Genomic DNA, 72,089 nt, shown 5'->3' with positions numbered 1-72,089 from the left:
TCCAACTCCAACAAGTGAAGAGCTAGATATTCTTTTCGAAGAATTCTACAACTCAAAACCGATTCAAGAAAAGGAACCTCAAGTCATCAATGAACCAATTCCGAACAATAACCCCATTCAAACAAATTAATCAGTTCCAGATAACAATCATGAATCATCTTCAAATTCTACAGAGCAAGAAGAATCATCTTCACGTGATATTTATTCTCAAAAGAATGATCAAGAACAACCTTCCCAAATCACCCAAACAACAAATTCATCAAATACTCCAAATGTGTATGTACCACTGGATTTTGATCATCCAAATTTTGGGGAAAGAGTTCTTCCAAGCTATGATTCCATTGCTCAACAGAACTCTGGATTTAATGATGATAATGTTGACCTTCATCAACAAGATCCTCTTCCTCATGACAACAAGTGGTCACGTATACGCAAAGATCATCCTACAGAACAAATCATCGAAGATCCACAAGCTGGTGTTTCTACCCGTACTACAATCAATGAGTGTCTTGTTGCACTTTCACTGAGTAACATTGAACCCAAAACCGTCTCTGAAGCTCTTTGTGATCCAGAGTGGGTTAAAGCAATGCAAGATGAATTAGCTCAGTTTGAGAGACTGAAGGTATGGAGATTGGTTCCAAATCCAAGGCAAGAAGAACCAATTCACACCAAGTGGATTTTCAAGAACAAGAAGGATGAAAATGGAGTTGTAGTAAAGAACAAAGCTAGATTGGTTGCAAAGGGTTACTGCAAACAACCTAGTGTGGATTTCGACGAAACTTTCTCTCCTGTTGCAAGAATGGAGGCCATCCGTATATTTTTAGCTTATACCGCATTCAGAAACTTCACAGTATTTCAAATGAATGTGAAGACAGCATTCTTGAATGGAGAACTCAAAGAAGAAGTTTACGTGGAGCAACCTAAAGGTTTTGTTTATCCTAAGAAGCCAAACCATGTCTACAGGTTAGACAAGGCTCTCTATGGTTTGAAGCAGGCACCTCGAGCATGGTATGATTCCTTATCTACTTTCTTACTCAAAGGAGGCTTTACCAAAGGAGGCACCTCGAGCAAAGAAGGATTCATACTTCTTGTTGAGAGCAACCTTTCTAGTGACAATGGTGTCATTTCCTCCTTCAAACTGGAGAACTAATTCATCCCACATAGATTTTGCACTTGGAAACAGCACAAGAGTAGGGATTAGTTCCTCAGGTATAGCAGAAAGAATCATGTTTTTCAGTTTGGTATCAAGATCAACCAATCTGCGATCCTCATCTGACCAATGTTCCTCAGATTTTTCCCTGGTGCCTCTTCTCCCAGTGGGGTCGAGAAGAGGGCTAACACCACTGGACATGGGTATATATGGTCCATCCTTAAGGATTTTCAACATATACCTCTCTATCCCACCAAAATGCAAGAGCATTCTAGCCTTCCATGTACCAAATGTCTCACCATTCCCATCGAATTTGGGAACAGGAGAGTTGGAGTAATGTACATGAACGTGGTTAGCCCCAGGAGTAGGAGGAGGAGGAGGGTTAGTATTTAAAGGAGTAGCAATATTAGGATTAGATTCATTTGGACCAGAACCATTCTCACCTTCAGCAGCCATCGAAGCAGACCTAGGTTATAGAATTGAAACAATTCAACCTGCCTGCTCTGATACCACTTGTAAGTCCCAACTATTACTAGATGGGTGCTGAAGACACCTCTATGTCGATGGTGAGTGAACTTTGCAACACGATCAATTAATCTGGAAGTGACCAGTTTAGATTGATCGTGTACCAGGTTAACTGGAGTTACAGAATATAAATAAGTGCAATAATATAAATGACGAGTATATAAACTGGTGAGACAATATGTAATTTTCAAGTGTATTTTATTTATTACTTGTTCAAATAAAATACAAGGTTGTTGCGGAACCAAGATAATACAAGAATGTAAATATCCTAACAACCCATGAATTACAATTGATCTAAACTTGGAAATTCTCCTTAACAATCGAAACACTTAGAGTTGTGAAATGTTCCTTTTTACGATTGAGAGAATATTGCACAAGTTCACCAATATTGCAGAATATATGTATTTGCAAAGTTGTTGAAACAGCTTGTGCAAGGACCTCTATTTATAGTCGAAGATTGAGCATGGGGATCTCAACTTCGATGTACAAATATGGTTGACAGCACACAAAAGTATTGTTTAAATAATCCTTCGTGTGTGTTAAATAAAGTAAGACAAAAGGTTACTTTATTCAACCACTCTACATCTTTGTATCTTTATCCAAAGACAATATCATTGTCCGGTTAAAAGGATGTAGAGTAAAAAGGTCCTCCTCGTAATCAGTGTAAAGCTTTGTAAGAGCATTTATACTGGAGGATTCTCCAGTTGATTGATCTGGTAGATTGTCAACTGGGCTTCGCTGCCATTGCCAATCTCTATCTTCCATTTGTTGTCTTTGACTTCAACTGGAAGGTCTTCAGATTCTAGTCTTCTGATCTCAACTGGAGGAAGTCATCAGTTGCTGAACCTGTACAATGCAACTGGACTTCTAATATTTCGGACAATTCCTCATGCTCTCCAGATGTCACTGGAGAGCTCCAGTTTAGCTTAAACTGGACCTAACAAACCATTTGACCAAAAGAGGTATAGAAGCATGATTGGTTCGTTGTTGTATCTTACAGCATCTCGCCCAGATATAATGTTTGCAACATGTATGTGTGCTAGGTATCAAGCCGCTCCGACTGATTTACATTACCAACCTGTGAAACGAATTTTTCGTTATCTGAAGGGTACACCCAATCTTGGTCTCTGGTATCCAAGGGATACTGGATTCAATTTAACTGCCTATTCAGATGCAAATCATGCAGGTTGTAAGCTTGATCGCAAGAGCACATCTGGTACTTTACAATTCTTAGGGGATAAGATTGTAAGTTGGTCATCCAAGAAGCAAAATTGCGTATCACTGTCAACAGCAGAAGCTGAATATGTGGCTGCTGCTAGTTGTTGTGCTCAAGTGTTATGGATGAAAACACAACTTACCGACTATGGTCTGAAATATGATCGTGTCCCTATCTATTGTGATTCTCAAAGTGCCATTGCAATTGCTGTCAACTCAGTCAACCACTCACGTTCAAAGCACATTGATGTGAGATATCATTTTCTCAAAGATCATGTTGAGAAAGGTGACATCAAACTCTATTTCGTGGGAACTGACCACCAACTCGCTGATTTGTTCACAAAACCACTGGACTAAAAGAGGTTTAAATTCTTAATCTCTAAACTTGGTATGCTAAATCTTGATCCTTGATTCACTTTACCATGGAAGGAATTCTTGATTCATTTTTCAAAAAAAATGAAAAATCAAAAATCAAATACAAAAATAAAATTTTGAAAAATAACAAAAAGATTTTCTTAATTTTGTTTTTTTTTTCAAAGTGGTTTGCATATACTCAGTATGCAACCCGTTCTTCATTGAATTATTTATACTTTAAAGTGGCTTATGCACACTCAGTGTATAACCCGTACTTATTTGTGTTTTTTTTTCAAAATGGCTTGTATATACTCTGTATGCAACTCGGTCTTAAAAAAAAAGAAAAATTTTTTATGCTTCAAAGTTGAAATTAATTCATGTTGTTATACATATAAAATTGATATAAGATAACGTGGAATTGAACGCCTTTGTGTACTTCCAAGTAGTCTTATATAAATATATAATGTGTAATACAAGATGTAAATTGCAATTTTGTTACACCTGTTTCAAAAACTCTCAATTGTTGAATATGAGAAGCAAATGATTGAACGCCTTTGTGTACTCCTGAGTTGTCTCATCTTGAACAATTGATTGAGTTCATTTTTCATAAAATTTGTTTTGATTTCACACAAATCATTTTTTCTCCACCTTTTCTATGAAAATCTTTTTGATCTATCTTTGCATAGATTAAGGGGGAGTTTGTGATTTCAAATCTCTTTCAAACTTCAAATGTGTTTTAAACATTTTCTTTCACATTTGATGATTTTTTTTAAAACATTTATTTCAAAAGAAGTTCGGTGTTTAGTTTGCACATGAGCGACTAGGTTTTTCTCAAAATTCTAATCCATGAATTTCATCATTGCCGAAGAGTTTTAACCCCGGAGTATTCACTTCTTTCATTAGATAGTGAGGGTATTTTGAGAGATGATGAATTAGTGCAACTAAGTTGGAGGGAGTAAAGTCGAAAAGTGAGAGGTTATGGTGATAATGTTGTGAGAAAAGTGTTAAAAGAATTGATACCCTTTCCTAAAAATGCTCAAATCGCCGGGTAAAACACATTTCTATCGGATTGAAGAAGCCTGCATGGACCCAATGAAGCGATGCACATCTTTACCTAACCACTCAAGTATTTCTTAACAAATGCTTGTTTTACTTCTCACGGAGATTTTCTCATTTCTATTGACTCTTCAGTTGGAAGACGTTAATATTGAAAAAGGGTGGCACTCTGCTCCAGCCCCCAACTTCATTTGATCACTTTGTGTCTAGAGCTTTCATGATTGATCATTAATTTGATCGTTATTCATTCTTTAGGACACATTTGCGTCACATCTTTGTGATATACATGCTTATCTTTGTGATATAGCCGGAACATTTGTAGTGATATCTTAATTGATATTTCACGATGATCAAATGGAAATCCTACCATTGCTAACATCATTTCCAGCTTTGAACGTAGGTCTCATAATTGCATTTATGTAATTAATGAGTTAACAAGAAGTCTATTGTGACCTTGGATTTTTTCCCTAAAAGTCTTTAAGGATAGTAGAACATGGTTATCGAACGCTTAGGTGACACTGACCATGGTTTACATTCTTTGAAGCATTCTTGAGGTTGAAAAGCCAAAAGACCGAACTATGTTAGAGGTTTGCTTTGTGCTTTTCTCAATGATACATACGAAATCCGATAACTGATATACATTTCTTTCGGTCATTTCATTAATCCTTTCGATTTTTGAATGCAAACGGATCTTTCTTATCCGGTTTCTTTTCTCATCACCCGAACACATAAAACACCAACACCATGATACAATGTTTATCCCAACAACTTCAATCTCACATTTTAGTCATCCATAGGAACAATTGGGTTGGATTATATGGTTAGATTGATGTTTTGATGGTTGATAATTCTCCATGAGCATAATGTCTAGATCTTAGTCATGATTATTTCTTTCAAACAAGCAAATCAATCAATGTTTGTATAATGACATTGGTTCCCAACTTTGTCATTATGAGGGGGAGAAAATAGTATGATTGATTATTGATTAGGAGAAGAAATTAGAATGATTGATAAGGACAAGGAGAAAAGTTTGTGTTTGGTTGTTTCAATTGCTTTCAGAGATACTATCATTCAGCTTCAAGAATCAAAGAGACTGTGATTACTCATGGATTAATGAGGAGCACGATTACTTCATAAGAGACTTTCCAAAACCTTATTGAAATGTTTACTCTCAAAAGTGTTCAAGACGATGTGACAAAGATCAAAGCTTCAAAGGACAAAAGATTGAAGATTCGAGACAAAGAAGAAAAGATTCAAAAAGAGTATTCATCAAATAAAAGATCTTCATGTCATATGTTAGGTCGAAAATCGACTAAGTATAATTTGTTCAAAATAGTTGAAGCTCAGTAAAGAAAGCTTGCTCAGGATTCTGAAGTCATTCAGGATATAGCTCACTGAAGCTTCACTTCAGATTCAGAATCAACCAACACTGAAGACGTTCAGACGAAGGTCAAAGACTGAAGACTGAGGAAGAAGATCATCTCAGAAGCAGAGCTCAGAGAAGATCTTACCTGAAGTTGAATCTGAAGAGGCTCGGTGAAAAAGTACTTACAACACTTTTTCACTGATTACAAGGAAAGTCTTTTTGCAGCTTTAACTACCTTTACCCGGTTAATTACTATCAACATGGGATTGTGAAAGTTTAGCAAAAAGGTTGGGAATAAAGTATGTCAAGTCACATCAAGAAACTAACATACTTTACCTTAAACAAGGGTGTTATGGATTTGTCCTACAAATCCATCCAACTATATGTAGTACGGCTTTTTGCCATGTCATCAAGACATGCTTTGCCTATAAATATAAGACTTCTCACACTTGCAAAATTGCTTGGAACTTTGGCAATTGCAACGTGTGATATTACTCTAAGTATTCTTACGAGTAATTCCTCGTTACATAGATCATTTGTATTTCTGGGTTGTTTAGATACTTTCACAAGTGTGATTATCTTTGTTCCGCAACAACTCTTGTATTTTGTTTATTAGAAATAAATAAAATACATTGAAAAATACATCTTGACTCATTGCCATAATACTTGTTTATATTTAGTAACTTATTTAGTTTCAAGCAACCATACTTGATTACTCTTATCCATTATCTGGATCGTAATTCTAACTAGTCCCATCTAGTTTCGATTTACTTGCCAGTCGGGTTACTTGATATAACTTGTGATTATTATTGTCTAACCTTATATCTTGTTATATCTTGATCTTGTGTACTTCTTGTTAGGTGGACTCACATTTGGTATCAGAGCCTCCCAGGTTAAATCATTAAGCTGTTATACATGTTTTGATCCTACAAGATGTCTGGAATCGAACAACCAAACCCTAACCCAAATGTCAATATGAATCAAAATCCACCACCTCTACCACCAGCTCAACCCAGTGTTCATGTTCACTTTCCAAATAATCCAGTACCAACATTTAATGGAAATAGTGACACATTCATTATTCGGAAGGCATGTATGCTCAAGTACATCGCTGGTGTTGAAAGACACTTAACCACCATTCTTGTTGAAGGTCCTTATGTTCTCATGAATGCTTCAACTGTTGTTTTTAATCAAGATGGAACCCCTAGGTTAACACCCAAAGAGAAAGATCATTGGTCAGAAGAAGATCATCGTTTGGCTGACCTAGATTCTAAGTTACAAAACATGATTCTCTTTGCTGTCCCAGAAAGTTTAAAACCTACTCTTGTTTTACTTGACAATTCTAAGTTGATGTGGGAAGAATTGCTAACACAATTTGAAGGAACAAAGGAAACTGTCACCACAAGAAAAGTTTCTTTAAATAAAAAATATGAAGCATTTTTTGCATTACCAAATGAGTCTTTAACTGAAACATATCTTAGATTTACAAATTTGGTCAATCAATTAAAAGCTCTTGGTGTCACAAAAGACAAAGAAATTTTGCTTGAAAAATTTTGTGATATTTTACCTTCAAAATGGGAAAATTTGATCATGGTGTTAAGACAAGGAAACACTCTTCACAGCCACACTCTTGCCTCTCTATATGGTACTTTTAGATTCACTGAGGAAAACAAAGCAGAAAGAGCAGTGGCTGAGCAAGATGCAAAGAATCATTCATCTACCAAGTCAGCTCTGGTTCATTATTCGGAACCTCAAGACACTGCCCTACTATCTTCTAAGAGTGATCAATCTGACTCAGTGAAGAAGATAGTAGCTGAATTGATGAAAGGTGGTATTTCTGATTATGCATCACATGAATGTGATGAGGATGATGATGATGATCTAATTGCTATGATTGCCAAAACTTTTAATCGTTTTAAGCTTAAAAACAAAAGAAATGGCAAACAATTTTCATCAAACAACGCTGTTGATAAGTCCAATCTTGAATGATTTAAATGTGGAAAGAAAGGACATTTTATGAAGGAATGTAGATCATCACAACCTTCCTCATCACACATTGCTCCTAACCACTCTATCTTTCAGAAGCCAGATGATGGGTACAAAGCTAAGTACAAAAAGCTTAAAGCCCACATGGCAATGATGGCACAAGAAGAATCCAACAAAAATAGCTGCATGGTAGCCAATACTGAAAAATGGGAGGATTCTGATGAGTCATCTGATGATGAAGAAGAAGTAAGGGATATGTGTTTCATGGCTCGTGAAGATCAAAGTCATGTTGTTAAATCTGATGTGGAATCTGGTCATTGGGTGGATATTATCATGAAAAAGGTTAGTGAATTTGGTTTTGAAAATGATGAAGGACTAAAACTGGATCTTTTAGTTCGAATTGAGGCTGACATATCGTATGTTGAGACTGTGCGTTCAGAAGGTATTAAAAATTTTGAAATAAATTCTTCTGAACTGAACGCCAGTCAGGTCAGATTGAAAGAACTGAAAGATGTTCAGTTGACTCTGAAAAGTTATCAATCAATGGTTTCAAATATAGAATTAGAAAAGGAAGAACTGAAAATCATTTTAGAAAAAGAACAAAAAATAATAAAATCTTGGATGAAATCACCTTTTCCAGAAGATGCCATAAAGAAAACTTTTGAAAACCAAAGAATCGCTTATGGCACTGGTGATCTTCATCTTGCCTTTGTAATAACTGATTTTGATGCTCTTCCAAAAGAAATATGACCAGAAATTGTTTTTAAAGATCTTGGAAAATCAAAAATGAGGGCAAATCTGAAGCATGTCAGACCAGTGCTTCAGACAAGAAGGCTAAATCCAAGAAGCCCTCCCCTCAATCTTCAAATCAGGTTTCCAAAAACCAGAAAAAGAAGAAGAATGTCATCCCTACTGAGCCTTCTACCTCAGATTCTGGTAGAGCTCAGGTGTCTGATCATGAATCTATTTTGTTAAGAATTGAGAGTCAATTTCAAAACTTGGCTAGGCAAGTGCAAAGTTGTAACGCACGATTGAAAAATGTTGAAAGCACTCCCTAAAATCCCAAACAAAACCCAAAACCTTTTTCAAAGAAAATCAAACAAGAAAACCAAAAATCTGAGAAGAAAAAGGTTTCTAAGATCATTAAACCAACTGTTTTTGTATCATCAGAAGTTATGACTGAAATTCCCTTTGATCCATCTGTTCCACACATACCAAAGAAATCTGAGACTGTTCAGGGAAAGTCCAGTGAACCCATCAAAAGATGGGTTCCCAAAAAGAACTAATTTTTGTGTATGTGTAGGGTGACCGCAAAAAGAATACTTGGTTTCTTGACAGTGCTGCTGGCAGAACCATGACTGGTCACAAATCCCTGCTGGAGGAATATAGGGTACAAGAGGGGCCCTCAATAACTTTTGGTAATGATGATCATGGATAAACTGAAGGATATGGTATTGTGAATAATGGTCAAGTCAAATTCACAAAAGTTGCATATGTGAATGGTTTGAAATATAACCTGATCAGTGTCAGTCAACTTTGTGATGATGGCTTTAAGGTCTTATTTCATATTTCACAAGGTACCATATTCAACAGAGATTGGAAGGTAGTAATGATTGCTCCCAGAAAAGGAAACATTTATGTAGTAGACATGAACAGTGCTACTTCTGAACAATGTTTCTATACAAAGGCTGATGAGGACACCAATTGGTTGTGGCACAAAAGGCTATCCCATCTAAATTTCAAAAATATAAATAAATTGTCAAGAAAACAACTTGCTGATGGGATACCAGCCATGTCTTTCAATAAAGACAAGCCATGTCCAGGGTGTGAAATGGGAAAGAAGAAACGAGCATCTTTCAAAACCAAGCAAAATTTCAGCATCACTGAACCACTTCACATGTTACACATGGATCTTTTTGGTCCTGTGAATGTGCAGACAAGAGCTGGGAAGAAGTACACCTTGGTTGTAGTTGATGAATATTCAAGATATTGTTGGGTAATCTTCCTCAGAAATAAAAGTGAAGCTGCTGCTGAAATTATTGCCCTCGTCAAACAAATTGAACTCAAACACAAGCGAAAAGTTTGTCAGCTCAGAAGTGACAATGGCACTGAGTTCAGAAATTCCACTCTGGAAACCTTCTGCACTGACACTGGCATATCTCAAAATTTCTCCTCAGCACACACTCCAGAACAAAACGGTGTTGTAGAAAGAAAGAATCGAACACTGATAGAAGCTGCCAGAAGCATGTTGAATGAATCAGGTCTTCCAAAAATTTTTTTGGCTGAAGCTGTTGCAACTGCTTGCTACACTCAGAATCGTTCCATTTATGTCAAAAGACATAAGAAGACTGCCTATGAAGCCCAATATTGGATATTTTCATGCTTTTGGATGTCAAGTATACATTTTGAATGATTCCAGCAAATTGGGCAAATTTGATGCCAAAGCTGATGAAGGGTATTTCCTAGGCTATTCAACAATTCGCAAGGCCTTTAGAGTCTATAACAAAAGACTTGAAAAGGTTGATGAGTCAGTTCATGTTACCTTTGATGAATCAAATTCTGCAATCTTTGATAAACCAGTCTCTGAACAACCTTCAGGAAGTCCTCTCAGTTTCGGTGATTCTGATCAAAATGACAAATCAGATCAGTCACCTGAACATGTTTCTGTTCACTCCAGTTCAGAACCAACTTCGAATCAGCAAAGTAACATTCCATTCTATCCCTCAGTCACATTCAAACTACTTTCAGAATTGACTATTGGATCAGATGTGCATGCTACTCCACAGATATCAGTTTCCCCTGAAATACCTCAGAACAAAGAATTTCATGATGCAAATCGTGATTTAAAAGATGATGAAGATGATGAAACTGAAATAGTTTCTTCTGATCCATCTTCTGGAGTAGGACAGAGGAGTCCTTGCACTGATATCATTGTTCATCCTGGTCATTACTCTAAATGGACTCGCTCACATCCAATTGAGCAAGTGATTGGCGATCCAGGTAGAGGGGTTCAGACCAGAAGAGCCACAAGCGATCAATGCTTATTCGTCAGCTTCTTGTCACTGATATAACCGAAGAAGATTGACGAGGCTTTGAAAGATCCAAGTTGGGTTGATGCCATGCAAGAAGAGCTCAACCAATTTGAAAGGAACAATGTTTGGGAGCTTGTTCCATGTCCCCCCAATCTGAAGAAAGAACCAATTGGGACAAGATGGGTTTTTAGAAACAAGGTAGATGAAGATGGCCATGTAATCAGAAACAAGGCCAGACTTGTTGCAAAGGGTTATGTACAATAAGAAGGAATTGATTTTGATGAGAGTTTTGCACCAGTGGTAAGACTAGAAGCTATCAGAATTTTCTTAGCATTTGCAGCTCATCATGAGTTCAAAGTCTACCAAATGGATGTTAAAAGTGCATTCTTGAATGGAGAGCTAGAAGAAGTTGTGTATGTATATCAACCTCCAGGATTTGAAAGCAAAGATAAACCTCACTGGGTGTATCGACTGAACAAAGCATTGTATGGTCTGAGACAAGCACCTAGAGCCTGGTATGATACTCTAACTCGACATCTTTTAGATAATGGTTTTCATAGAGGTGCTATAGATAACACTTTATTCATCTTGCATGAGAAAAGTGATATCTTACTTGTACAAGTATATGTTGATGATATTTTGTTTGGATCTACAAATATAAAATTGTGTGACAAGTTTTCAAAAATTATGTCTTCTGAGTATGAAATGAGTATGATGGGTGAATTGACATATTTTCTGGGTCTTCAAGTAAAACAAACCAGTGATGGTATTTTTATTAATCAAGAAAAATATGTCAAAGATTTATTAAAGAAATATCAATTTGATTCAGTTTCATCTAAAGATACTCCAATTTCTGCACCATTAACTTTGGACTCAGATCCTAATGGAAAACCTGTCGATCCCATAAAATATCGTGGTATGGTGGGATCGTTGATGTACTTAACTGCAAGTAGACCAGACATAATGTTTGCAACATGTCTTTGTGCACGATTTCAATCTGATCCCAGATAAGCACACCAGAATGCAGTAAAAAGAATTTTTCGATATCTGAAAGGTGTCCCCAGACTAGGTCTTTGGTATCCTAAAGGCTCAAGTCTAGATCTCATGGGTTATTCAGATTCTGATAATGCAGGTTGTAAGATAGATAGGAAAAGTACCACAGGTGGGTGTCATTTTCTTGGTGGCAAATTAGTTAGTTGGACAAGCAAGAAGCAGACTGCAGTATCATTATCAACTGCTGATGCTGAGTACATTTCTGCTGCAAGTTGTTGTGCTCAGATATTATGGATGAAGAACCAACTAACTGATTATGGTGTTAAGTACACAAGAACGCCAATATTTTGTGATAACACAAGTGCCATCGCAATATCTCACAATCCTGTAATGCACTCTAAAACCAAGCATATTGATCTCAGGTACCATTTCATTCGTGATCATATTTTAAAAGGTGACATTGAAATTCATTTCATTCCCACTGATAAACAACTGGCTGACGTGTTCACAAAACCTTTAGATGTCAAAACTTTTAAACATCTCATTAGTGAATTAGGAATGCTAAATCCTGTGTAGCATTTCAGAGGGAATTGGCAAAAATGTTTTTACAAGAGAAGGAAACTGTCTTTCTGAGGGGGAATTTTTACCTCAGAAAACATTTTGTCTGAAATGTTTCAGAAACTGAAGGACTTCAGAATGTCTAAAATATGAGAAAGTTCAGATTGCACTTCCTTAACCTCTCTCAGAAATTTAATATTATTAAATCTGAAGTCCATCAAAACCTTTTATTATACAATGGATACCTAGCTGGCAAGTGGACACATGACTTTTACTGTTCCAAGATACCTTTTTACTGACGTGTCATACCACTTGCGCCGTAAAGGAAAATGATCATTGCTTTTGCATTAAAAATGGTTAAATTTTTCTCGAAAAGGTGGGGTCATGCCTGTTGTAGCATTTAATGCGGACGTGTCACCTAAAATTATTTCAGACTTCAAAGCCGATCAAAATTACCATCAATAAAATATCATTATTTTCTTTGAGTTTGAATTCCAAAATTATTTTTATTTATTTTCAACTAAAAATCCTTTGAATTTCCTTGAAAATATATAAACCTTTTTCCAAAATCATTCTTTCATTTACTTCATTTTTCATTTACTCCCAATCATATTTCTCTCTCATTCTCTCAAACATTCAATTCATTCTCTCGAGTATTCAATATTGATTTCATCCTCTTTCATAACTTCCAACCCTAAAATTTTCTTAACACATTTTCATCTCCTTTTCTTAATTTCATTCTATCTCTCTTTAAATGGCTTCCTCATCCTCCGTTAAAGAACCAAGAACCCTCATTGCTTTTGAATATTCTCCACCCAAATATGCTGTTAAGCCCAGCTCTCAATGGCCAATAGACTTTGAGTCTAAGACCATTCGCTTCAACATGAATAATTTTAAGGCAGCCCCGAATGCCAAATCTGAAGGGATTCTGGGCAGATTAAATACGTTTCTTCAACGCTGCCCCATTTCATACGCTCTTACTGCTGACCCAGAGCATTTATACCATCGTTATTTGCTGGAATTTTGGTATACGGCTAAAGTAGCCAAAGATGAGAAGTCAATAGCCTTTACGCTAAAGGAGGGTATGGTGAAGTGCGTATTGACGCTTGACAGTTTTAGGGAGGCGCTGAGGTTGAACTATTTGCCTCCCAACACCCCGTACACGAAAAGACAAAAAGGGGTGAACTTCAGGGAAGTTTTGCTGGTTACTGGCCACAACCAGATCGTTGATGATGATGGCAATTTGAAGACGTCGGGCCACGTCTTCATTGCCGGTTTTAAGGGGTGCTGGAGATATTTCTGGACACAAATAGTAGAGTGTCTAGGAGCATATAGTGGAGGACTGGATCAAATCTCTTTGATTCAAGTCGAGATGGGCTACTACTTGTGGCATGGGATGAAGGTGGATTTTGCTGAGATGATGTTTGCTCAGCTGTTGACTAAGTTGAAGGGGAACAGGAGCATCCATATTGCCTTTCCCAGGTTTTTGAGCATTTGTTTTTTGGCGATTCTAGGAGAAGGTTATGCTGACATCCTTCAGGAGAGTTCTCATACTGAATTTTGCAAGGACCTCTCCAAGCTGACCGAGTCTGAGGACGAACCTGAACTGTCCCCTGCCATGCTTCAGGTACTTAGTAACAACGTTAAAACTGACACAGCACCACCGGCTGGCTCAGAAAGATCACTGGGCGGGTCACAAAAGAATGTGAGACCCACCAGTCGATCTAGTGGCACTACGCTAGACTTGTTTAAACCCAAAACAAGTTTTACCCTGCCACTTTCATCTTCCTCTGACCAACCTGAGGATCTCTCAAAAGATTCCTCAGGATTTCCAAAGGGTTTATTAACACTGCGTCCTTTTAGGCCATCCTTACAACCCAAGGATATTAGTACCCAAGCTCAGCCTTCTGAAACCTCAAAACAGGTTTCAGAAGAAGGTCAAATGGGAAACCCACAAGCAGCCATCTCCAAAACTTCTTTAGGAGGAGATGGTGAAGATATTAGTGTGTCAACCCAACACACATTAGAAGTTGTGTCTGCACATGCACTCCCTGTAACTTCACAAATCTTACACTATTTGCTTGCACAAAGTTTTGATATTTCTCAGGTGATACCCAGAGGAATGGAGGTTTCAAAGTCTGCGGCCGATGATGAGACTCTTAGATCCAGCACAAGAGTTACTGAGGAACAACTAGTATTGTTTGAAGCAGTTCCATCTCTGACCAGTAACGATGCACCTGCTAAAGCAGCTGCTGAACTGGGTGCTGGTCTGGATTCTGGGAATCTAGACCAGAGCATATCTGACCAGGATGTAAATGTCTGGGATGAAGATGAGCTACCCGAGGGAAACCTCGAAGACTTCGTCTTTGATAATGTCATATGTTAGGTCGAAAATCGACTAAGTATAATTTATTCAAAATAGTTGAAGCTCAGTAAAGAAAGCTTGCTCAGGATTCTGAAGTCATTCAGGATATAGCTCACTGAAGCTTCACTTCAGATTCATAATCAACCAACACTGAAGACGTTCAGACGAAGGTCAAAGACTGAAGACTGAGGAAGAAGATCATCTCAGAAGCAGAGCTTGGAAAAGATCTTACCTGAAGTTGAATCTGAAGAGGCTCAGTGAAAAAGTACTTACAACACTTTTTCACTGATTACGAGGAAAGTCTTTTTGCAGCTTTAACTACCTTTACCCGGTTAATTACTATCAACATGGGATTGTGAAAGTTTAGCAAAAAGGTTGGGAATAAAGTATGTCAAGTCACATCAAGAAACTAACATACTTTACCTTAAACAAGCGTGTTATGGATTTGTCCTACAAATCCATCCAACTATATTTAGTACGGCTTTTTGCCATGTCATCAAGACATGCTTTGCCTATAAATATAAGACTTCTCACACTTGCAAAATTGCTTGGAACTTTGGCAATTGCAACGTGTGATATTACTCTAAGTATTCTTACGAGTAATTCCTCGTTACATAGATCATTTGTATTTCTGGGTTGTTTAGATACTTTCACAAGTGTGATTATCTTTGTTCCGCAACAACTCTTGTATTTTGTTTATTAGAAATAAATAAAATACATTGAAAAATACATCTTGACTCATTGCCATAATACATGTTTATATTTAGTAATTTATTTAGTTTCAAGCAACCATACTTGATTACTCTTATCCATTATCTGGATCGTAATTCTAACTAGTCCCATCTAGTTTCAATTTACTTGCCAGTCGGGTTACTTGATATAACTTGTGATTATTATTGTCTAACCTTATATCTTGTTATATCTTGATCTCGTGTACATCTTGTTAGGTGGACTCACATCATACAACAAACACTTTATCTAAAAGCTATATTGCACACATCAAGGGGGAGAGTACATATTTCTGAAAATTCATTCCAAAATTTCAAAGAAAAGACTTCAAGAATCGAAGATTGAAGAATTCAAGACAAGTTCATACCTTCCGCACCTCAAAAAAAAAAAACAACTCTGATTCATGATTCAACAATCTTCAAAGATTCAAGACATACACACACTCATCATTCTCTGTTCTATAAGAACATTGAGAAACAACAGATGATCTAACTTCAAGAAGTCCAAGACCAATACTGAATCAAGTTCTCCAAAGACAATGAGAAAGCTTTGAAGACTTGTTTCAACTTACCAATTGTCTTCATCACCAGGATCATCAAATTTATTCCTACAAGACAAACCAACACGTACTTAAGACCTTACAATATATCACTAAGGGGGAGAATGTTAGAAATCCAAAAATAGTGATACATTGTATTTTAAGTTATGGACTTATTTGTTGTTAAGTCATGAGTTGATAATTTCTAAGATTGAGGGACTAATAGTGTTAATTAGCATAGTTAGATAGTTTAGACTATAAATAGCCCTCAATTCTTTAGAAATTATAACTTTTGATATATTAACAACACATTCTTCATATCATTATACCTGAATATCACACTCTTGATTACAATTCTCTCTCAATACACACACAAACACCAAGAACACACACACTAACCAAACACCATTGTTGATGTAAATTCGGTTGATAAAATCGTGTTGATTACAGAGCACCCTTAAGGTACTTCAGAATGCGCTTTACAACCGCCAGATGAGATTCTTTTGGGTTAGACTGATATCTAGCACAAAGACATGTTGCAAACATTATATCTGGTCTACTGGCTGTTAAATACATTAGTGAACCAATCATGCCTCTATAGGCAGTGGTGTTCACTGGCTTCCCATCAGGGTCTGAATCTATTGTTAAAGGTGCAGAAATTGGAGTTGATTTTGAAGGTGAAGAATTCATATCGAATTTTCTTAAATTATCTCTAACATATTTTTCTTGATTAATAAAAATACCATTACTGGTTTGTTTAATCTGAAGCCCAAGAAAAAATGTTAATTCACCCATCAAACTCATTTCAAATTTTGAAGACATAATTTTTGAAAATTTCTTGCACAAAGATTCATCAATAGAGCCAAAAATAATATCATCAACATAAACTTGTACCAACAGAAGACTACCTTTTTCACGAAGAATAAATAAGGTATTGTCAATTGCACCTCTTTTAAAACTGTTTTCAGATAAGTGTTTGGTCAGAGTATCATACCAGGCTCGAGGGGCTTGTCTGAGGCCATACAGTGCCTTGTCCAGATGATATACCCAATGTGGATGCTTTTCATCAATAAAGCTTGGAGGTTGCCTGACATAAACCTCTTCTTCTAATTCTCCATTCAAAAATGCACTCTTTACATCCATCTGGTAGACCTTGAACTTATGATGAGCAACAAAGGCTAAAAACATTCTAATGGCTTCTAGCCGTGCTACTGGTGCAAATGATTATTCAAAGTCAAGATCTGTCTGGACGTACCCTTGTGCCACTAATCTGGTCTTATTTCTTATTACGTGTCCATCTTCATCAACCTTATTCCTGAAGACCCATCTGGTTCCAATTGGTTTCATCAACCTTATTCCTGAAGACCCATCTGGTTCCAATTGGTTCTTTCTTGCCAACTAGAGGAGGAACCAGATTCCAAACTTTGTTTCGTTTGAACTAGTGAAGCTCTTCTTGCATAGCTATCACCCAGCTTGGGTCATTCATTGCCTCGTCAATCTTTTTCGGTTCAATCAGTGATAAGAAGCTGACATATAAACATTGTTCACTTGAGGCACTTCTGGCTTGAACCCCTCTATTGGAGTCACCAATAATCTGATTGATTGGGTGAGCTTTAGTCCACTTAGAGTATTGACCTGGATTGTTACGAACAACAATATCAGTGCAAGAATTCAATTGATTTTCTGGAATGGGATCTTGCCAGACAACTTCAACGTTTTCATTAGAATCTGTAAGATCATGATTTGCATCATGAAATTCTTCATTTAAAGGCATTTCTTGAGTTACTGGCTCAAAATCAATTGGAGCTGATACTGGAGGAGTAGTACGAACATCTGATCCAATAACAAGTTCAGAGGGTAGTTTGAAACTTATTGAAGGATAAAATTAAGTATTACTGGGAGGTTTATCAAATTTCACTGGTTCCAAGTCAGGATGACTGGAAACATCTTCAGATGAATCTTTGATAGGATCAGATTCACCAAAGATAATTGGACTTTCTGGGGGAGAATTAAGGGTTAGCCTTTTATTGATTGCTTCATTTGACTCATCAAATGTGACATGTATTGACTCCTGGACCTTTTCCAGTCTTTTGTTGTAGACTCTGAAGGCTTTGCGAATGGCTGAATATCCTAAGAAATATCCTTCATCAACTTTGGCATGAAATTTTCCTAACTGACTAGAGTCGTTGAAGATGTATACTGCACATCCAAAAACGTGAAAATAACCAATATTTGGTTTTCTATTTCTCAATATTTCATAGGATGTCTTCTTGTGTCTCTTAACATATACTGAGTGATTTTGAGTGTGACAAGCAGTTGCAATTGCTTCAGCCCAATACATTTTAGGAAGACCAGATTTAGCAAGCATACTCCTGGCAGCTTCTATTAGCGTTCTGTTCTTTCTTTCTACAACTCCATTCTGCTCTGGAGTGTGTGCTGATGAGAAATTTTGGGAGATGCCAGTGTCAGTGCAAAATTTCTCCAGAGTTGCATTCTGGAATTCTGTTCCATTATCACTTCTTAACTGACACACTTTTCGCTTGTATTTGAGTTCAATTTGCTTGATAAGAGCGATGATTTCAGCAGCAGTTTCATTCTTTGACCTAAGAAATATTACCCAACAATATCTGGAGTATTCATCAACAACTACCAGGGTATATTTCTTACCGGCACGAGTCTGAACATTTACTGGACCAAAGAGGTCCATATGAAGCATATGAAGAGGTTTAGATATGCTAAAATTTTGTTTTGTCTTGAAACTGGTGCGTTTTTGCTTCCCCATCTCACATCTTGGACATGGCTTTTCCTTTTTGAAGGAGACAGAAGGTATCCCATCTGCAAGTTGTTTTCTGGACAACTTGTTGATATTTTTGAAATTTAAATGGGACAACCTTTTATGCCATAACCAGTTTGTGTCTTCATCAGCCTTGGTATAGAAACACTGCTCTGAAGGAGAGCTTTCCATATCCATCACGTACACATTCCCTTTTTGGGAGCAACCAATACTACCTTCCAATCCTTATTAAATACGATGCCTTTAGAGATATTAAATAACACCTGGTAGCCATCATCACATAACTGGCTCACACTTATGAGGTTATATTTCAACCCATTTACATAAGCCACTCGTCTAAATTTAACTTGACCATTATTCAGAACACCGTATCCCTCAGTCTTTCTAGAACCATCATTTCCAAAAGTAATGGAGGGTCTGTCTGAAATTTCGAACTCCTCCAGCAGGGTCTTACATCCGGTCATTCTCCTACCAGCAGCGCTGTCAAGATACCAAATATATTTCTTTCGATCGCCCTGCACATCCACCAGATTATTAGTTTAAAGGTTTGCGAACCCATCGACTGATGGGTTCTCTGGATCCACAAGGATGGATCCCACCTGGTATCTGGTTGATTTCACTTTCAAAAATAGTGGGTTTCTCAGTAAACACCACTAGAACTGACAGTTTTGAAACCTTTTTCTTTTTCTTTCAAAAATAGTGGTATCTGGTCGATTTTTCTTATCAATTGTGCCCCCAGATACTGAGAAAACTGATCGACGTCGAAGTATCAATAAAAAATAAACCTAAATACCTTATACTAGATAGGGTAAGTGGGTATCGTTCCCACGAGGAGCGTCTGTGGTTATAGTCAGGTTTTAACAATTTTCGATTGGTTTTGAAATAATAAGAAAAACTTAATTTTAATTAACTAAATTACTAGACTTAAAGATAATAAAACAAGACAAAATTAAAAAGAGAAGTTGTAAACAATGATAAAAAGTGCATCCCTCCCGAATCCCAAAAGTTGCATTAATTTACTTAATAAACTTTACCGAGTATTTATTCTAAATTACATAGATATAATTTTATTATTTGACAAGAACAATTTTGGGCACAACCTATGTTAATTATATGACCTGTCTTAATCCCTAAACTAGGTGGACTCGGCACAAATCATTAAATCGCAATAAGTTGTCTTATGAAAATCCAAATCAAATAATAGTGAATAAATTACTCAATCAGTCATATGAATTATAATATAAAAAGAACAATGTTTACGTGACTGAAAGTAAAGTTCATTAAATAAAATTAAGTAACAATTGTTCATCGGGAGAGATAGCAAAAACCTTAGCCGGACATAGTCTTCAAATTAATAATGCTTGATGCGAATTGCTCCATTCGTTTGTTCCTCTCCAATTCGTCCGCAGCGTCCAAAGTCGAATAAAACTCTAGAAATTAATCTCTGTCGAAAAGATTATGTGATGTCGACTAAAAGATTCCCTCGCAATTAATTTCCACCGAATAGAATTGTGTTGTCGAATAATAATGAGAGGCTTGGTTTTCAACATTGAGCAGCTTCCAAAATATATATAGATAGATTTTGTTCTCGCCGACCTTCAAATCCAACAAAAAGGTTTCGGCCTCTTTTATTTGGGTTCACGCAACATAAACACATACATGGGCTACTGTTATTGGGCCAAGCCCATTTGCTCTTTTCTTTTTTTCGGCTAAGCACCTCACGACTACACCACCACCTTTCTTATTTCATCAGCACATTTGAATTAATATTTTGTAGCATCCTTTTTTTTTGTAATTATTTGGCTTCATAATAAACTTGTACTATGATGCTCTATTTAGTCGCGTCCAACTCGTAGCATTTCTCAATATGCACCTTTTGCTTCACAAACTGTGGTGGAAAATCATCGCTTCATTTCATCACCATTTTAAGGTATCTTTTATTCTTTTAGCTCAAACCTGAAATTCACGAAACATATATTAAAGTAGATCTATTCTAATAAAAATTAATCTATATAACTATTTTTAGACCATTTAATATATATCCAATTATGACTTATCAAACCTCCCCAACTTAAGCTTTGCTTGTCCTCAAGCAAATCCATCTTTCAAAATCAATCATCCCTTAGGTACACAAATATGCAAAACATGACAATTAACAAAAAGAAGCTAAACCATTAAGTTGAAAGACAATTTGGAATGGTTAGGCAGTTTTAATCTTAAATGAAAATTGAAATGTTTAACAATACTCAAATGATTCTCAAGCCTTGATAGAACACGACTAAGCACCGCTCAATTGAAATGAAACATATCTCACAATCACACTCCAACTAACAAACTATTGGGTTGTATAATGAATAATCACTCAACGCCTAGTCGTGATGCATACGATTTTAACATAGGCTTGTTCTAGAATCAAATCTCCACCGACATGGCGTAAGCACCAGGTACAACCATCAGAAGAGGACTTTTAAAGGTTTTAATATTGTAAAAAGGGTCATTAAAAATAAGGGTATGGAATATTTGGGGAAATTGTTGTAAAATATAAAATAAAATAGAAATCAAAATTTAAAAACATAGTCTAGTCTAACACAACCCGTGTCATTAGTTGCCATCTTATTCATAAACCCAATAAAACGTTATCCCGACAATACAACTCAACATACCGATAAAAACTGACACCATTGTGGTGTATTACATTCAAGACGACTTAAACAACTATAACATACCATTGTTGGCTTTAACTAACATACCAACTTACAATAATTTGACTTAAATGTAAGAAATACCAATTGACAGTCCAAGTTCATTTTTTCTCATTTTTTACTTTTTCTTTTCTTCTGTTTTTCTGTTTTATTCCTCTCTTTTTTTTTTTGTGAACTATTTTTACCTTGTCTAATTGGTATTTCATTTGAACTTTACAATGCATTCACAAATCATACTTTCACTAATTTGAATAATCTAGACTTGACCAAAATTCTTGACAACTCATTCTATTCTTAAAAAGCCGAGAATATACTAAACTAGCACAACTTAACAAACCCAAACCATCCAACTAGCATAGGCAACCAATGACCCACCAGGACTTCGACTATCGGTATAGCTAGGATAGGTGAAATATTTGGGTGGAGTTTAAACAAAAGAAATAGGCTAGGCTCAACAGGTTTTCTAATTGTATCTTACACTAAAAATGAGTGTAACAAGGGTTTCACAAAGGTGGTTCATTAACCGGTGTAGTTAGCTACTAAAAAAATGCACATAACAATGAATATGAACACATAAATAACAAAACAAAACAAGGGGTGATAAATCAAAGAAAAAGGGTTAATCCTAATTTGCCTCTTCGTCTTCTAGTCATACCTATATCACCGAAGTGATCTCACTGCGGTCTCGAAATGATCGACTAGGACAAGTTCTAGAATCAATGCGATCACCGGCACAATCATATCAAAGAAGAAAGCCGGAAATGGAAAAAACTAACCTCAAACTTGCACATCATAGTTCAAAGTTCTAAGTAGAACCCTTACTCTTGAATAAATTCAAAAGCCTATGAGAGGGACAAATTTACAAGGCCAATCAATCCAAATCCGTAAACACCTAGCATATCTATAAATGATCAAGAAGGGATCGCCCTATCAATCATTTGAGATTTACATTTCCCGATTAAAAATTTTGTACCAAAAGGAATTAGCTCAATTACTTACTAGATATTATTAAACCTATGTTGCAAAAAGTAATCAAACTTTGAGGACAAACATCGCAAAAGTTCAAAATTACCCCGGTTTTTCCTATTTACTTCCCCCCGACAACCAAGTTGTATAATGAACTAAATTAAAACTATGGGAAAATAGGGAAAATAAATAAAAAGTATAAGAAAAACGAAACTTCCCGGGTTTAGATGATGTGCTCTGATGCTTGGTTGACTTAAAAATCTTCAAAATGCATAGCAACCATCATTGTGTTTCTTCTATTGCACCATCCTTCTTCTCTTCTTGAACCTACTAACAAACAAGTAAACTAACAACAAAACAATAAATTTGACTCCCCTCCCCAACTTTGAGCCGAGCATTGCCCTCAATGCTCAAAATTAGAGGTCAGTCTATTAGTCCAAAAATTCACATCTTTCACTCTCCCGGGGTTGACACAAATAAAACAAGGTAATATAAACCCCTCCCCAACTTTGACCCTGTCAAAGTTGTGACACATGATGAACAATTGTTTTATTGGTGACATAACTAAAAGAAAACAACTAAAATAAAAAGACTTCAAAAACTAACTAAATTAATGGGTTGCCTCCCATTCAGCGCTTAGTTTAACGTCATCAGCCTGACGATACCTGGTTGGAACCTAATTGATAGATTGAGATGGCACAAAATGTACCACAACCATAGTCATGGTTGCACCTTTCTCCAACTCAAAACATAACTTCAACAGTTGACCATTGACCATAAATGGCTCGCCACCATCCAAATTCTTAATCTCCACTGCTCCATGAGGTGTAACTTTGGTGACAATAAACAGCCCGGTCCATTTACTCTTCAGCTTACCTGCAAACAACTTTAAACGAGAATTAAATAACCATACCTTTTGACCAACCTGAAATGACTTCCTCACTATATGTTGATCATGAAAAGCCTTGGTTTTATCCTTGTAGATCTTGGAACTTTCATAAGCTTCTCGTCTCTTCTCCTTTAACTCTGACAATTGAAGTTTTCTTGCCACTCTAGCTTCATCCAAATCCATGTTTACCTGCTTAATAGCCCACTCTGCACGATGCTCAAGTTCAACAGGTAGATGACAAGCTTTACCATAAACAAGTCGATAAGGTGACATGCCAATAGGGGTTTTAAATGTCGTTCGATATGCCCATAAAGCATCATCCAATCGTTGTGACCAATCCTTGCGGTCGGGTTGAACGGTTTTTTCCAAAATCCTTTTAATTTCCCTATTTGACACTTCAACTTGTCCACTTGTTTGTGGATGATAGGGTGTCGCAATTCTATGATTCACACCATAGTGCTTAAGTAATTTTCCAAATTTAAAGTTCTTAAAATAAGATCCATCATCACTAATAATAGCTTTGGGAATTCCATGTCTAGTAAAAATATTTTTCTTGACAAATTTAAGCACTACACTATGATCATTAGTCATAGTAGCTTCAGCCTCTACCCATTTAGAAACATAGTCAACTGCCACTAAAATATATTCAAACCCAAAGGAAGTAGGAAAGGGACCCATAAAGTCAATGCCCCACACATCAAAAATATCACAAACAAGTATAGGGTTCAAAGGCATCATGTCCCGTCTAGATATCCCACCAACCTTTTGACACCTAACACATGCTTTAACAAATAAATGGGCATCTCTAAAAATAGTTGGCCAAAAGAAACCAGATTGAAGTACCTTATGCCCTGTTTTTCTTGCACTAAAATGACCACCACATGCAAAAGAATGACAATGTGCAAGAATATCATTGTGCTCATGATCGGGCACACATCTACGAATTACCTGGTCCGGACACATCTTGTAAAGCTGTGGATCCTCCCAAATATAGTACTTCAGCTGAGAGAAAAAGTAATCCTTTTTTTGCTTGGTCCAATGCTCTGGTAATCTTTGCGTAGCCAAATAAATTACAATGTGAGCATACCAAGGTAGATTAGAAACATTAAATAAACTTTCATCTGGAAAGTTTTCTTGAATCAATTCGGTTGGGTCAAATGAAGGTGGAGGAATCCTAGACAGATGATCTGCAACAACATTTTCACAACCTTTTTTATCACGGATCTCTAGGTTAAATTCCTGTAACAAAAGAATCCACCGAATCAGTCTAGGTTTTGCATCTTTCTTCTCCAATAGATGTTTTAAAGCACTATGATCAGAAAATACAATAACTTTAGACCCCCAAATATAAGAACGAAATTTATCTAAAGCAAAAACAACAGCAAGTAATTCTTTTTCAGTTGTTGTATAATTCAATTGAGCTTCAGAAAAAGTTTTACTTGCATAATAAATCACAACGGGCTTCTTGTCAACCCGTTGTCCCAAAACCGCCCCCGCTGCATAATCACTTGCATCACACATAATTTCAAAAGGTTTTGTCCAATCCGGTGATTGCAAAATTGGGGCCTCAGTCAGCTTTTGCTTCAACAAGTTATAGGCCTTAAGACAAGATTCGTCAAAAATAAATGGTGCATCTTTTAACAACAAATTACACAATGGTTTAGAAATAGCACTAAAGTCCTTAATGAATCGCCTATAAAAACCTGCATGTCCTAAAAATGAACGGACACCCTTAACATTGGTCGGTGGTGGGAGAGTGGAAATGAGTTGTACTTTGGCCCGGTCTACCTCAAAACCACGTTTAGAAACAACATACCCTAACACAACCCCTTCCCTAACCATAAAATGACTTTTCTCCCAACTCAAAACAAGATTTGTTTCGGTACATCTTTTTAAAACCTTTTCTAATTGACCTAGACATGCTTCAAATGATTGACCAAATATAGAAAAATCATCCATAAAAATTTCTAAGGAATCACCCACCATGTCAGAAAAAATACTCATCATACAACGCTGAAAAGTAGCGGGTGCATTGCATAAACCAAATGGCATCCTTCGAAAGGCGTAGGTGCCATATGGACAAGTAAATGTGGTTTTGGCCTGGTCATTAGGATGAATGGGTATTTGATTGTAACCTGAATACCCATCTAAAAAACAGTAAAACTTTTGTCCAGCTAGTTTCTCTACAATTTGGTCAATAAAGGGTAATGGAAAATGGTCCTTAGAAATAGCAAGATTCAACTTCCTATAATCTATACAAACCCTCCATCCTGTGACGGGACGGGTAGTAATCTGCTCTCCATCTTCCATTTCAACAATGGTGATGCCAGATTTCTTTGCAACAGTCTGAGTCGGACTGACCTATTGCCTGTCCGAAATGGGAAAGATAATACCTGCATCCAGCCATTTTAGCACTTCCTTTTTTACCACATCTCGCATATTGGGATTCAACCGTCTTTGAGCATCGCGAGATGGTTTAACATCTGGGTCAGTTACAATCCTGTGCATACACAACGATGGGCTTATCCCCTTTAAATCAGCAATGGTGCATCCAACAGCAGCTTTGTACTTTCCAAGCACCTCAATTAATGCCTCCTCTTGTGGTCCTGAAAGATCAGAAACAATAATAACTAGTAAGCTTTTATTAGGACTAAGAAAAGCATATTTCAAATGAGAAGGTAAAGGTTTAAGTTCAAGAGTAGGAGGTGTCTCCAATGATGGTTTAGTGGCCGTGTCGATGCTATGAGGTAATGGCTCAAACTTGTATGACCATGGTGGCCTTTGTGAATCCACTGCTTTCTCAATAGCATTCACCTCCTCCACCTTTAACAATTCTTCATCATCTGCATAAAAACACTCAAAAACATCGTCCTTAAGCATACGAGTTGCATGCTTTTGGACCTGTTCATCAATAGCATCAATAGCATAACAATCATTAGTAATAGAAGCCGATACTGTATTGAAAATATTGATTCTTAGCTTCTTGTTACCAAAAGAAATATCCATGGCCCCTGTTCTACAATTAATGCGTGCATCAATTGTAGCCAAGAATGGACGACCCAAAATGATCATCGGTGGGGTATCCCTATACGATGCCTCAGTATCCATCACAATAAAATCAACTAGATAATAAAAATCCTCAACTTTCACAATCACATCCTCTAAAATACCTCTTGGAATCCTTGTTGACCGATCAACGAGTTGAATAATAATATCAGTTTGTATTAAAGTACCTAACTCATACCGATCAACTAGACTAGATGGAAGTATGTTTATGCTTGCACCAAAATCCGTCAACGCCTTTTTGATAAAAACATTACCAACAGTTACAGAAATAAAAGGTGTTCCTGGATCTTTCAACTTCGGTGGAAGTGAGCCAGATATAACAACACTAACTTGTTCAGTTAATTCCACCTTTTTGGGCAATGATGACTTAAGTTTCCGTTTTTGGGTGCACAAGTCTTTCAAAAATTTTGCATAAGCTGGAATTTGCTTAATTGCATCAATTAATGGAAGATTAACTCTAACTTGTTTGAAAATTTCCCACATATCATCAGATTTTGGTCCCTTTTTCCCATCGGGAGAGAATACCGGTGTCTTTAAAGTTGTTGGGAATGGTGGGGTGTTAACATTCACATCATCCTCCCCAACTTTGGGTTGAGTGTGAGGTTTCACAAAAGTTTCATTATTTTCATTACCCTCCCCATTTTTAAATGGAAACCCGTCATCATTTTCCAAAACGTTATCATCATTACTAGAAAAAGAAAACTTACCTTGATCATACCTGTTTGTAGGCATGTCTGGGATCTGAACCTTGTTGTCATACACTTTACCATTCCGAAGTGAGCTAATCATGTTTACATGTCCCTGACCTTGAGGCTTGTGTGCTGGATTTAAATCTGTGTAGCTTGGAAGCCTCCCATCTTCTCTTCTTCCCAATTGCTCCGCAAGTTGTCCCATTTGTCTTTCTAAAGCAGCAATAGATTTGGAGTTTGCCTCGGTTTGTTGCTTATTGCTTTGAATATGCACATCCCAGCCTTGGGTCATCTTTTTCATATCTTCCATGAACAACTGCATTTGTGATTCTAAGCTAGATGATTGATTAGCATTTTGAATCTGATTTTGCCCTTGGAATGACCCTTGACCTTGGTTTTCATATGGATGTGGTTGGTTCGGGTATTTTTGTTGACCATATTGTTGAGGTTGCCTCTGAAAGTTAGCCTGATTTTGAAAGGGTTTTGGTGGTTGGTTGAATTGTTGATTTGTTTGGTTAAGATTTTGCGAGTTCATTGCATTATCATCATTCCATCTGAAATTTGGATGATCTCTCCAACCCGGATTATAAGTGTTGGAACATGGATCATATCTCCTACCTTGCACTTCATTCACCTGCTCTTCCATAATGGGTGGCATCGATATGGGACATGAGTTAGCAAAGTGATCCGGATCTCCACATGATGCACACAAATCTTGTACCTGCAAAACATTAGCACTACCACTCCCAAAATTTTGGAGTACAAGATCAAGTTTCTTATTAAGTGCATTGAGAATACTATTATCAAAATTTCCTGTATTAGAGACAGCATGTACGGGGGCACTACTAGATGATCGTCGATCAACCGAAGCTTGGGTTTTGGAACCCTTACTTAGTTTCTCGAAAAATGTCCATTCCTCTTAACTAGTGCGAGTTAAAAATACACCACCACTGGCAGCGAGTAGGAGTTGTCGATTTGCTGAATCAAGACCATCATAAAAAATTTTGACAAGCTCCCACGTTGGCACTTCATGATGAGGACATGACCTTAACAATTCCTTAAAACGTTCAAAAACTTCATGAAAAAGTTCATTAGGCAATTGTCTAAAAGATTTTATCTGGTTTCGAACATCAGAAGTTTTACTTATTGGATAAAATTCTTCAAGAAATTGTTTTTTCATTTCCGCCCAAGTAGTAATGCTCCCCGCCCTTAATGACAAAAACCATCTTTTTGCTTTATCTTTAAGTGAATAAGGAAAAAGACGTAACCTTACCTCATCCTCGGTGAAGGCATTAACTTGATTGGTAGCACAAATGTAGGTCCACCTAACAAGATGTGCACGAGATCAAGATATAACAAGATATAAGGTTAGACAATAATAATCACAAGTTATATCAAGTAACCCGACTGGCAAGTAAATCGAAACTAGATGGGACTAGTTAGAATTACGATCCAGATAATGGATAAGAGTAATAAAGTATAATTGCTTGAAACTATATAAATTACTAAATATAATCAAGTATTATGGCAATGAGTCAAGATGTATTTTTCAATGTATTTTATTTATTGCTTATAAATAAAATACAAGAGTTGTTGCGGAACAAAGATAATCACACTTGTGAAAGTATCTAAACAACCCAGAAATACAAATGATCTATGTGACGAGGAATTACTCGTAAGAATACTTAGAGTAATATCACACGTTGCAATTGCCAAAGTTCCAAGCTATTTTGCAAGTGTGAGAAGTCTTATATTTACAGGCAAAGCATGTCTTGATGACATGGCAAAATGCCGTACTAAATATGGTTGGATGGATTTGTAGGACAAATCCATAACACGCTTGTATAAGGTAAAGTATGTCAGTTTCTTAATGTGACTTGACATACTTTATTCCCAACCTTTTTGCTAAAACTTTCCCAATCCCAGGTTGATAGTAATTAACCGGGTAAAGGTAGTTAAAGCTGCAAAAAGACTTTTCTCGTAATCTGTGAAAAAGTGTTGTAAGTACTTTTTCACTGAGCCTCTGTAGATTCAACTTCAGGTAAGATCTTCTCTGAGCTCTACTTCTGAGATGATCTTCTTCCTCAGTCTTTAGTCTTTGACTTTTGTCTGAACGTCTTCAGTGTTGGTTGATTCTAAATCTGAAGTGAAGCTTCAGTGAGCTATATTCTGAGTGATTTCAGAATCCTGAGCAAGCTTTCTTCTGAGCTTCAACTATTTTGAACAAATTATACTTAGTCGATTTTTGACCTAACAAATTCCCCCTATTTGTTCTAAAATAGTTCATGTATTTTAGACTTCTATCTATATTAAGGACATCTCATAGATCACGATGCCTTAAGAAAGTTTTCTAGTTTGTTTTTCTAACTTAAACTATTTTCTAATAATATGATGTAACTTGCAACTATATAGAAGATACTCAGATGATTGTTCAGTTACAAGTACAGAAATGAAATGAAATGAAAATATTTATAAGTACAAATATTTACAAAGAGATACACTACTTCTTCGCAGGCCTTGAGCCAGAAGGTGCTTCAGTATCTTTTCTCTTAGGAGAGCTGATCTTTCCAAATAACCTTTCCTCCATCTCAACCTTGGCCTTCATTTTCTGTTGGATCTTCAGCATCCAGGCGCCATTCAGATGAGACTTCGGTTTTCCCTTCAGCGCATTGATCATCTCCTTATGCTCAGAATACCCAAACTTATGCACCGACACTTGCTCATACTCTTCTTCAGCTCTACCTTCTCTTTTTACATTCAGATTAAACAGCTTCAAACTATCTTCCTTCAGAATTTGCACATCCAGGATCTTTGCAGGATGACACCTGTGTTTCATGTAGTAATCATACTGATCCTTCTCATGTTTATCCTTTACCTGAGCAACTTCTTTGGAAATGGGTATGAATGAAGAGAGGTCAGCATCTCGAGCAGTTTTTCTTGAAGTCCTTGGGCCAGTAAGTTTGGGCTTCTGGGGTGGCCTGCAGATTTCCTTTTCAGCTTTCAGAACACTGGACATTATTTCTCTCTTTTTAATCTCCATCTCTTTCTTTCTATTCTTTATCAAGTCTTCAATAGATATCTTGAAAGTGAGATGGTCCAGTTTCTGTTCCAAGGGAGAATACTTCATCCCATATTCATATTCTGCCATATCCACCAAAGCTTTCTGCACTCTTGCGTCATGCTTGATCTTCTGATATCTTTCTTTAGTAAGACCAAGAGCTGCAGCATCCACCAGATCAATGGTACCCATTGCCAAGTGTTGGACCCTTTCTCTTTCTTGAGTCTCTCTCCACATAATGAATTGATTAGAGACTTGTTTTTGAAGGGCTTCCAACTTTTTTTGATCAGCTTCCAAGTCTGGCAATGGATAACCATGCTCATCCACATTTTCACCAACCACAAATCCAGAGTCCTTGGCCCCCTTTTTCTTTGGCTCCTCAACCATCTTTGCTTTGCCTTTATCTTTCCTTGATGGTTCAAATGGTTGAGGTTCAGATTGTACCCTTGGCTGTTCCCCCTCAGTTCCAGATGTCCTTTTGGTTGCTTCAATAAGTTCTTGAGAGCTGGCCAGCAACCCAATTGGCACATCACTTCCCCCTTTGGGAATCTCTGCAGGCATCCTTGCATATAAGTCGATAGCCTGTTGCATGCCCTGCAGAGGTTCCCAATTCTGCTGGGAGATACTATCAGAAATACCCTTTGACATAGTTGCAAACTGAGCTCTTAATCTTAAAGTAGAGTTCAGATTTAGCTTCTCATGCTCCAGGACTTCCTTCAGTAACCCCTTGTCTTCTTCAGATAACATACCAAAGGGAGGAGGAGTAACAACTTTAGAAGTTTTCTTGAGCAGGGCCAGGATTTCATCCAGTTGCTTTGACTGGTTCTGAACTTGTTTATCAAGAGTTGACACAGAGTTTTTCATTTCAGTTATAGCCCTGTCAACCTTGTCATTTGTTGCTTTAGATACTTCAGAAACCAGCACCCTGACCCTCTCTTCAACCTTGGCAGCCACCGACACTGAAATCTGAGAAATGAGATCTTCAGAGAATATAGATTTCAGTGTCGCAGAAACTTTATCACTAACTGAGGCACCAAGAGACTCTTCATCAACACTGGGCTTCTTCACCAACTCACCTACTTCTTTTTCAAGTGCCAAGAATGAACTTTGTATCATTAACAACCAGGATTGCAGATTCGCAACTACTGAACTCTGCACATCCCTCTTGGTCAACTTGAATGCTTCACCAATAGCCCTACTTAATCCATTGCAGGATGACACCAATTCGTGCAGCTTCCCAACCACCAAGCTCTCATTAACCACTATTCTTGTAAACTCAGTGCCCATAACATCCTGGGCATCCTTCAAATCTGCCAGAGACTTGGTGTTGGCAGCTAAAGATTTTGATAAGCCCTCAACCTGAATGAGAAGGTTGTGCACTGCAGTTTGTGACTTCTCTAGCTGAGCTTCCATGCTCAGAAGTGCAGCAGTCGAAGTGGAGGCTGAAGCAACAAAAGGAGTAGTCCTGATGCTCACCAGAGATTTCTCCAGGATTCTTTCTGAAGGACCATCAGACTCGGTCTCAGAATCCAAATCTTTTTCTTGCTCTCCTGGCAGATCATATGTCCTCCTTGGTGGAACATCATGGATTTGTGGGTGAAGGAATTGAAGAGGTGGCTGAAAGACAGCAGAAGTGACATAAGCAGGAGTTGTGCCTTGAGGAAATAGAGGGTGTTGATAAGAAATTGGTGGTGGTTGATAAGGTGGATCGAGATCGATGAATTGTTGTTGTTGTTGTTGTTGTTGTTGTTGTTGTTGTGATGATGGTTCTTCAAAATGAGTGAGGGTTGGCTCAGAATCTGAAAGATTCTCCCCCAGTAATTCTTCATCAAAGACAAAGTCTTCGAGGTTTCCCTCGGGTAGCTCATCTTCATCCCAGACATTTACATCCTGGTCAGATATGCTCTGGTCTAGATTCCCAGAATCCAGACCAGCACCCAGTTCAGCAGATGCTTCAGCAGGTGCATCGTTACTGGTCAGAGATGGAACTGCTTCAGACGATACCAGTTGTGCCTCAGTAACTCTTGTGCTGGATCCAAGAGTCTCATCATCGGCCGCAGACTTTGAAACCTCCATTCCTCTGGGTATCACCTGAGAAATATCAAAAGTTTGTGCAAGCAAAGAGTGTAAGATTTGTGAAGTTACAAGGAGTGCATGTGCAGACACAACTTCTAATGTGTGTTGGGCTGACACACCAATATCTTCACCATCTCCTCCTTAAGAAGTTTTGGAGATGGCTGCTTGTGGGTTTCCCATTTGACCTTCTTCTGAAACCTGTTTTGAGGTTTCAGAAGGCTGAGCTTGGGTACTAATATCCTTGGGTTGTAAGGATGGCCTAAAAGGACGCAGTGTTAATAAACCCTTTGGAAATCCTGAGGAGTCTTTTGAGAGATCCTCAGATTGGTCAGTGGAAGATGAAAGTGGCAGGTTAGAACTTGTTTTGGGTTTAAACAAGTGTAGCGTAGTGCCACTAGATCGACTGGTGGGTCTCACATTCTTTTGTGACCCGCCCAGTGATCTTTCTGAGCCAGCCGGTCGTGCTGTTACTAAGTACCTGAAGCATAGCAGGGGACAGTTCAGGTTCGTCCTCAGACTCGGTCATCCTGGAGAGGTCTTTGCAAAATTCAGTCTGAGAACTCTCATGAAGGACGTCAGCATAACCCTCTCCTAGAATCGCCAAAAAACAAATGCTCAAAAATCTGGGAAAGGTAATATGAATGCTCCTCTTCCCCTTCAACTTAGTCAACAGCTGAGCAAACAACATCTCAGCAAAATCCACCTTCATCCCATGCCACAAGTAGTAGCCCATCTCGACCTGAATCAAAGAGATTTGATCCAGTCCTCCACTATTCCCTCCTAGACACTCTACAATTTGTGTCCGGAAGTATCTCCAGGACCCCTTAAAACCGGCAATGAAGATGTGGCCCGATGTCTTCAAATTGCCATCATCATCAACGATCTGGTTGTGGCCAGTAACCAGCAAAACTTCCCTGAAGTTCACCCCTTTTTGTCTTTTTGTGTACGGGGTGTTGGGAGGCAAATAGTTCAGCCTCAGCGCCTCCCTAAAACCGTCAAGCGTCAATACGCACTTCACCGTACCCTCCTTTAGTGTGAAGGCTATTGACTTCTCATCTTTGGCAACTTCGGCCGTATACCAAAACTCCAACAAATATCGATGGTATAAACGCTCTGGGTCAGCAGTAAGAGCGTATGAAAGGGGACAGTGTTGAAGAAAAGTATTTAATCTGCCCATAAGCCCTTCAGATTTGGCGTTAAGGGCTGCTTTAAAGTTGTTCATGTTGAAACGAATGGTTTTAGACTCAAAGTCTTTTGGCCATTGAGAGCTGGGCTTAACAGCAGATTTAGGTGGAGAATATTCAAAAGCAATGAGGGTTATGGGTTCTTTAACGGAGGATGAGGAAGCCATTTAAAAGGAGATAGAATGAAATGAAGAAAAGGAGATGAAAATGTGTTAAGAAATTTTAGGGTTGGAAGTTATGAAACAGGATTAAATGAAAATTGAATACTCGAGAGAATGAATTGAATGTTTGAGCAAATGAGAGAGAAATATGATTGGAAGTAAATGAAAAATGAAGTAAATGAAAGAATGATTTTGGAAAAAGGTTTATATATTTTCAAAGAAATTCAAAAGATTTTCAGTTGAAAATAGATAAAAAGAATTTTGGAATTCAAACTCAAAGAAAATAATGATATTTTATTGATGGTAATTTTGATCGGGTTTGAAGCCCGAAATGATTTTAGGCGACACGTCCGCATTAAATGCTACAACGGGCATGACCCCACCTTTTCGAGAAAAAATTCAACCATTTTTAATGCAAAAGCAATGATCATTTTCCTTTACGGCGCAAGTGGCATGATACGTCAGTAAAAAGGTATCCTGGAATAGTAAAAATCACGTGTCCACTTGCCAGCTGGGTATCCATTGTATAATAAAAGGTTTTGATGGACTTCAGATTTAATAATATTAAAGTTCCGAGAGAGGTAAAGGAATTGCAATCTGATCCTTCTCATATTTTAGAAATTCTGAAGTTCTTCAGTTTCTGAAACATTTCTGACAAAGTGTTTTGTGAGGCAAAAATTCCCCCTCAGAAAAAAAGTTTCCTTCTCTTGTAAAAACATTTTTGCCAATTCCCCCTGAAATGCTACATAGGATTTAGCATTCCTAACTCACTGATGAGATGTTTAAAAGTTTTGATATCTAAAGGTTTTGTGAACACATCAGCCAGTTGTTTATCAGTGGGAATGAAATGAATTTCAATGTCACCTTTTAAAATATGATCACGAATGAAATGGTACCTGAGATCAATATGCTTGGTGTTAGAGTGCATTACAGGATTGTGAGATACTGCGATGGCACCTGTGTTATCACAAAATATTGGCGTTCTTGTGTACTTAACACCATAATCAGTTAGTTGATTCTTCATCCATAAAATCTGAGCACAACAACTTGCAGCAGATTTGTACTCAGCCTCAGCAGTTGATAATGAAACTGCAGTCTGCTTCTTGCTTGTCCAACTGACTAATTTGCCACCAAGAAAATGACACCCACCTGTGGTACTTTTCCTATATATCTTACAACCTGCATGATCAGAATCTGAATAGCCCATGAGATCTAGACTTGAGCCTTTGGGATACCAAAGACCTAGTCTGGGGACACCTTTCAGGTATCGAAAAATTCTTTTTACTGCATTCTGGTGTGCTTCTCTGGGATCAGATTGAAATCGTGCACAAAGACATGTTGCAAACATTATGTTTGGTCTACTTGCAGTTAACTACATCAATGATCCCACCATACCACGATATTTTGTGGGATCGACAGGTTTTCCATTAGGATCTGAGTCCAAAGTTAATGGTGCAGAAATTGGAGTATCTTTAGATGAAACTGAATCAAATTGATATTTCTTTAATAAATCTTTGACATATTTTTCTTGATTAATAAAAATACCATCACTGGTTTGTTTTACTTGAAGACCCAGAAAATATGTCAATTCACCCATCATACTCATTTCATACTCAGAAGACATAATTTTTGAAAACTTGTCACACAATTTTTTATTTGTAGATCCAAACACAATATCATCAACATATACTTGTACAAGTAAGATATCATTTTTCTCATGCAAGATGAATAAAGTGTTATCTATAGCACCTCTACGAAAACCATTATCTAAAAGATGTCGAGTTAGAGTATCATACCAGGCTCTAGGTGCTTGTCTCAGACCATACAATGCTTTGTTCAGTCGATACACCCAGTGAGGTTTATCTTTGCTTTCAAACCCTGGAGTTTGATACACATACACAACTTCTTCCAGCTCTCCATTCAGGAATGCACTTTTAACATCCATTTGGTAGACTTTGAACTCATGATGAGCTGCAAAAGCTAAGAAAATTCTGATAGCTTCTAGTCTTGCCACTGGTGCAAAAGTCTCATCAAAATCAATTCCTTCTTCTTGTACATAACCCTTTGCAACAAGTCTGGCCTTGTTTCTGATTACATGGCCATCTTCATCTACCTTGTTTCTAAAGACCCATCTTGTCCCAATTGGTTATTTCTTTAGATTGGAGGGACATGGAACAAGCTCCCAAACACTATTCCTTTCAAATTGGTTGAGCTCTTATTGCATGGCTTGAACCCAACTTGGATCTTTCAAAGCCTTGTCAATCTTCTTCGGTTCTATCAGTGACAAGAAGCTGACGAATAAGCATTGATCGCTTGTGGCTCTTCTGGTCTGAACCCCTCTACTTGGATCGCCAATCACTTGATCAATTGGATGTGAGCGAGTCCATTTAGAGTAATGACCAGGATGAACAATGATATCAGTGCAAGAACTTCTCTGTCCTACTTCAGAAGATGGATCAGAATAAACTATTTCAGTTTCATCATCTTCATCATCTTGTAAATCACGATTTGCATCATGAAATTCTTCATTCTGAGGTATTTCAGGGGAAACTGATATCTGAGGAGTAGCACGCATATCTGATCCAATAGTCAATTCAGGAGGTAGTTTGAATGTGACTGAAGGATAGAATGGAATGTTACTTTGCTGATTTGAAATTGGTTCTGAACTGGATTGAACAGAAACATGTTCAGGTGACTGATCTGATTTGTCATTTTGATCAGAATCACTGAAACTGAGAGGACTTTCTGAAGGTTGTTCAGAGACTGGTTTATCAAAGATTGCAGAATTTGATTCATCAAAGGTAACATGAACTGACTCATCAACCTTTTCAAGTCTTTTGTTATAGACTCTAAAGGCCTTGCGAATTGTTGAATAACCTAGGAAATATCCTTCATCAGCTTTGGCATCAAATTTGCCCAATTTGCTGGAATCATTCAGAATGTATACTGGACATCCAAAGACATGAAAATATCCAATATTAGGCTTTCTATTTCTAAGTACTTCATAGGCAGTCTTCTTATGTCTTTTGACATAAATGGAACGATTCTGAGTGTAGCAAGCAGTTGCAACAGCTTCAGCCCAAAAACATTTTGGAAGACCTGATTCATTCAACATACTTCTGGCAGCTTCTATCAGTGTTCGATTCTTTCTTTCTGTAACACCATTTTGCTCTGGAGTATGTGCTGAGGAAAAGTTCTGAGATATGCCAGTGTCAGTACAGAAAGTTTCCAGAGTGGAATTTCTGAATTCAGTGCCATTGTCACTTCTGAGCTGACATACTTTTCGCTTGTGCTTGAGTTCAATTTGTTTGATGAGGGAAATAATTTCAGCAGCAGCTTCACTTTTATTTTTGAGGAAGATTACCCAACAATATCTTGAATATTCATCAACTACAACCAAGGTGTACTTCTTCCCGGCTTTTGTCTGAACATTCACAGGACCAAAGAGATCCATGTGTAACATGTGAAGTGGTTCAGTGATGCTGAAATTTTGCTTGGTTTTGAAAGATGCTCGTTTCTTCTTTCCCATTTCACACCCTGGACATGGCTTGTCTTTATTGAAAGACATGGCTGGTATCCCATCAGCAAGTTGTTTTCTTGACAATTTATTTATATTTTTGAAATTGAGATGGGATAGCCTTTTGTGCCACAACCAATTGGTGTCCTCATCAGCCTTTGTATAGAAACATTGTTCAGAAGTAGCACTGTTCATGTCTACTACATAAATGTTTCCTTTTCTAGGAGCAATCATTACTACCTTCCAATCTCTGATGAATATGGTACCTTGTGAAATATCAAATAAAACCTTAAAGCCATCATCACAAAGTTGGCTGACATTGGTCAGGTTATATTTCAAACCATTCACATATGCAACTTTTGTGAATTTGACTTGACCATTATTTACAATACCATATCCTTCAGTTTGTCCATGATCATCATTACCAAAAGTTATTGAGGGTCCCTCTTGCACCCTATATTCCTCCAGCAGGGATTTGTGACTAGTCATGGTTCTGCCAGCAGCACTGTCAAGAAACCAAGTATTCTTTTTGCGGTCACCCTGCACATACACAAAAATTAGTTCTCTTTGGGAACCTATCTTTTGATGGGTTCACTGGACTTTCCCTGAACAGTCTCAGATTTCTTTGGTATGTGGGGAACAGATGGATCAAAGGGAATTTCAGTCATAACTTCTGATGACACAAAAACAGTTGGTTTAATGATCTCAAAAACCTTTTTCTTCTCAGATTTTTGCTTTTCTTGTTTGATTTTCTTTAAAAAAGGTTTTGGATTTTGTTTGAGATTTTGTGGAGTACTTTCAACATTCTTCAATCGTGCATTACAGCTTTGCACTTGCCTAGCCAAATTTTGAAATTGACTTTCAATCCTTATCAAAATAGATTCATGATCAGACACCTGAGCTCTACCAGAATCTGAGGTAGAAGGCTCAGCAGGGATGACATTCTTCTTCTTTTTCTGGTTTTTGGAAACCTGATTTGAAGATTGAGGGGAGGGCTTCTTGGATTTAGCCTTCTTGTCTGAAGCACTGGTCTGACATGCTTCAGATTTGCCCTGAGGTTGTTCCAGGGCTTGATTAGTTATCAGTTTTGATTTTCCAAGATCTTTAAAAACAATTTCTGGTCTCATTTCTTTTGGAAGAGCATCAAAATCAGTTCTTACAGAAGCAAGATGAAGATCACCAGTGCCATAAGCGATTCTTTGGTTTTCAAAAGTTTTATTTATGGCAGCTTCTGGAAAGGTGATTTCATCCAAGATTTTATTATTTTTTGTTCTTTTTCTAAAAGGGTTTTCAATTCTTCCTTTTCCGATTTTAATTTTAAAACCATTGACTGATAACTTTTCAGGGTCAACTGAACATCTTTTAGTTCTTTTAATCTGGCCTGACTGGCGTTCAGTTCCGAAGAATTCATTTCAAAATTTTTAATACCTTCTGAACGCACAGTCTCAACATATGATATGTCAGCCTCAATTCGAACTAAAAGATCCAGTTTTAGTCCTTCATTATTCTCAAAACCAAATTCACTAACCTTTTTCATGATAATATCCACCCAACGACCAGATTCTTCATCAGATTTAACAACATGACTTTGATCTTCACGAGCCATGAAACACATATCCCTTACTTCTTCTTCATCATCAGATGACTCATCAGAATCCTCCCATTTTTCAGTATTGGCTACCATGCAGCTATTTTTGTTGGATTCTTCTTGTGCCATCATTGCCATGTGGGCTTTCAGCTTCTTGTACTTAGCTTTGTACCCATCATCTGGCTTCTGAAAGATAGAGTAGTTAGGGGCAGTGTGTGATGAGGAAGGTTGTGATGATCTACATTCCTTCATAAAATGTCCTTTCTTTCCACATTTAAAACATTCAAGATTGGATTTATCAACAGTGTTGTTTGATGAAAATTGTTTGCCATTTCTTTTGTTTTTAAATTTAAAACGATTAAAGGTTTTGGCAATCATAGCAATTGGATCATCATCATCATCCTCATCACATTCATGTGATGCATAATCAGAAATACCAACTTTCATCAATTCAGCTACTATCTTTTTCACTGAGTCAGACTGATCACTCTCAGAAGATAGTAGGGCAGTATCTTGAGGTTCAGAATAATGAACCAGAGCTGACTTTGTAGATGAATGATTCTTTGCATCTTGCTCAGCCAAAGCTCTCTCTGCTTTGTTTTCCTCAGTGAATCTAAAAGTACCATATAGAGAGGCCAGAGTGTGGCTGTGAAGAGTGTTTCCTTGTCTTAACACCATGATCAAATTTTCCTATTTTGAAGGTAAAATATCACAAAATTTTTCAAGCAAATATTCTTTGTCTTTTGTGACATCAAGAGCTTTTAATTGATTGACCAAATTTGTAAATCTAAGATATGTTTCAGTTAAAGACTCATTTGGTAATGCAAAAAACGCTTCATAATTTTTATTTAAAGAAACTTTTCTTGTAGTGACAGTTTCCTTTGTTCCTTCAAATTGTGTTAGCAATTCTTCCCACATCAACTTAGAATTGTCAAGTAAAACAAGAGTAGGTTTTAAACTTTCTGGGACAGCAAAGAGAATCATGTTTTGTAATTTAGAGTCTAGGTCAGGCAAACGATGATCTTCTTCTGACCAATGTTTTGTAACTTGAGCATACATGCCTTCCAAGTAATGAATGTGTCACTATTTCTATTAAATTTAGGTACCGGATTATTTGGAAAGTGAACATTAACACTGGGTTGAGCTAGTGGTGGAGGTGGTGGATTTTGATTCATATTGACATTTGGGTTAGGGTTTGGTTGTTCGGTTCCAAACATCTTGTAGGATCAAAACAGGTATAACAACTTAATGATTTAACCTGGGAGGCTCTGATACCAAATGTAGGTCCACCTAACAAGATGTGCACGAGATCAAGATATAAGGTTAGACAATAATAATCACAAGTTATATCAAGTAACCCGACTGGCAAGTAAATCGAAACTAGATGGGACTAGTTAGAATTACGATCCAGATAATGGATAAGAGTAATAAAGTATAATTGCTTGAAACTATATAAATTACTAAATATAATCAAGTATTATGGCAATGAGTCAAGATGTATTTTTCAATGTATTTTATTTATTGCTTATAAATAAAATACAAGAGTTGTTGCGGAACAAAGATAATCACACTTGTGAAAGTATCTAAACAACCCAGAAATACAAATGATCTATGTGACGAGGAATTACTCGTAAGAATACTTAGAGTAATATCACACGTTGCAATTGCCAAAGTTCCAAGCTATTTTGCAAGTGTGAGAAGTCTTATATTTATAGGCAAAGCATGTCTTGATGACATGGCAAAATGCTGTACTAAATATGGTTGGATGGATTTGTAGGACAAATCCATAACACGCTTGTATAAGGTAAAGTATGTCAGTTTCTTGATGTGACTTGACATACTTTATTCCCAACCTTTTTTGCTAAAACTTTCCCAATCCCAGGTTGATAGTAATTAACCCGGGTAAAGGTAGTTAAAGCTGCAAAAAGACTTTCCTCGTAGTCAGTGAAAAAGTGTTGTAAGTACTTTTTCACCGAGCCTCTTCAGATTCAACTTCAGGTAAGATCTTCTCTGAGCTCTGCTTCTGAGATGATCTTCTTCCTCAGTCTTCAGTCTTTGACTTTTGTCTGAACGTCTTCAGTGTTGGTTGATTCTAAATCTGAAGTGAAGCTTCAGTGAGCTATATTCTGAATGATTTCAGAATCCTGAGCAAGCTTTCTTCTGAGCTTCAACTATTTTGAACAAATTATACTTAGTCGATTTTCGACCTAACAACAAATCTCCACAAACTCTGTAAGATGCTCATATGGTTCCTCTGATGCAGTCTCTCGAAAAGTAGGTAGAATGCTAATCAATTGAGGTCGAGCTTCAAACCTCTGGTTGGCAATGTTAGCAGTAGCAGCCGGATAAGCAATTGGTGATGCATCCGTGTATACTCCCGGACGATAGTATGAATCCACTCCACGTTCTTCTTGATCTCCCATGTTTGTGTCAGATGATGAATCTTCTAAATCCTTGAAATCAAATTGTGACTCCTTTGCAACTAGTGAATTTTCAATAGTTTCACTACTTGATGCTTTTGCCGTCTTTCTGTTTGCTCTAGCAGTCTTCTCAATCTCTGGATCGTGTAACAATGGTGAAATCCTAGCAGAATTTCTAGTATGCATGCACTAAAAGTAACTGAAACCGATAAAAACAAAAACAAACGCGTAAAATAGAACAAAAAAATAATAAATGCAGGAAAAAAACTAAAATAAAAAGGAAAAATCTTTTTGTATTTTTAGGTTTTATAATTATTTTGATTTTTTTCAATTTTAAGAGTACATAAAAATAACTAACTAGAAAAGATAAATATAGAAAAATAAAACTTGAACTACAAGCGCACTCACTCCCCGGCAGCGGCGCCAAAATTTGATCGACGTCGAAGTATCAATCAAAAATAAACCTAAATACCTTATACTAGATAGGGTAAGTGGGTATCGTTCCCACGAGGAGCGTCTGTGGTTATAGTCAGGTTTTAACAATTTTCGATTGGTTTTGAAAATAATAAGAAAAACTTAATTTTAATTAACTAAATTACTAGACTTAAAGATAATAAAACAAGACAAAATTAAAAAGAGAAGTTGTAAACAATGATAAAAAGTGCATCCCTCCCGAATCTCAAAAGTTGCATTAATTTACTTAATAAACTTTACCGAGTATTTATTCTAAATTACATAGATATAATTTTATTATTTGACAAGAACAGTTTTGGGCACAACCTATGTTAATTATATGACCTGTCTTAATCCCTAAACTAGGTGGACTCGGCACAAATCATTAAATCGCAATAAGTTGTCTTATGAAAATCCAAATCAAATAATAGTGAATAAATTACTCAATCAGTCATATGAATTATAATATAAAAAGAACAATGTTTACATGACTGAAAGTAAAGTTCATTAAATAAAATTAAGTAACAATTGTTCAACGGGAGAGATAGCAAAAACCTTAGCCGGACATAGTCTTCAAATTAATAATGCTTGATGCGAATTGCTCCATTCGTTCGTTCCTCTCCAATTCGTCTGCAGCCTCCAAAGTCGAATAAAACTCTAGAAATTAATCTCTGTCGAAAAGATTATGTGATGTCGACTAAAAGATTCCCTCGCAATTAATTTCCGCCGAATAGAATTGTGTTGTCGAATAACAATGAGAGGCTTGGTTTTCAACATTGAGCAGCTTCCAAAATATATATAGATGGATTTTGTTCTCGCCGACCTTCAAATCCAACAAAAAGGTTTTGGCCTCTTTTATTTGGGTTCACGCAACATAAACACATACATGGGCTACTGTTATTGGGCCAAGCCCATTTGCTCTTTTCTCTTTTTCGGCTAAGCACCTCACGACTACACCACCACCTTTCTTATTTCATCAGCACATTTGAATTAATATTTTGTAGCATCCTTTCTTTTTGTAATTATTTGGCTTCATAATAAACTTGTACTATGATGCTCTATTTAGTCGCGTCCAACTCGTAGCATTTCTCAATATGGACCTTTTGCTTCACAAACTGTGGTGGAAAATCATCGCTTCATTTCATCACCATTTTAAGGTATCTTTTATTCTTTTAGCTCAAACCTGAAATTCACGAAACATATATTAAAGTAGGTCTACTTTAATAAAAATTAATCTATATAATTATTTTTAGACCATTTAATATATATCCAATTATGACTTATCAAAAACTCTAAGTGCACCTTTTCTATAACATCATCAACCCTTGGCTTCTTAACCAACTCATTCACCTCCTTTGGAACTGCCAAGACTTCTTTCTTCATTAATTCAACACTGGATGTCAGATTTGCATCAACAGAATTCTGCATATCCCTCTTGGTCAGTTGAAAGGCTTCTCCGATGGCTGAGATGATATTATCACAAGCCATCACCAATTTGTTCAACTTCCCTGTAGATGCAGATTCGTTGTGACAATCGCAACATAGATTTGATTATCGTTTATGTTTTTAGAAACTTGTTTGTAATCATTTAAATAGGAACTTGTGTTGATATTTAATGAATACGTTTGAACTTCAATATTATATCTGTTTATGTTTTATATTGTGTTTGTGTGTTATATATTGTTTTGCAGGTACAGGAACATATAATCAAGGTTTATAAGTGTCGTAGAACACTTAAACGATGATTAGATGTTATGTACGAGCTAAACGAAGCAAAACAAAGAGTCAAAGGTCAAACCTCATGCTGACGTCATCAGCATGTAGGAACAACCTCGTGCTGACGTCAGCACAAGGTAAGTCGATTGGCTTATTGTTTCGGGCCTAATCTGCGATTAAGGCCTAAGCCCACACGATCCAATACTTAACTAGTATAAATACAAGACCTAATCTACGGAATTAGGTTAATCCTTGTTAGTTATTTTCGAATTGTTCACGAATTCACGAGTCAAGGTTATTTGTTCCTTCGTGTGATCTCCTACACGAACCACAAGCCTTGTGCATCTCATTGGGTTGGTTAGTTACTTATTAATCAACAAAAGGCAATAGCAATCTAGTTATCTTAAGAGGATTCCGCAACAATAGGGCACCTTACAAGTGGTATCAGAGCGCTAAGGTTGATTACCAGAAGGTTTAAGATCGTTTGATTAGCTATTGATTGCAATTTCATTCGAAATTCGTGTTAATTTGCATTTTCGTGCTCTTCTTCGTGTTACTTCGTGCATACGTCAGCACGAAGTGAACTTCGTGTTCATGCTTACGTCACCCAGCAGACTTCATGTCCACTTCATGCCACGTTAGTATGAATTGCTCTTCGTGCGCCAGTACGTGATAAGAGTCCTTCGTGTCCACTTCGTGTCACGTGTTCCTCGTGTGACTTCGTGCCACGCGAACTATGTTGTTATTTCATTTGATTTGATCATAAAAGATTCGAAATGACTACCATACCAGCTGCTTCAAATTCACCAAATGCCCTACTCATCAGCCAGATGATCATGCACGATCATGAGGTTGGTCGGGGTAATACACCTCCAAAGCTTTTCCGTATGGAAAAATAATGGATGTGGAAGAGACGTTTTGAAGACTACATTCGTCTCACTAACATGGAAATGTGGCTTCTGATAACTCAAGGTTTTGATTGGCCTTCGTATGAGAAGAATGGAGTGATCGGTAGGTATACTTATGTTGATATGCCTATTGAAGAACGTAAAAGATACGCAGTTGAGGGAAAGGCGTTGTCCACTCTTACTATGGCCTTGCCTCAAGATAGTGTACATCTGTTCAAAAAGTACACTACTTCAAAGGATTTATGGGACGCTCTTGAAAGATATTGTGAGGGCGATGTAACTTTGAAGAAGAATCGTATCAAGCTTCTGAAGCGCCAGTATGAAGCCTTTAATGGACTGAAAGGAGAATCCCTTGACGAGATTATTATTCGATTCAGTCATTTGACCACTGAGTTGTCGTACTTTCAAGTTGTTTATCCTCAAACTGAGCTAGTTGATAAGTTTTTGGATTCACTACCTAAGACATGGACTGATTATATTCATCAACTTCAAGATGATCAAGAATACAGTACATGGGACTTTGAAAAGGTAGTCTCAAGCTGAAGAACAGAGACATGAAGAGAAGGATTAAAGATACTCACTTGGATTTTACACAAGATCCATCTTTATATCATGCTAAGTCTGTTCATTTAGCAAGTTCTAGCTCAGGAAACAATGCATTTCTAAGTGGTGCAGATGCTACACCAATACTAGATGCTGAAGGTATTGCTGGATATGTTGCTTATGACAATACACATTCGAATGTTAAGAGCAATGTACAATCTTTCCACTCTATGCCAATGAGTATGAGTTCTGCAGAAGGTAGAATGAGTGTTTACTCAGCCTTTTGTAATGCTCATGAAGCATTTTTTGGAGGAAAGATTACTGATCCTGCAGTAATTGATAAGGATTAGAATCAAATAGATCCTGATGATTTGGAAGAAATAGATCTACAATGGCAGCTTGCTATGCTTACTATTAAGTTCAGAAGATTCACTCAGAGAACTGGGAGACCTATAGGTAATGGCACTAAAGGTTTGATAAATCCAAGGTGAAATGTTATAACTGTGATGGATTTGGTCATTTTGCAAAAGAGTGTCAATGACCTAAGAGGATTGATAATACCGTTGCTGGTCGTCAAAATTACAATCAAGGCGGTATTACTCCAAGTAATCATAAGACGCAAGCAATGATTACATATCCTGCTACTCCACAACAGCCAGTTTCGTCACCATTTTTGGAGTCAAAGGCTGTTGTTGTTCAAAATCCAGATGGTACTTATCAATGGGATACACAATCTGATGATACCTTGAATCATGCCTACATGGTAGAATTATATGATGAGGTAGCTGCAACAATTGATTATGCTGTGTACTCAAGTGAAGAAAGTGCATCTGAGATAGTTCAGAAGAATATATGTAATGTTGCTGAAAGCGTAAGATTTGAGTGTGAACAAATGACAGCAGTAAAAGTATCTGAAGAAAAGGAAGAGTCATCAAGTCCTGTTGATGACATTTCCATGAAGAGCATTGAAGAACAGATGAAGAACTTCGTGATACCTGAAGGTATGACAACTGAAGACTTTGTTGCATACATGGCAGATTGCAAGGCTGCAGATCAGAAGGTATCTTGTTCTTTATCTTCTATAATTGACGTGTGTAAAATGGTGTCAGATATAAAACTTGAGGTGTTTATTTTGAATAAGTCAGTTATTAACTTAACTAGTCAGAACAACATGTTGAAAAAGGAAAACGACTCTTTGTTTGGCAAAAATTCTGGTTTGGTAAAACAAGAAAGTCTTTATTAAGATAAGATTTGTGCATCTGATAAGGATATTCTTGCATTAAAAGAAAAACTAAAGGAGTCAGTTCTGATGGAAAAAGTGGGAAATGAACAATATGCTCAACTAACTGAAGACTTTTCTAAAAAGGAGAAAGAATTAGTTGATGCAAAGTTGGAGATAGTTAAGCTTAATACAAGACTAGATCAAATTAGAGGATCTGATCTAATAAGATCAATGCAGATGCAAAAACCTGTACCACAGGATTCAAAAGATAAAAGTTGTTTGGGTATGAGTTATAATGAGGTTAGAGGTCCGTTCAATGATAATTATACAGAGTCTCTAACACAGCTTACTGAAAAGACTGATAGTAGTGAAATTGATCCAATCGTTTCAGAAAAACAAAATGTTGATCCAAAGACCCCTAAAAGCTCTAAAAACTCGATTGATAAAATTAAAGAGCTTAACAAGAAACATAAGCTTGAAAGTTCATTTGTTAAACCAGTGGATCCTAAGAATGGAGTTTATGATGCTAGTGCTTCTAAAGGATCTAGTCAAGTAAAGTCAACTTGTCCTGTAGATAAGAACATTAGGTGTTTTACAATGAAAGGATGTGATACTATTTTTACATCAAATGAAATTGATTTTGAAAAGATCGATCATGACAAGATTGATAAAGTATGGAATAAGGATGAATCTACGTCTAGTGAAGTCCCCTTAACTCCATACAAGACTCATAAAAATTCTCAAAAGAAGGTACATTTTTCAGGTAAAAATGAGTCAATTGGTTTATCAAAAGAGGAGTCAGGCACAATTGAACTTAAGGAATGTTTAGGCATGACTTCAGCTGAGTTTGATGTTAAAGCTAAGAAAGCAAGAGCTAAAAAATCTTGTTTCTATTGTTATGAAGTAGGACATGTTTATAGTTGCTGTCCAAATAGGAAAGGGAGATGTCCTGAAAAGGGTATGTCTTCTGGAGGATCTAGTGACTCAGATATTGTTGCTCATAATAATAGATCTAAGACTCCAAAACGACAGGGACCTTCACAGAATACTACTTCTAGTAGTGAAAGTTCGAGTCGTTCTCGTACACCTCAAAGGAGTAATTCACCTAGGAAGATGGCTCAACAAAATCGATCTTCTCCTATTAGAATTAATAGTTCGTCTAAATTCTATGATCGATTAGGAAATCAACCTAGATTTGGTACCCACTCACCAAGGAATTCACCTCCTAAGACTCGTTTCATTTCACCTAAGAAACAGTCTGTGACACCATCTTCATCCAAGGCTCCATTACAGAGCGATGGATATTGGACCGAATTGATCATTAGAGATGAATTCGGCAAACCTAAACCTCAAAAGGTTTGGATTCCCTTCAGAAACTAACCATCTTATCGTCTGATGTGTAGGGAGAACCAAGGAAGCCTATCAGTCTTTGGTATGTTGACAGTGGATGCTCTCGGCACATGACAGGGGACAAGAACGTTTTATCCAATTATGAAGATGTAAATGGTTCGTATGTTAGTTTCGCTGGTCCCAAGGGCGGCAACATCTCGGGCCAAGGTGATGTTGTCAATGGGAAGATTACACTGGAGAAAGTCAATTATGTGGAACAGTTAGCACATAATTTATTAAGTGTTTCTCAGATTTGTGACAAGGGTAACACTGTTCATTTTAATGAGAAAGAAGCACTTATATTGAAACCAGGATATGTTATTCCTGAAGACTGGATTCTGCTGAAAGCTCCTAGGAAGAGAGACATTTATGGCCTTGTGTTAGGTGTTGATGATCCAAAGGAGTCTGTTTGGATGTTATCAAAAGCAAACGAATCTGAATCTTTACTATGGCATAGAAGAATGGGACATATCAATTTCCGAAAGATGAATGACATTGTTAAACATGGTTTGGTTGAAGGCATTCCCATGAAACGGTTTGGAATGGAAGATAAATGTGTACCTTGTCTGAAAGGTAAACAGCAAAAGTATGCACATAAACCGAAACAAGAAAATTCTATTGCCAATCCTTTCGAGTTACTTCACATGGATTTATTTGGTCCAGTAAATGTAAGAAGTATTGGTGGGATGTACTACTGTTTGGTGGTTACTGATGATTACTTGAGATTCTCATGGGTATTCTTTCTTAAATCGAAAGATGAAACTCCGCAGATTTTGATAAATTTCTTTGTCGAAACTGAAAACATTTATGGAGTTCGTGTTAAGAGAATCAGGAGTGACAACGGAACTGAATTCAAGAATAATGTGATGGATGTCTTTTGTTTGTCAAAGGGAATCCAACATCAATACAGTTCTCCGTATGAACCATAACAGAATGGAGTTGCTGAAAGGAAGAATAGGACTCAAATCGAGACAGCTAGAACTATGCTTGCAGATTCAGGGCTTCCTACTATGTGTTTGGGCGGAGGTGGTGAATACAGCTTGTCATATTTTAAATAGGGTTACTGTAGTTAAGCGTCATAATAAGACATGTTATGAGCTTCTACATAAGAAGAAACCGAATTTACAGAATGTTGAACCATTTGGTGTACCGTGTACTTTCTTGAAGTATCTACCTCAGTCAAAGTTTGATTCAAAGGTTGAAGAGGGATTTCTCATGGGTTATAAACCGGGAACATCAATTCGACGGGTTTACAACAAACAGACCGGCAAAGTTGATTTGGGAACAAATGTCAAGATTGTCAGTCATCAGCCCGCTATTCATTCTGGAAGTGGCAAAAACTTCGATTACGATAGTGCATTTAGTTCACTACATGGTCCTGATTCTTATTCAGATCCTGAGACGGTTGATGATGAGATTATTTTAAGAGATCACATGGATAATACTCCTATATCTCCGCCTACTTAAAATGTTGATACTACTCCAACCAACGTTCAGTCTACTACTGATGTTGATGAAAGTGGTAAGGACAAGAATAAGACACCAGATTCAGATAATAGTGAACCCGCGAACACTACACCACTTACTCCATCGAAGGTTACACTGCCTGATGATGATCCTATTTCTGAAGAATCGGAAGATGATTTTAGCTCTCCTGAGTTTCAGATTAGAACAAATTTAGGAGAAAGTCTGAATGTTGATTCGGTTCCTCAATATCGATTTAATAAGGATCACCAAGTTGAAAATATTCTTGGAAATGCTACAGAACCTGTTCGAACTAGAAATCGGTTGAATAAGGATTTAACTAGTTTGTTTTGTGAAGTGAAAGACACTGGTTTGATAACTGAGTGTTTGTATTCTGGTTTCATTTCACAATTAGAACCTAAGAATGTTAAGGCAGCACTTCAAGATCCATGTTGGGTTGAAGCTATACAAGAAGAATTAGCTCAATTTGAAAAACTTGGAGTTTGGGAGTTAGTAGATGTGCCTAGAGGTAAAGAACCGATTGGAACTCGTTGGGTATATAAATGCAAACGAGATGACAAAGGGATCGTTACTAGAAATAAAGCACGTTTGGTTGTTCAGGGGTTTGCACAACGAGAAGGATATGACTATAACGAAACTTTTGCACCAGTTGCTAGGATTGAAGCTATAAGGTTATTTTTAGCTTTTGCAAGTTTCAAAGGTATAAAGGTGTATCAATTAGACGTTAAGAGTGCCTTCTTATACGGTGAAGTCAAAGAAGAAGTGAATGTTCACCAACCACGAGGGTTTGAAGATCTGAATTATCCAAGAAGAGCATATCGATTGGATAAGGCTCTTTATGGATTGCATCAAGCACCCAGAGTGTGGTATGAAAAGTTGTCGATGCATTTGTTGACAAATGGATTTACAAGAGGATCGATAGACAGCACATTGTTTATCAAGTGGAAGAAGCGAGATTATCTAATTGTACAAGTTTACATGGATGATATCATTTTTGGTTCATCTAATATAAAGATGTGCAAAGAGTTTGAGATGAGCATGAAAAATGTGTTTGAAATGAGTGCTATGGGGGAATTACAATTTTTCCTCGGACTACAAGTAGATCAAAGGAAAGATGGATTCTTTATTCACCAGTCTAAGTATGTCGATTACATCTTGGAGAGGTTTCAAATGCTAGAGTCCAGGACATATGGTACTCCTATTCAGCAAAATCATGGTTTAGGGGTGCTTGATCCGAAAGATGAACTTATGGATGTAACTTATTATCGTGCTATTATTGGCTCATTGATGTATCTGACTGCTTCGCGTCCAGATATTATGTTCGCTGTTTGTCTTTGCGCTAGATTTCAAGCTAGTCCGAAAGAGTCACATTTGACTGCAGAAAAAGGTATTCTACGTTATCTTAAGGGAAACCAAGGGCTTGGTCTATGGTATCCAATGGGAGGAACGTTTGATTTTGTTGCATATACTGATTCGGATTTTGGTGGTTGTAACAATGTCAGAAAGTCTACTACTGGAGGTTGTCAGTTGTTAGGAGGAAGATTAGTATCGTGGCAATGCAAGAAGCAGACATGTGTTGCTCAGTCTTCATGTGAGGCAGAGTATATGGTTGCTGGTAGCTGTTGTTCCCAGGTATTATGGATTCAGCAACAACTTCGTGACTACGGTATGAATTTTCTTGATACTCCTATTAGAATAGACAATAAGTCAGCTATAGACATTACAAATAACCCTGTCATGCATAAGGTCACCAAGCATATTGATATTAGGCATCATTTGTTGCGTGATTGTGCCCAAAAAAAGTTAATTCATTTGGAAAAGGTTATAACCGATGATAATTTAGCTGATCTGTATACCAAAGCATTTGATAAGACTCGATTTGAGAAGTTAATTCTTCTCAATGGGATGAAGAATGCTGATTCATATTAAATCTCTCAAAGAACTAATTTTGTAAGTTTGTGTCTGTAAATAGCTAGAGTCATAAAAATAAAAAAAGAGTTCTTAGTGTCATAAAAAAAACCATAAAAATGTAAAAAAAAAAAGAGAAAATAACAAAAATATGGAGAGATTTAAGTTAATGCTGTCAGATGATTAGAAGTGAGGATACTTAGCTTTTAAGTCTGCTTAATCGTTATATAACTGCTTAGTTCAGTGATTACAATTTGGGATATATTGGTAGACACAAAGTAGCAAGGTTTCCTTAATCTGAACTTAAATTATACAATGTTCTTGTGGTAAACATATTCAGATATATGGCTGAGAATGCTTGCTTTTCAGTAAAGAATTGATCTAGTCCTTAAATTTTGTGAAAGATCTAGCATTACTATAAGATTTGTTCAATGTATAGGCAAAAAACTTCTACCAATCATGAGCATGAAAGCTAAATGTGATATTGTTATGCAAATGAAATGAATGTAAATTAAGGGGCTAATGTGGTCTTTGAGATTCGGACAAGTATGTCCTCGGGGTGTCTTTGTATGCCTAGCCCACCTAAAGCTTCAAACTTGGGATAGGTTGTCAGAAAGTTCGCTACATGGGTCTCATAGAAAATCACGGGTTCCTTATAAATAATGAAATGCAAAAGCAAATAAGTTAAATCACAAAGTAATCAAATTTTGTTATCTAAAAAGTGTCTCATGATTTGTTAAGGATGTTTTTGAATACACATTGAATTTTTGTTATCTTAGTGCTTGTATCGATTATGGAAGTATATCTGAATGTGGGTCACATAAGTTCGCAAACTATTCAATGGCATATATACCGGTAATCGTGGTTGGATCACTGTTCATAATTAATAATAAGAGGATTATTTCTCACTTGCAGGCTTATGTAAATACTAATCTGATCTAATCTACATAAACTTAGAATTTCTTGTAAATAAATAAAGTAGCTTAGTTTATTTTTATTTTTACTTTTATTTTTATTTTTATTTGTTTGTTTCCTTTTATTTTTATTTTGTAATAAGTGTCAGTTTGTGTGTCAAACTAGTTCTTATTGCACGAGAGATTTAATAAGCATGAAAAGTTATAATTCTTGGTGAATTATATAAGTCTTATTGTTTAAGGTATAAGTATTTTTAAAGATGGATTTTCTAATTAATGCATAAATTGTTTAATTTAGAAAATGAAATGTTTTGAAAATTGAAAAGTCAAAATATTTTTGAATATGTTTCATGTAAATTATTGAAATTTCAATTGTTTTTGGTTGCTAAGTATGCTTGACAAAGATTTGACTTGCGTTAGATTTATTTTATCGATAGGTTAAGATTTTGGTTGTTTTGCATATTTATGATTTTGATGCATTAATGAAGTTTGTTAAGTGTGCAGGTTACAGATAATAAACTCATTTTAAATGTAATTGGCATCAAAAGTTTTAGATTGTAATTGAAGGCAGAATTGTTTTCGCTTGTTTGTCAGCCCATAGAATTGCATTGTAACGGACAATAAAAGGTGTTCAGAAATTGCTTCTATAGAGATTACAAGTGATACAAGGATGATCTGCTTTAATAACCTAAGACTAAGTGTGATAGGTTATAGTTTTATTATCAAGATCACAACCTAAGATGTAATGTGATAGGTTGTTGATATGATATTTTGTCATACATTATACATTAAATGTGTTTTGATGTAAGTTTGTATTTGTTTGAGTTAAACATCAATGAAGAAATGATCGTTTTTATGTCAAGATAATAATGTAAGATTTATTTGATACATTATTGTGATGACAAGTTAGTACGGATGATTTACGATAGCATATTCGAGTAGATACAGGTTTTTAGTAACGAGTATCTACAGGTTTATGTTTCTGGAGTTTCTGGAATTTTTCCTTGTTTACATTTCTGGAAAATTCACGAAACTTGGCTAAGGAATGAAGCTTTTGTGGTTTAAAAACTGAAAATTCGAAATCACCTCGTGCTGACGTCAGCATGCCTCGCACTGACGTCATCACGAAGCCCACGAACCACGTGTTCGGCCCGGTCCTTGTGGATTCGAAAATATATATGGGTTGTTACTATTCATTAATTACCATTAATCGAAATTAACCCTAAGTAAATCACATGAACTTCGTCTCCCTCGTGCTACTGTTCATTCGCTCCTTAGATTGATCGATTCCTTCTTTCTTTGTGTTATTCATCCAGATTTGTTGGTATAATTCCAATCTAGGATGATTGATTGATGTTTTGACCATGCAAATTAACGATTACAAGTCGTTATAATGCCCAAATTTTGATTTCTCTTCGCGTGAACAGTAACTAGGACGAACCACAAATTAGATCTTTGATTTTTGACGATTTGGACTTAAATTGGACTTAAAATTGGATTAATGGTTGTTTAAACATGTTAAATCTAACAAAACTTTAAGTAAACAAGTGTTAAATCAAGATTAATCAAAGAAAATTGTGTTTCGGTCACTATTCACACGAAGAACACGAACCAACTTCGTGTTCATCGAATTCGTTTCGATTTTTTTTCTGGGCATACACGAACCATAAACAAGTCCACGATGATGTTTTTGATCGATTTTAACATCATATTGAGATGTTTTTTTGATCTTCGTGTTTCTGGGTTTCATACTGGCTCGTGCTGACGTCACAACGTGGGAAAAGCTCCTCGTGATGACGTCATCACGAAGCAGAAAGTCAAAACCCTAAATTGTATTTTCGTTTATTCTAACTTTGTTTTTCTTGTCGTTTTTGTCTGTTTTTGTGCAGGTATGGCAGGACAAGGTAATAATGCTCGTGTGTTCGTCAAGGAGCACAATGCTGCACTCGATCTCAGCATTACGCAGATGGGGTGCACTGCAGAGTTTCATGGCGTCCTACAGTTTCTTACACGTTCTCGTGTTCATTTTGTTGTGACAGAGAACCCTCCGTTGGTGATAAGTCTCATTAGAGAGTTTTGGAACTCAGCCCGTTCAGTGCAGATGGGTGCTCATACATACATTCGCACTACTGTTGGAGGACGTTCATTCTCTTTTTCTGCTGGAGACTTACGGACGATATTACACTTAGGTGATGTCGCGATAGAGCAAGGTACGACTGAGTTTTCTGAGGAATTCTGCGACAGTGCTCTACGTCGTATGGGGTATACTGGAGCTATTTCTCACCCATACTTCAAGAATCATCTTCGTGGCAGATGGAAGCTTCTTGCTTACTATTTGTTGAGGGCTATTAGTCATCGGAGTACAGGCTATGACCAGATGAATATCCAGAACGCTTCTCAGATGGTTGCCTTGGTGCTGAACAAGCCATATAGCTTCTCTCAGTACATTTTTGATAATTTGGAGAAGCAGTTGAGGTCATTTGGTACAGACAAGAAATTCTTTCTGTTTCCAAGATTTGTGATAATTATCATTCGTCATTATGCAGCTGATTTGCCATTTGACGGTCCTACGTTCAATTTAGGTCGTCTTATTTATAAGGCATTTGCTGAAAGTTTAAAGCACTTGTCGGGAAGAAATGTTCCGATTGAGGTTGATAATCCACCTTTGTTCGGACATTTGCTTAATCCTAATTATGTCACACCTCGACAAGGTTGGGAGGATGAAGAACCCATTGTTGCTGCTGCTGGTGGTGATGATCAGGCTCAGGATGCTCCTCAAGAAGAATGAGCTGATCAGTTTGAGGGACTCAATGATGTTCCTCTGTATGCTGGTGATGATCCTACAAATCTTGTACCACCATCTACTGGATGCTCCTAGGCCTTCGTCTGCTCCCATTCAGGCGACAGTTCATGTTTCTACTGTCATGGGACGTCTGTTGACTTCTCTGCAAAGACCACAGATGCCTCCCACAGGAACTTCAAATGCTCGTATGCCTTCGTTTGAAGCTACGATGCCACCTCAGGCCTCTACATCTGACGTTGCTTCTACTTCACGTCCACTTGTACCTGTTCAAGTGCAGTTGAGTCGTTTATTTTCTGAGAAAAAGATGTTAGAGATGAGGGTTACAGCTTTGGAGAATCAGCTAAAGCTCCAAGCTGCTAAGCATCAGGAAGAGATGGACATGATGGCATCACTTGTTCATTCTCTTGGATCTAGACTTGACCAATTCTTGGCTCAAGGGGGAGATAAAAGTAGTTGTAAGGATGATGAGCTTGCTAAGAAGATTAGAGATGATGATCATGAAGATCAAGATCGAGCTCAAGATCCAAATCAACATCAAGCAGATGGTGAGCCAGAGAATATAGGTCAAGATCAAGATGCTGCTGGTGATGCTATGGATACAGAGACTGCAGATATTCAGGGGGAGTCATCAAGACAAAGAGAGTCAGAGATTGCTGGTACAGCTGGTGCTAGTACTTCTGGAACTCAAGATAAAGGCAAAGTTGTGATGACCACTCCAGATGCAGATCCTGATGATCCAAATAACGATGATGGGGAAGATTCCAATTCAGGTAACTCTGATTCTAATTCTGATAGAATAGAAAGGGAGACAGTGAATGATCCTCATAGTCATAAAGAAAAAGAAAATCTTAGCAAAGGAAAATCTACTCAGGATAGTGAGTCAACTAAGACTGATTCTACTACCAATGCCTCTATAGAGTCAGATTTGCACCCTTTAATTGTGAATAGACTAGAAAAGAGATTGGGATATGATCCACAAGCTCATAAGAGAGCTAGAGCTGAGATTATGGATTATGATGATTATTATGATCCAGGATCACTTAGGGATCAAATGAAAGAACAGTCAGAGTTAACTCATACATCTTCAGAGTCAGAGTTAGATTCGGATTATGAACCTTAGTGCTATTGATTTTGTATTTTTAATTGATGTGTATACATTAGATTACTTGAGTTATAATAACAGCTTAGAGTGTTAATCAAAGTGTTATTCAGCTTAGAATAGTTATCAAAGAATGTTAGAAATCCAAAAATAGTGATACATTGTAATTTAAGTTATGGACTTACTTGTTGTTAAGTCATGTGTTGATGATTTCTAAGGTTGAGGGGCTAATTGTGATAATTAGCATAGTTGGTTAGTTTAGACTATAAATAGCCCTCAATTCCTTAGAAATCATAACCTTGACATAACTTTGACATAACCTTGACATAACATTTTATATACCATTACACCTGAATAACACACACTTGATCCCAATTCTCTCTCAACACACACACAAACACCAAGAACACACACACACACTAAACCGCCATTGTTGATGTGAATTCGAGTGATAAAATCGTGTTGTTACAAAGAATTATTTTGTTCGGCTTAACATATTGACAGTGTAATTTTAAAATACTCGAGTAATGAAAAATAATGATTATAAGATAAATATGAATGTATGTGTTACATTATATTTATGATATAATATTATTGTTATAAGTTAAACTAGATAAAGATTATAAGATAAATATTAATGTAATTATTACATTATATTTATGATATAGTATTATTTATTTTTATGTATTTATACTATTTTATTATGTCTTGACTTGTGATTTATGTTCTTTATCTTTGTATATGTAAATCGTTTGAATTGCAGATAAGCTTCAAAGGATAGGTACATTGGTCGATCTTGATGCTGAAGAAGATCTAGAAAGTATCGATGATGAAGATTTGGAAGAAGGAGAGTTCATTACTTCGGAAGCTGACAGACAAAGGTTGCTTGAGACACCTTATGACTTTGATCGTGTCTTTAATGAAGATGAAGTCATTCAAGTTGAACCAATAGCTGAAGTAGAACATCTCAATCTTAATCCAATCAGAGATAGTCCAGATGAACCTAAGAATGCTGCAACGTTAAGATTTGCTGTATATGCAAACATAGTCGATGAAGGACATGACAATATTTTTTATCTATACTGGAATATAGATGTTACACGAGAGGTTGACCTTGGAAAATTTAATATACCTCCGGTGCAGCAAGATCATGAGTTTATTGTTAATAGACTAATTCCAGGTTATATAGGACATACTGGTTTGATGATACGTGATACGTATAAACCATCGATGTTTTGGGAATATGTCTCAGACAAGGATGCACCCAAATACTTCTCAGTGATACAAAGTTGGTTCTATGATCACAGAATCAAATTGTTTATTATCAAGAGAAAGGAGGGTTTCCAGTACATGTCAATAAGTCGAAGACATTTCCACTCTCTTAGTGATTCAGACATGATTGATTTGGGAAGATACTGGTTCGTTAATCTTCAGAGCAATGGACATGCAGATTTCTACTGGAATAGATTCAGAGATGAAAGAATTAAGTATTTCAGTGATAGAGGTCTGAAGCCAGAAGAAAGGTTGATAAAGCCAACACCTTTGAAGAAGATTAAGAATCCAGATGGCACATTTCGGTTTGTCCAGAAGAGGATTAAATGTGTTAAGAAGGTTCCCGCTATCAGATGGGATCAAGATATGCTGACAGAGATGACATTTTGGTAGATAGATATCAAGTCAGGCGAAGCACAGATGTTTGTTGATGATTCAAAGAAACAAATGTTGCTACGCATGTATGATCCGATGCAGGTTGTCAACTTGTCAAGAGGTGATCAAAGAAGACTTTTGGATACACCTTGCACAGCTGTAGATTTTTGGAGAGTTGAGGAAAGACGCTATCGTAACATTCTCGCACATTGTTTGCAAGAGATAATTTATGCGAATAGCACAAGACTTTTGTTTAATGGATAATTTTGATGTTCAAGTTTTGAAAACTTCAAAGAGATCTAGTTGCAATCGTCAAGGGGGAGTCTGTAGATGCAGATTCATTGTGACAATCGCAACATAGATTTGATTATCGTTTATGTTTTTAGGAACTTGTTTGTAATCATTTAAATAAGAACTTGTGTTGATATTTAATGATTACGTTTGAACTTCAATATTATATCTGTTTATGTTTTGTATTGTGTTTGTGTGTTATATATTGTTTTGCGGGTACAAGAACATAGAATCAAGGTTTATAAGTGTCGTAGAACACTTAAACGGTGATTCGATGTTGTGTACGAGTCAAACAAAGTCAAAACAAAGAACTAAAGGTCGTCCTTCGTGCTGACGTCATCAGTGTGAAGGATGAACCTCGTGCTGATCGTGCTGACGTCATCAGTGTAAAGGATGAACCTCGTGCTGACGTCAGCACGAGGCAGAACGATTAGTTATTGTTCGGGCCTAATTACGCAATTAAGGCCTAAGCCCATACGAACCCAATATCAATTAGTATAAATACAAGACCTAATCTACGAAATTAGGTTAATGATTTACGAATTCTTGAGAGTTATTCACGAATTAACAATCTAAGGTTATTTGTTCCTTCGTGTGATCTCCTACACGAACCACAAGCCTTGTGCATCTCCTTGGGTTGGTTAATTGCTCATTAATCAACAAAAGGCAATAGTAATCATAGTTATCTCAAGAGGATTCCGCACACTTGACATAACGAATCACGTCTTATTACGATCCACGCAACAATAGGGCACCTTACAAGTGGTATCAGAGCCCTAAAGTTGATTACCAGAAGGTTTAAGATCGTTTGATTAGCTATTGATTGCAATTTTCATTCGAAATTCGTGTTAATTTGAAAATTCGTGCTCTTCTTCGTGTTACTTTGTGCATACGTCAACACGAAGTGAACTTCATGTTCGTGTTTACGTCATCTGTTAACTTCGTGTTAGCTTCGTGCCACGTCAGCGCGAACCCCTCTTCGTAACTTAGGTCGTGACTAGTGCTTCGTGTTAGCTTCGTGCCACGTATTCTTCGTACTTCGTGCGACATGTACTTCGTGGAAGTCATATAGCTTCGTGCCACGTGACTTCGTGCTTCGTGTACTTCGTGCCACGTGTCCTTCGTGCCACGTGTCCTTCGTGCCACACGAACTAAGTAGTATTTCGTTTCACTTGAATTCAAAAGATTCGAAATGACGACTTTACCAGCTGCCGCAAACTCACCCAATGCCTTACTAATTAGCCAGATGATCATGCATGATCATGAGGTTGGTCGGGGTAATACACCTCCAAAGCTTTTTCGTATGGAAAATTATTGGATGTGGAAGAGACGTTTTGAAGACTACATTCGTCTCACTGACATGGAAATGTGGCTAGTAATAACTCAAGGTTTGGATTGGCCTTCATATGAGAAGAACGGAGTAATCAGTAGGTACACTTATGCTGATATGCCTATTGAAGAACGTAAAAGATACGCTGTTGAGGGAAAGGCATTGTCTACTCTTACTATGGCCTTGCCTCAAGATAGTGTACATTTGTTTAAAAAGTACACTACTTCAAAGGATTTATGGGATGCTCTCGAAAGATAGTGTACATTTTTCAAGCGCCAGTATGAAGCCTTTAATGGACTGAAAGGGGAATCTCTTGATGAGATTATTATTCGATTCAGTCATCTAACCACTGAATTGTCATACTTTGAAATTGTTTATCCTCAAACTGAGCTAGTTGATAAGTTTCTGGATTCACTGCCTAAAACTTGGACTGATTATGTTCATCAACTTCAAGATGATCAGGAATACAGTACATGGGATTTTGAGAAGGTAGTCTCCAAGCTGAAGAACAGAGATATGAAGAGAAGGATTAAGGACACTCACTCAGATTTTACATAAGATCCATCCTTATATCATGCTAAGTCTGTTCATTTAGCAAGTTCCAGCTCAGGAAATAATGCATTTCTAAGTGGTGCAGAAGCTACATCAATAGTAGATGCTGATGGTATTGCCGGATATGTTGCTTATGACAATACAAATTCAAATGTTAAGAGCAATGTACAATCTTTCCACTCTAATGCCAATGAGTATGAGTTCTGCAGAAGGAAAAATGAGTATTTACTCAGTCTTTTGTAATGCTCATGAAGCATTTATTAGGGGAAAGGTTACTGATCCTGCAGTAATTGATGAGGATTACAATCAAATAGATCCTGATGATTTGGAAGAAATGGATCTACAATGGCAGCTTGCTATGCTTACTATTAAGGTCAAAAGATTCACTCAGAGAACTGGTAGACCTATAGGTAATGGCACTAAAGGCTTTGACAAATCCAAGGTGAAATGTTATAATTGCGATGGATTTGGTAATTTTGCAATAGAGTGTCAACGACCTAAGAGGATTGATAATACTGTTGCTGGTCGTCAAAATTATAATGAAGGCAGTATTACACAGAATAATCATAAGACGCAGGCAAAGATTACATAATCTGTTACTCCACAGCAACCAGTTTCGTCATCATTTTCGGAATCAAAGGCTGTTGTTGTTCAAAATCCAGATGGTACTTATCAATGGGATACACAATCTGATGATACCTCGAATCATGCCTACATGGTAGAATTATATGATGAGGTAGCCGCAACGATTGATTATGTCGTGTACTCAAGTGAAGAAAGTGCATCTGAGATAGTACAGAAGAATATGTGTAATGTTGCTGAAACAGTAAGATCTGAGAGTGAACAAATGACTGCAGTAAAAGCATCTGAAGAAAAGGAAGAGTCATCAAATCCTGTTGATGACATTTCTATGAAGAGCATTGAAGAACAAATGAAGAACTTTGAGATACCTGAAGGTATGACAACTGAAGACTTTGTTGCATACATGGCAGATTGCAAGGCTGTAGATCAGAAGGGAGAACCAAGGAAGCCTATTAGTCTTTGGTATGTTGACAGTGGATGCTCTCGGCACATGACAGGGGACAAGAACGTTTTGTCCAATTATGAAGATGTAAATGGTTCGTACGTTAGTTTCGCTGGTCCCAAGGGCGGCAACATCTCGGGCCAAGGTGATGTTCTCAATGGGAAGATTACGCTGGAGAAAGTCAATTATGTGGAACAGTTATCACATAATTTATTAAGTGTTTCTCAGATTTGTGACAAGGGTAATACTGTCCATTTTAATGAGAAAGAAACACTTATATTGAAACCAGGATATGTTATTCCTGAAGACTGGATCCTGCTGAAAGCTCCTAGGAAGAGAGACATCTAAGGCCTTGTGTTAGGTGTTGATAATCCAAAGGAGTCTGTTTGCTTGTTATCGAAAGCAAATGAATATGAATCTTTGTTATGGCATAGAAGAATGGGACATATCAATTTCCGAAAGATGAATGACATTGTCAAACATGGTTTGGTTGACGGCGTTCCCATGAAACTGTTTGGAATGGAAGACAAATGTGTACCTTGTCTGAAAGGTAAACAGCGAAAGTCTGCACATAAACCGAACCAAGTAAATTCTATCGCCAATCCTTTTGAGTTACTTCACATGGATTTATTTGGTCCAGTAAATGTAAGAAGTAATTTTGTAAGTTTGTGTCTGTAAATAGCTAGAGTCATAAAAATACAAAAAGAATTCTTAGTGTCATAAAAACCATAAAAATGTGAAAAATGAGAAAATGACAAAAATATGAGAGAGATTTAAGTTAATGTTGTAAAACGATTAGAAGTGAGGATACTTAGCTTTTAAGTCTGCTTAATCGTAATATAACTGCTTAGTCCAGTGATTACAATTTGGGATATATTGGTAGACACAAAGTAGCAAGGTTTCCTTAATCAGAACTTAAATTATACAATGTTCTTGTGGAAAACATATTCAGATATATGGCTGAGAATGCTTTCTTTTCAGATATCTAGCATTACTATAAGATTTGTTCAATGTATAGGCAAAAACCTCTACCAATCATGAGCATGAAAGCTAAATGTGATGTTGTTTATGCAAATGAAATTAATGAAAATTAAGGGGCTAATGTGGTCTTTGAGATTCGGACAAGTATGTCCTCGGGGTGTTTTTGTATACCTAGCCTACCTAAAGCTTCCAACTTGGGATAGGTTGTCAGAAAGTTCGCTACATGGGTCTCATAGAAAATCACGGGTTCCTTATAAATAATGAAATGCAAAAGCAAATAAGTTAAATCACAAAGTAATTAATTTCTGTTATCTATAAAGTGTCTCATGATTTGTTTAAGGATGTTTTTGAATATACATTGAATATTTGTTATCTTAGTGCTTGTATCGATTACGGAAGTATATCTGAATGTGGGTCACATAAGTTCGCAAACTATTCAATGGCATATTAGGCTACTCGGGTTACATGGTGACTGTCTTTGGCCAGGGTATGTCGAAAGTGTCATAACTCAAAGGAAACTGGAAGTACCGAGTGTTTAAGAGGACAAATATATAGGTAATCGTGGTTGAATCACTGTTCATAACTAATAATAAGAGAATTATTTCTCACTTGCAGACTTATGTAAATGCTAATCTGATCTAATCTGCAGAAACTTAAAATTTCTTGTAAATAAATAAAGTAGTTTAGTTTTTGTTTTATTTTATTTTTTAGTTTATTTTATTTTCTTTTATTTTTTATTTTTTATTATTTTTGTAATAAGTGTCAGTTTGTGTGTCAAACTAGTTCTTATTGCACGAGAGAATTGATAAGCATTAAAAGTTATAATTCTTAGTGAATTATATAAGTCTTGTTGCTTACGGTATGTATATTTAAAAGATGGATTTTCTAGCTAATACTTAAGTTGTTTAATTTAGAAAATGAAATGTTTTGAAAATTGAAAAGTCAAAATGTTTTTGAATATGTTTCATGTAATGTGATATTTTCTTTTATTTCTGTTTTATCAAGATCACAACCTAAGATGTAATGTGATAGGTTGTTGATATGATATTGTAATGCAAACTTACATTAAAATGATTTGCATTGTTGAATTAAACATCATTGAAGAAATGATCGATTTTATGTCAAGATAATAATGTAAGATTTATTTGATACATTATTGTGGTGACAAGTTAGTACGGATGATTTATGATTACATATTCGAGTAGATACAGGTTTTTAGTAACGAGTATCTACGGGTTTATTTTACTGGAACTTCTGGAATTTTTCCTTGTTTAAATTTTTGGAAAATTCACGAAATTTGGCTAAGGAATGAAGCTTATGTGGTTTAAAATCTGAAAATTCGAAATCACCTCGTGCTGACATCAGCATGCCTCGCGCTGACGTCATCACGAAGCCCACGAACTGAGTGTTCGGCCCGGCCATGTGGATTCGAATAGATATATGGGTTATTACTATTCATTAATTACCATTAATCGAAAATTTACCGTAAATAACCACACGAACTTCGTTTTCCTTGTGCACACTATTCATCCGTTCCCTTTTTGATCGATTTCATCTACTTTTCGTGTTTTTTATCCAGATTTATTGGTAGCAGTTTTAGAAATTACCTGAGCCATGGCAGCAGAAAGTTCAGGTTCTGGATTAGATGTAGAAAGCCTAGATAGATCCTTGCAGAACTCTGTGGCTGACTGATCAGGTCCCCCTTTAGAGTAAGCATCTCCTAGAATATGCATGATACAGACGCTCAGAAATCTGGGAAATGAGATATGTAGACTTCTCTTTCCTTTTAACTTAGCCACCAGCTGAGAGAAAATCATCTCAGCATAGTCCACATTTATCCCATTCCATAAATAATAACCCATCTCCACGTGGATCAGTGAGATTTGGTCCAACCCACCATAATTTCCACCTAGGCACTCAACTATGTGAGTCCAGAAAAATCTCCAATAGTTTCTAAACCCTGAAATAAAAATGTGCCCCGAGGTTTTCAAATTACCATCACCATCCACCATGTTATCATGCCCCATTTCCACCAACACTTCTCTAAAGTTTACACCTTTTAACCTTTTTGCAAAGGCAGCAGGTTCTTGCAAATAATTCAGATGGAGGGCCTCTCTGAATCCATCCAAAGTGATGACACATTTCTTCGTGCCATCTTTGAGAGTGAAGGCAATGGATTATCATCCTTGCTCACTTCGGCAGTGTACCAGAATTCCAAAGGATATCTATGAAAAAAGAATCTCTAGATCTATAGTCAATGTAAAAGAAAGAGGACATTCCTCAAGAAATTTATTGATTCGACCCATGAGAGTTTTATTTTTGGCATTAAGGGCTGCATTAAAATTGTTCATGTTGAATCGAATGGCCTTGGCTTCAAACTTCTCTAGCCAATTTGAACTAGCCTTGACTGCAGACTTTGGAGAATTGTATTCAAAAGTAATGAGAGATTTTGCTTGAGATGGTTGTTTTACCATTTGATTTGATTTGATTTTATGAAGATGAAAAAGAAAGTGTGACTTAGGGTTTGAGATTTTTGAATGAAGAGAGAATGAGAAAGAATGTATGATTGGGGAGTAAATGAAAATGAAGTAAATAAAGGAATGATTTTGGAAAAGGTATTTATATTTTCGAAGGAAATACGAAAGGATTTCCATGCAAAGTAAATAAAAAGAATTTTGAACTTCAAACCAGATAAAATATAATAATTTTTTAATAAAAAGTAATTTTGATCGGGTTTGAAATCCGAAAGTATTCAACCGTTTTTAATGCATGAGCAATGATCATTTTTCTTTACGGCGCAACTTGTGTGACACGTCAGCAAAAAGGTATCTTTGTACAGTAAAATCACGTGTCCACTCACCAATCAAGTATCTTTTAAATAATAAAAGGTTCTGAGTGACTTCAGATGTCGACTCAATAAATTCTGAGGATGATCAGGAAGTTCAATCTGAATCGTTTCAAAGAGAATATTTTCTGAGGCAAAAATTCCCCCTTAGAGAGAAGTTTCCTTGTCTTGCAAAAATACTTTTTTCAATTCCCCCTGAAATGCTACACAAGATTTAGCATTCCTAACTCGCTGATGAGATGTTTAAAAGTTTTGAAATCCAAAGGTTTTGTAAAAACATCAACTAGTTGTTTATCAGTGGGGATGAAATGAATTTCAATATCACCTTTTATAATATGATCACAAATGAAATGATATGAGGTCGATATGATTGGTTTTGGAGTGCATGACAGGATTGTGAGAAATTGCGATGGCACTTGTGTTATCACAAAAGATTAGAGTTCTTGTATATTTAAGACCATAATCAGTTAGTTAGTTTTTCATCCATAAAATCTGAGCACAACAACTTGCTGCAGAAATGTATTCAGCCTCAGTTGTGGATAATGAAACTGCAGTCTGCTTCTTGCTTGTCCAATTAACTAATTTGCCACCAAGGAAATGACAACCACCTGTGGTACTTTTCCTTTCTATCTTTGTTAGAAATATAATTTCTAGTAGTTGATTTGTATGTTTACAATGTTTTGTACTTATTTGTATTTCTTATAAGTATGGAAGGAGGACTAGTGTAAATTGTATAGGAAGTATATAAAGCCCCCTCCATAGCTTTGAATTGAAACTTTGATCATATTCCATGCTATCAAATCTTTCCACACACTTACTTTTCTCTCTCGGCACATACACACACTAACACACACACAACCTCCATTAACACACACTAATACACATAGTAAAGCTCAATTACATACATTACATTTGGTATCAGAGCAAAATCAGTCAATCTGAACGATCCATAATCGAAATATAAGCTGAATTTGTTCTTAATTTTGGAGTTTTTGAGCTGTTCATAAACTTGTTGTTTTGCCGAGATTACTGTTTGATTAATTTCAGCAAAATTAGTGTGTTTTCCTTCCATGTCTGTTCACCGATCATCTAGGATTTTGATTAGCATCATTTCTGTATCAAAATTAGAGCTTATTTCAATCAGAAAGTTAGATTTGATCTAAGCTCGGCAAAAGCATAGATCAGTGGGTATGAATTCTGGTTGATTTTAGAGTTTAATTTGTTCAAGGATTTGTTCGCACTTAGTTTCTGAACAATTTGGTACAAATTTGGAGTTTTAATTCTCAATATTGAAGAAGAAAATGAAGATTTATAGTGTGCTCGGCATTTGAAAGGTTGCTGGACGAAAAAGACGACTGCAATTCGACTAATATGTCGTTTTGTGATATCTAGTATTTGCAGAGGTTGTTGATCTTGATTTGTTCTATTTGCAGAGTTTCTTGCTCGGCAAAACTAAGAATATAACAAAGAGTAGAGAAATTGTTTTATTTGCAGAGTTGTTAACTTGACAAATAATTGAGATTATACCTCTTTGATTTCTTGGTTAAGTGTTGGAAGAATTTGTTCAGTTTGCAGAGATATTATCTTGGCAAACAAGTGAAGTTGAGAAATTTGGTTAAGTGTTGTTGATCTGTTAGTGATTTTACTAGTTGCCGAAGTACAATCTCAGTACTTAGTTAAAGTTGACACTGATCAAAACACTTAGTCTATATACCAAGATATTTGCTCGGCATCCTCCACAACTCTACTTATGTCAAAGACAACTTCTTCTATTTGTCGAAGTTTAAGATCGGCATTCTTCAGAAATCCAGTTTTAAAAAAACTTAAACTTTTTCTTTTGTTCTCAAATCTTTTACTATGGCTGCAAGAAAGGCTTTGGCTCTTGGTTCAGATGGAAGACCTCCATTGTTATTTAAAGGATCTTATCCTCTATGGATGAAAAGATTTCTGAATTGGATTGATAGACAAAAGAATGCCAATAACATCAGAATGTCTTTGAAAGATGGTCCTGAAAGTCCCAAAAACCCTGTCAACAATGAACCACTTCCAGAAGAAAGCTGGAATGCTGAGCAGAAAAATCGTGTTGAAGCTGATCAAATGTCCATTGCTTATCTCTATCAAGCACTTCCAGATGATATATATTGCAATGTGGACTCATATGAGACCGAAAAAGACATTTGGGATGAGGTTGAGAAACAAATGGAGGGTTCTGATGTTTCTAACACTATAAGGTTGTCAACTGTTCTGAACATGTGTGAAACCTTCAAACAGCAAAAAGGAGAACCTCTCAATGATGTCTACATCAGATTTTGCAATATCATCAATGAACTGAGGAAAAATGATGTAAAAAGGACATTCATGGAGCTGAATATCAAGTTCATCAAGAATCTTGTAGAAGAGTGGCAAGTATATGGAACTCAGCTGAACCAACAAGCAGACTTTGGAAACTTGACAATTCATACTTTGTTTGAGAAACTAACATTGAACACTGATCAAGTTCTAAAGACTCAAAAGATGAAAAAGGAAATGGTTCATTCTGATCCATTGGCTCTTGTTGCTGAGAAGAAGTCTTCTAGAGGTTCAAGGAAAAACATAATTGAACTTGAAACTGATTCGGAGGTGAGTGATGTAAGTGATCCAGAACTAGATGACAACGATCTTGAGATGTATAAAGAGTTGGCTTACTTCACCAAAGCATTCAAGAAGAAATTCTTCAAAAAGAAACCCACCAACAATCAACTTCGGTCTTCCTCAGTTTCATCATATGCTAAGAGTTCAAGTGTTCCTAAATCTGAGACTTTCAAGGAACCAGTTGGAGAAAAGAAGTTTGAAAGTGAGAAAAGTTTTGAGATGAAAGTCTTGGAGAAGAAAAATGGAGAGAGAAAATGCTATAGTTGTGGAATTCCTGGTCATATTGCCACAGAGTGTACCAAACCTAGAAAGAAGAATTCAGAGTACTACAAGTACAAACTCATGTTGGCAAAGCAAGAAGAGAGTGGAATTGCCGTTTTGGCTGAAGATGACAAGTGGCTTCATCTCACTGATGATGAGACTGATGAATTGGCAGCGAATGTGTGCTTCTTGACAAAGATCAAGAAGTCAAAGGAACTAGATGATGAAGCTACAGATTCTACTGAAAAGGATTATGAGGTAATCACAATTCCCAAGAAACTATTAGGTTTTTACATGGATAAAAGTGAAGCAACTATTCTAGAAGGTAAAAAGAAAAGCAAAGAGATTTCAAAAATAAACAATGATTTGAAAGAAAAAGACCAAATTTTGCTAAATTTTCAAGATAAGTTTGATCTTCTTCAAAAAGAATTTGACAAATTGAAATCTGAAAAAGTTGCAGTCACTTTTACTCCACATTCAAAGCTTCATCTTGAGAAACAAGAACTTGAAACCAAAGTTCTTGAATTAAACAAGCTCATGACAAAATTGGAAGTTGAAAAGACCAATGAGATGCTTCGAGCAAATGCTTTGGCAGAGGAGATAGAGTCATTAAATGTCAAACTGAATGAGTCTACCCCTGAGTTAAAAGAATTGGAAGATCAAATTTTTAACCTAAAATATGATTGTTGTATAAAAGATTCTCTTTACCAACAACTTGAAAAGACAAATGAAGAACACAAAACTGAAATCGATTTTTATCAAGAAAAGTTGTACAAGATAAATCGAACTTATCAACAAATCTATTTGAATAGGCCAAGAAATTCAAAAACTCAATTCAACTCAGGGTCAGGATATGTCAATCCAGAACATTTTCTCAAAGCACAAGAAGAGGTTCCTTCACTGTATAAAGAATCTCATATGAAAAGTGGGATGACCGACCAATTTGTGTGACCAAGTCATGGTGATGTTGAGGAAGATGATTTTCTAAAGAAGGGTGCAAATGTTTACTTCAATTATGAATTAATTGATGAGTCATTTGGTTTTTTAACTCGCCCGGTGTATCAAAGTAATAAGAATAATCATGAGGTAGAGGTTCCTGAAATACTTGAGTGTTTTAAGGAAAAACCTTTGGATGATTCAACTTCATTTCGAAAACCTGAAATTGTTAGACCTTATATACCACAAAGTGTTTTGGAAAAAGAAATTGATGATTTGAAAAAGTCTCTTGATGAAAAACATGCACTCATAGAAAATCTGAAAACTCAAAATCACTGCGATAACAAAAGAAACCCATCCAAGGCAAATACTTCAATTTGTGACTAACCGGGGTGTTTTGTTTGTGAAATCATGAATGAACCTGAGCAAACCAATTCTGAAAACATGAAAACTTCAAATCAGTCTACTTGTTCTATCTATGAAATTTTGAATACATCTGTTCAAACTGATCTTGAAGTTGTAAATGTTTATGTTCAAACTAACTGTGCTCAAGATGAATGTGATGCTGTTTTTGTTGATCCAAATGATATTTATTTTGATACATCAATTCCTAAGTTTTCAGAGGACACTCAAACTTACTTTAATGAATTTAATTATGTGATCAAAAAGTTTGAAAAAGAAAAGGATCAACGAATAAAAATGGTTGAGGAACTAAATAAAGTCAAAGTGGAACTGACTTTGACAAAATTGCAACTTCAATCATTTTTAGAAAAAGTAAAAGCATCACAATCATTTAAGCAAAGTTCAAGTCTAACAAATTTGACTGAAACAAGTGTGAAATTGGAAATAGAGTCTCAGCAATTCAATAATTTTATGGATGGAAATCATAAATTTAATCCTGCTTTTGAAAAAATATTTGAGAAAAAGGAAAACAAAGCTACTTTTGCTGAGATAAAGAATCCAAAATCATACTCGTCAGCACATACCCAACAAGGTAAGAAGACAAAACCAAAAGTCACAAAAGTCTATCAAGTTGTCAAGACCCCTGATGACTCAAAAGTAACCAAAGTCAAAAATGAAACTAAGTCATCAAGAGATGTGAAACCTCACAAGTGTTCAAAGATGGTGAAGAATGAATTATTAGGCAACAAACAACCAAAGACTAGCAAAACATCTAGTACTCCTAGGAAGCCTCAAACAACCTTTAAGTCCACTTTGAAGATAGTTAGAGACAAAACCTCAGGGATTACTAAATATAAAGATCAGTATGGTTGGTTGTCACCTAATAATATTAAGAAAAGTCAAGTGAGCAATGAAACCATCAAGAAGAATCCTGGAAAGAACTCAAAGAAAAACTTGTTTTCTAATTTAAAGAATGTTCATGTTTCAGGTGACGTGTACTTAACTAATAGCAGTAAGTGGATTCCAAAAGATAAATTCTTACATGCTTCTAGAAAAATCAAGATTGATGGCATTTCTACTCAAATCAAACAAGTGTGGATTGTTCGTAGATCAAATTCATTAGATAGGATTAATACATTCAGAACTACTCCTGCTTGTATCAAAACTTGTGCTTAAACTTTGTTTGTTTCTGTAATTCGTATGTCAAATTTGAACAATTATGTGTGTTTACTTGTTAAATTTGAATAAATTCATGTTTTTGTGATCTTGTTTGTATATATGTGCATTTGCATATTGTATCCCTCTCTCTCACCCGCAAGGACCTAGTATATGTGGGGATCTTAACATCATAACTTATTTCTGCAGGAATATCTTATTTGTGTATGGTATGTTGACTCGGGATGTTCTCGTCACATGACTGGAAACAAGTCTCTACTGTCTAATTTTATTGAGAAGTTCATGGGAATTGTCAGATTTGGAAATGATCATATTGCCCCTATTCTTGGTTATTGAGACATTGTCAAGAATGGAATTACTATAAAGAGAGTTTCCTATGTTGAAGGATTAGGTCACAATCTTTTTAGTGTTGGACAATTCTGTGACAATGATCTTCAAGTGCTTTTCAAAAGATATGAATGCAAAGTTCAAACCGCAAACGGGGTAGATATTCTTACTGGAACAAGGGTCTATAATTTGTTCACCATTGATCTGAATAATGTTCCAAATCTAGATTCTGACATTTGCCTTCTTTCGAAAGCCTCTGCACAAAATTCATGGTTATGGCATCTTCGTTTGTCACACCTTAACTTTCAAACTATCAATGTTTAGTGGACAAACAACTCGTTGAAAGTCTTCCTGATTACAAGTACGAATCCGAACATGTTTGTCCAGCTTGTGCTATTGGCAAGATGAAGAAGGCATCTCACAAAACAAAGAAACATTTGAGTACCGAAGGTGCTTTGCATCTTTTACATATGGATTTGTGTGGACTAATGAATGTCAAAAGCATTCATGGAAAAAGATACATTCTTGTGATTGTTGATAATTTTTCTCGTTACACTTGGGTTTTCTTTCTTAATGCCAAAAGTGATGCTCCAAAGGATGTCATTGATTTCATCAAACAAAGCCAAGTCAATCTTCAATCATCAGTTCGAATTGTTTGTTCTAACAATAGCACAGAATTCAAGAATGCAATAATTGATTCTTTCTTTAAATCACAAGGCATTACTCATCAATTTTCTGCTACAAGAACACCTCAACAAAATGGAGTAGTTGAACGTCGAAATCGCACTCTTGTTGAAGCAGCCAGAACAATGCTTGCCTATTCAAAGCTACCTCCAAATCTTTGGGCTGAAGCTGTAGCTACTACTTGTTTTACTCATAATAGGTCCATTATCAACAAGAGATGTGATAAAACTCCATATGAGGTGATCAATCAGAGGAAACCCAATGTGAACTTCTTACACATTTTCGGTGAGTTTGTTATGTTCTCGACAATAATAGGTGCACATAAACTGCACCAACACTCTGCAACTCCATTCTGCTAGGGCTCATAGGGTGCACTGAATTGATGCTTAATTCCTTTGCTCAAACAATAAACCTCCATAATCTGATTCTTGAACTCTGTCCCGTTATCACTTCTGATTCTCTTCACTCTTGTGTTGTATTGATTTTCGACCCTTTCAAGGAACTCCATGAGTATTTGAGCAGTTTCATCCTTGGTCTTCAAGAAAAACACCCACGAGAATCTAGAGAAATCATCAGTAACTACAAGACTGTAGTACTTATACCTTATGATTTGAACGCTTACTGGCCCAAATAGATCCATACGTAGTAGCTGAAATGGAGCGGCAATAGAATTTTGGGTCTTTGGTTTGTGTGGATTCTTAGTCTGTTTGCCTTTTAAACATGGCACACAGTTGTCCTCCACCATAAATCTTTTGCTAGGAACACCGAGGACTAATCCGTTGCTGGTAATATGATTCATTTTTCTAATATGGATATGACCCATCCTTCTATGCCATAGCAGAGATTCATCTTCTGAAGCTTTTGTCAACAAACACACTGGCTCCACTGAGTCAACCACACCTAGTTCCAATCCATAAATGTCTTTTTTCCTTGGAGCCTTCAACAGAATCCATTCCTCAGGAATGACATAACCTGGTTTCAAAATTAGAGCCTCATTTTCAGTAAAAAGAACTAGATTCCTTTTGTCACATATCTGAGATACACTCATCGGGTTATGTTCCAGCTGCTCAACAAAGTTCACGTTGTCCATTTTGATCTTCCCATTGATGATTTTCCCAATTCCAGAAATATTGCCACCCTTGGGACCAGCAAAACTGACATACGAACCTTTAACATAAGTAAATTCAGTTAACAATCTTTTATCTCCTGTCATATGTCTTGAACATCCACTATCGACAAACCACATCCTTGTGGTTTTCCTTAGTGGTTCCGGTTGTTCAATGACTTCCAAGTGTGCCATGAACCCAGTCTCAGCATCACTATTTCTTGCTCTTACTGGTTGTGATGGTTCTGGCTCCTCTTCTACCTTCTGATGAAAACTATCATGATCATTCGTGTTGGCATACAATGTGTAGTCGAATGAATTATCAACAAGATCGTTCATCCCTCCATCAAAGTCTTGAATTTCTGCCGTGAATGCATGATTCTCATCATCGGCACTAGTTGAACCCCAATTATATGTACCATCAGACTGAACCACCAATGCTCTTGAGTTGTCAACTTTTCCTGAGCTACGGTTCCCAGT

The 72,089-nt window shown here is 36.6% G+C and overlaps 1 non-coding gene across 1 annotated transcript; it reads left to right on the top strand.

Annotated features, from left to right (window-relative positions):
• Positions 1–27,998: 27,998 nt before the first annotated feature.
• Positions 27,999–28,104, top strand: LOC122602448. The gene has a single exon (XR_006324267.1). It is a non-coding gene; the product is annotated as a small nucleolar RNA R71 (small nucleolar RNA).
• Positions 28,105–72,089: the final 43,985 nt, after the last annotated feature.

This window comes from Erigeron canadensis, chromosome 5 (assembly GCF_010389155.1).
Source record: "Erigeron canadensis isolate Cc75 chromosome 5, C_canadensis_v1, whole genome shotgun sequence".
NCBI lineage: Eukaryota > Viridiplantae > Streptophyta > Magnoliopsida > Asterales > Asteraceae > Erigeron > Erigeron canadensis.
The sequence above is the reverse complement of the archived record's forward strand: the minus strand, read 5'-3'. Positions and strand labels throughout refer to the sequence as shown.